This window comes from Pavona decussata, unplaced genomic scaffold (assembly GCF_977016875.1).
Source record: "Pavona decussata unplaced genomic scaffold, jaPavDecu1.1 SCAFFOLD_315, whole genome shotgun sequence".
In the NCBI taxonomy this organism is placed as follows: Eukaryota; Metazoa; Cnidaria; class Anthozoa; order Scleractinia; family Agariciidae; genus Pavona; species Pavona decussata.
Genome location: NW_028145706.1, coordinates 463,738 through 519,616, shown reverse-complemented (window position 1 = coordinate 519,616; position 55,879 = coordinate 463,738). Strand labels below are relative to the sequence as shown.

The 55,879-nt window shown below is 38.7% G+C and overlaps 5 protein-coding genes and 1 long non-coding RNA gene across 7 annotated transcripts; 2 read left to right on the top strand and 4 right to left on the bottom strand.

The window, feature by feature from the left end:
- Positions 1–4,513: 4,513 nt before the first annotated feature.
- On the bottom strand, positions 4,514–23,942 carry LOC146454093 (uncharacterized). The gene is made up of 9 exons (XM_085095896.1): positions 23,573–23,942; positions 22,859–23,101; positions 21,865–22,173; positions 21,670–21,747; positions 20,841–20,945; positions 19,338–19,353; positions 18,988–19,096; positions 16,988–18,306; positions 4,514–5,564 (listed from the first exon to the last, which is right to left on the bottom strand). Exons 1-8 carry the CDS (start codon positions 23,940–23,942, stop codon positions 18,073–18,075), a joined length of 1,464 nt encoding a protein of 487 aa, XP_084952022.1. The 3' UTR covers positions 4,514–5,564; positions 16,988–18,072.
- LOC146454094 (uncharacterized) lies at positions 4,570–7,691 on the bottom strand. Its single transcript, XR_014859332.1, has 3 exons — positions 7,570–7,691; positions 6,389–6,867; positions 4,570–6,355 (listed from the first exon to the last, which is right to left on the bottom strand). It is a non-coding gene; the product is annotated as an uncharacterized LOC146454094 (long non-coding RNA).
- LOC146454092 (lachesin-like) lies at positions 9,842–26,868 on the bottom strand. The gene is made up of 4 exons (XM_085095886.1): positions 26,799–26,868; positions 11,137–11,528; positions 10,154–10,396; positions 9,842–9,939 (listed from the first exon to the last, which is right to left on the bottom strand). Exons 2-4 carry the CDS (start codon positions 11,453–11,455, stop codon positions 9,857–9,859), a joined length of 645 nt encoding a protein of 214 aa, XP_084952012.1. The 5' UTR covers positions 11,456–11,528; positions 26,799–26,868; the 3' UTR covers positions 9,842–9,856.
- Positions 26,869–33,645: 6,777 nt separating this feature from the next.
- On the bottom strand, positions 33,646–54,583 carry LOC146454089 (uncharacterized). 2 transcript variants are annotated; one of them, XR_014859331.1, is made up of 11 exons: positions 54,472–54,583; positions 41,599–41,669; positions 39,413–39,799; positions 38,450–38,692; positions 37,978–38,235; positions 37,784–37,861; positions 35,891–35,995; positions 35,133–35,148; positions 34,785–34,893; positions 33,822–34,142; positions 33,646–33,782 (listed from the first exon to the last, which is right to left on the bottom strand). XR_014859331.1 is itself a non-coding variant. In XM_085095863.1 (10 exons), exons 2-10 carry the CDS (start codon positions 41,660–41,662, stop codon positions 33,918–33,920), a joined length of 1,485 nt encoding a protein of 494 aa, XP_084951989.1. In that variant the 5' UTR covers positions 41,663–41,669; positions 54,472–54,583; the 3' UTR covers positions 33,646–33,917. The 2 variants fall into 2 exon arrangements, 1 of the variants encoding a protein (XP_084951989.1); XM_085095863.1 differs by having other exon boundaries at positions 33,646–34,142.
- On the top strand, positions 48,810–51,106 carry LOC146454091 (uncharacterized). Its single transcript, XM_085095854.1, has one exon. It carries the CDS (start codon positions 48,937–48,939, stop codon positions 51,097–51,099), a length of 2,163 nt encoding a protein of 720 aa, XP_084951980.1. The 5' UTR covers positions 48,810–48,936; the 3' UTR covers positions 51,100–51,106.
- On the top strand, positions 51,418–52,845 carry LOC146454090 (uncharacterized). Its single transcript, XM_085095877.1, has one exon. It carries the CDS (start codon positions 51,433–51,435, stop codon positions 52,534–52,536), a length of 1,104 nt encoding a protein of 367 aa, XP_084952003.1. The 5' UTR covers positions 51,418–51,432; the 3' UTR covers positions 52,537–52,845.
- Positions 54,584–55,879: the final 1,296 nt, after the last annotated feature.

The window sequence follows — 55,879 nt, the reverse complement described above, 5'->3', positions numbered from 1 at the left end:
AAGATTAGAAAAGTTTATTTTGTTTTATTTTCGATTTAGCTATCCCTACTTGGTCTGTTAGATACTGTCCATGTGGGAAGCCACGAATCAGCTGAACAAACTGTGCTCAGAAATTACGGCATTGAAAGTGACTCAAAAAAGCGAACTGCACGACTGGGGAGGTCACAAAAATGGAGATAAATATACTTCATCTTGGAAATTTCAAGACATTTCTAGTTGTACATTCTGCATCTTCAAATACAATGGAATTCAGAGTTTTCGAGCCTCCTAGAGAAATTAAATTAGGTTCGAAAATTCGGGAGTTCAAAAAGTAGGAGGTAAAACGCTGACCGATTGAAAGCAAATCCAAGGGAAACCACTTTTGGTTCGAAGAATCGGGAGTTTCGAAAAATCGAGGTTTCGAAGAATCGAGATTCGACTGTAAGTAATTCAAATTGTCTCACACACTAGTCTTGATGCTACCTTTGCTGGAAGTTACAACCACAAGTTGAAATCGTTTTAAAATATTCCATTTTTTAGGGTTCACATCCAAATTCGCCTGCCCAAAACTGTCTTTCAAAAGGGAACGAAAGACTCAATATTGAACTGGAATCAGGTCAGGGCATTGTTTAGTACATAGGCCACCTCTACAACCGAGATTTACTCGTCAGCATTAACCCTTTTATGAGCATATTATTCTGAAAATGGTTATTCCATCATAAGAGAGTATTCCCGAACAGATGACAGGTTGAGTTTAAAAGAGTCCTGAGTTACTGGATTCAATGAAATGAAACGCATTTCAAAAGACATCACTAATAGGGAGATCGAATCCTCGTTCCCCATGATGATCATTTTCACTCTATTGTTGGTTTCCGAAGTATACCATATAATTTGTTTTTATCGCATTGTTTAAGCAATGATAAATGTCAGATTGCGTTATATAACCCGACGCTAAACCCGCACGGTATAACTATTGCGACATGAAACTACATGTAAACTTGACTGATCACAAGCTCCTTTCGTTCCCGAAAAGGTGCATTCTCCTAGCTTTAAAATCGCCACTCAAACTTTAATAGAAATCGTTACGGAGATCTATGAAAAAATCAAGTTGCTGTCTAAACTTCTATAGAAAATTGACCTGGGGTTCAAGTCAGAAATTTTGAAAGGTATCCCTTAGAGAGAGGTACCAGAATCTCGTTTTGTGGAATGGATGAACCATTTTCACCCCTAGAAGGTACAAATTCACAAACAAGTAACTTTTGCTTACTGAATACCCCCAATAGTTAGTACAAGGAAAGGCCTGAAGGAGTACTACACCTATCTAAAAGATACCTTAAGCACCCACGTCACTGTTTTAGCTCCATGGTTTTAATAAACAGAGAAATGTACAAAATTATCTTTACATAGAGAATCTTCCCTCTGAGGTCAATTTTATAATGATTCCTCCCGCTGGCCACCGATAAAGGCAATCTTACTATTCGCTTTTCAAACTCAACAGAACTCCATTAGAAAATACATAAACCAAATGTGGGAATTTGAATTACCAATTCTTACCCAACTATTACCTCTACTGCTAAACGTGAGGAGCAATCTTTGATTCGGTGGCTACGCCGCGCGTGATAAGCGCAATTTAATTTTACATACCTGAGAATCGTCGTTTTAGAAGTAGATGAACTGCGCATTAAACAAGGAAATACTTCAGAATTCTTTGAGGACAATCAGTTTTGGTTTGACTGGACTTCGACTCATAGACAGCCACCTGAGAGTTCAACAAAGCCGATTCTTAAATTTAGCCATACAATATGGGTCCCCACCTTATTTCGAGTTATCGGCGTATAAGGCATTTCGGAATTACACTCAGTTCAACCCCTGATTTGGAGCTAACTATAAAGTGGATGAAATAAATACCCCCTAGAAGGGATTATTTTAAGCCAAAAATGTAACCTCATCCTCAACCTCGCCGCTATGATGCCGAATTGAACTGTTTGTTTTGTTTTGATGTATAAGGATCTGCTTATATGGAAGAGAAAAGAAACCGTTGGTTTGGATATAGACGACTCTTTCTCCCTCGGGAGTCAAACTTGTACTGGACGTCTACGTTAACCATAAATTTCCGTATTGACCGACTCAAAGTTCCTACTTAACCGTAGAGCACTATTGGTGGAGAGTAAAAGCAGCTACTACGGTGAAATAACAACATAAAAGGACAAAATTCAAGTGTTTTTGGAAAACACCAGCACATGACAGTAAATTCTTTTCTTCTCTGTCTTAACCTGAATGCCGTTTGTACCAGTTCTGATATTGGACAGTTGGGTCATATTATACCAAGTTGTATGATTTGGAATAATGATCGCGAAGTAGTGCAAGTGGTGTTTTCGTTGGCGTTGCAGTAGTTGCTTAAAAGTATTCTTATAATCTAGTAATGTTGTCCCATACAATCTCGACTCCTATCTGTATTAGGAGTGCGTTCTTTCTACGTCGAACGCAATTACAGTGCGCTCTCTCTTGTTTTCAATAGTACAGATTTAATGCCCTGGTAGGTGCAGGAACTATAAAAACGTCAACTCTAAAATTTTATATTAGCTTTTTTATAACAGTGTTCATTTCCTGTAACCCTTAGTTTTCACAATGAGCAGCAACGCTAAATACACTAACATTTAAGTAGCATATAAAGATTATCAATACAGTTTTGAAAGTTTCAGGTAGTTTTGCCGTTTTCGTATTCCTATTGTTGTCGCGTGGACCAGAAAAATGATCTAAAAACAACTGTGTCGACGGCCCCCTTAAGAAAATGCATCCATGAGGACAGGCATAAGACTGGTTCTAGTTTGAGGCCAACGTACCTGAGTACATAGCTACGACACTTTCTGGGATACTGTGCCGGCATATGATACCCCAGGTCTTTAAATATCGCGGACGTGCCTGCGAAGTTGGCCCGAGGTCAGATTCACAGGCCCGTCGGCTATTCCTCCGGCGTGACGGCGGTGCCATGGTAACAGATGTAACCAGAATTCATTAAATTGCAAAACGACAGCAAGAATGGAGCACTTGCACAAAGGCGTGAGATATTCATCGGCCGTATGTCGTTGAGATACGGGAGGCTTGACTGGGACTGAAAGTGATATTGTCGGCGATGAGTACCTGTGACAGTGTGGCGGTGGTTACTAGAATTGATACTCCAAAACAAGGCTGGATACCTTGTTGATGTTTACACAACTGAAAACGTTAAAATCAAAGTAGTGTACCGCCTCGAGCCTGGATCATTTGCTTACATTTCCTATTCGCACCCAGGGTAAGCTGACAAAAATGACAATTTAATTTGAACTTGTTTCAGAGACTTAACCATGGCAACAAATGAAAACTAATCGCTTTCAAGTCACTGCTAATGCCTAAATAGTGTAGATCAGTGCTAGCGCCCACAGCCCAGTTCCTCCTGTTGCTCTGTTTAAGAAAGGGCCCTCTGTTCTCGTCTACGTCAGCACTATGAGCATCTTGAATAATGGTAATTGTAATGTCTACTATATACCATACATATTAAATAGTCTAATGAATATGGCGGTTCACAATTCTTCTGTGAGGTAAGATAGGACGGCAGAATGTAAAGGCGCCACTGGCAGCCGCTATCCGCCAGTGCATATTTTGATCTCACCCACCCATCCAAAACACGCATGGATGTAAAAGACAGATGAAAACAGATATAGAGATAACCACCACACCGTGATAACAGTCTGCATGTTTTTTAACGTCCCACAGATTATTAGGAACAAGTGTTGTGAGACGGGACCTAGGGTTTATCGTCCTTATCCGAGAAGACTAGAAAGTCTAACCGTTTGCACATGTCATTATGTAAACAATATAACGTGTCCAGCCTTCTTTTGTAGTATCCATTTTAGGTACAACCGTTCTACAGTGGTCTTATTACAAGGAGGCTTTATTAATGTATCAAACATTTACACGGGTAAGCCCACTGTAAGCCTCTGTAAGCAGTCTCTTGTTTGTGCTCAAGGAACAGTTGCCCGAAAGCCGGCTAACGCTAACTTGGAATTAAAAATCAACCAAGGCATTTATTTCTCTGGTTGAAAAGCGCTTCTGACGCTACTTTTACACAGCTTAAAATAGCAACCAAATTATGAAATGCTTTACAAAAAAACATGCAAACAAAACAGTTTTCCGAAGGATGTTGAGATACCTTTATTTAGAGGGTTACTGGAGTGCCCATATTATATTTAGAAACAATGCTGCTTCATCAGTTAAGTATTTGGGAATTTGAGTTATTTCAACCCCCATTTAGTGTTGGTTATTGGAGGTGAAGGGATCATTTAAAGGTTAAAACTATAATTCCTGTTTTGAAATTAAACTAAATCTGTTTTAACCCTAATTTTTTTTATTGCAAAAACTAGATTCGTCGACTGACACAACTGAACGACCACTGCATTAAGATGCTATTTTTTTCCTAAGGACCTGGTAAGGATATCAAAAGGAAGAGAGAAGTTCGATGGAATGAATATGTAGAAACCAGTCAAATACCAGGAAATGGTGCTACCATTATATTATTATTCTTACAACTGACTTTTTGTTCTTGTTAAGTTCTCTGCAAAAGTAATTACAATCTGTCAGTACAGCACTTGAAGTCGCAGTGATAAGCTCAATGCTTACAGCACTATTTTTGAGCCCCGCGCTCCGCCCTGAATTAAATATTTGTTCATGGCATCCTATAGCAGCAATGTCCTCCTTCAAAGACTTTATCCTGGTGATATACAGCATGGCATGTCTGCTGATGAACTTAACGGCACTTTAAATTGAGAGAGACTTTTCTGACTGAAATATTGCAGATCAGACTGTATTATTTGTTACATCATGGGCGCGCCGAAAGTCATGGCACTCACTGTTTTCCCCATTATGTTGCTTATGGCAAGGTAACTACAATTCATGTACAGTGCATGATACAAGGGCCATTAATATTGTTCTCGTATCCCATATCTCAGCAAATATTTTTACCAAGTAATTAACAGTTATTCAACGAAATCCAGTCATGCATTAGCTCATGCGTATGGCTACCAGTTTATATAGGGTGCGGTTTCGTGGAATAAAAGGCCATCTCCATTTTCAATTTCAACAACAACAACAACAACAACAACAACTTAATTAATTTCAAAGGTGTTTTAAACCTCATAACGATAAGAGACTTTTCTTATGGGATCTGAGCTGTTATTTCTATCCAACTGACCACTGTTATGAGACAAGAACAGTTCTCTGATTGGATATCCGACGTCCGATATTTTCGACGAGACTAAACAAAGAAAGAAAGTCAGATTTCTAGGTCTTAACTATTTTATCTAATCTGACGGTATAATAAGATCTAGAAAGCTTGTTATCTTGGATTTTTTTACAGGCAATTACTGCATGCTTTGACTATCACTGGCTATTTTATCTTTTCCACAATAACGTGTGTGCTTCAGAAATTAATCTGGGCCTCGTTGTTCAAAAGCCGATTAACACTAATCCACGATTAAGAGTTAATGGAGTTTTCATCTCGCTCTTTACAAACGATTTTCAAATCAAAGTTCCCGTTAATCCAGGATTAGCTTAATCGGGCTTTAAACAAACTGGATCCTGAGGGTTATAAAATAGATAAATAAATGAAATGCCTTTCCGGCTTGCTAGAATGTCGGTTGTCAAAAATTCACTACTAAATTTACCCCGTGATGCGAGTGTCCATCCTTTTCAGTACTCTTTTACGAAAAAAAAAACTTTCAGTTATAAATCTTCCAGTTTGTGAACAAACAGGTTGCTTTTACTAAAATGTTTTCATTGTTTACTGTGTTCATTGGTCATTTTCATTCCAACCATTTTCCTTAAAAACTGTATTGAAATTCAAAATACCAGTTTTAATGTCCGTTGTCAGAAGACAATTTAGTGGTGAACAAGTGAGTGTGTTTCTATTTCGGGACCATTGGTCCGAATAGTTGCCTCTAGGATATCTGATGTTCTTAAAACTAGCGCCGGAATAAGCCCTCAAAGCCTCGCTTCGTGGGCTAATATTTGCGTAGGGCAACTATCAGTCAATGGATCCTTGACAGAAACACTGCTGAAAGACTACACAGTTGCTCTGGAAGATTCATTTATCGACCTAAAAGGTTCATTTCTTAACACAATCTTTCAGCCTCGAGCATTATCTTCCGCTTTAATAACCAGAAGGGTTTTATTTGCTTAATGGCTATCGATTAGGGCGCCGATCAGAGCAAGCGGATGTTTACTGTAGCAGCCGTTTTTGATCGACTCAGTATAAGTGCTATTTGTGGGCGACGAATGATAATCAGGAGCTAGACTAATGAGCTTTTACAGCGATTTCTACGGTTTCCAACTAACCAAATTGCTGTGGTTCAAAGAGAATCATTTTTTGTGAGACCTACGCCAGGTTACCCATGAGCTAACCCTTGTTTACCCAATCTATCCTTCCATGGATGAATCATTCTGATTATTTTGGCTTCTCAGAAGTCAACTATGTATTTCTTTAGGCTTTCGTCTTACAAAAGTCAAAAGAAAATTAATCCAAACTTGTGGCAACCTCGTTCCCAGGGTCTCTCCTCTTCACTTCCCAGGGAGCGAGAGAGGGGAGACTCTGGGAACTAGCTTGAACTTGTCGCCGTCAAACTACATTGTAGGATCTATGTTTCCAGCAATGCTTCCAACTGTGTTTGTAGCTGGAATCTCCGAGGAAGCGCTAACTCCCCTAATAACATGCGTAATGACAGCATACTCGGTCTTGGCGTAAGGAGGGGGCTTTTTAATTGGAGGAGGTGCATGAGAAGGGGAGGGTAGTAGTGACAAGTGAGACCTCTGGAAATTTGCCAAGTCAGCATAATTCACCTCACCAGGCTTGGGTTTCTGTTAAAACAATAGAAGACAGAGTTAGGGATGTAGAACCAAACATGCCACAAGCACGCGTACGGTAAATGAAAGTTTGTGCCTGAGTGACTATTCAATGGGAGTGAAAAGCTGGTGAATTTTTGCTCACGCGTTGAATGCTCTAACAAATAAGAGAGACTCGTGGCGAGCTGAGTCACGTATACCGTAATGACATGTGATCCTTGTCCTAACCCGACTTTTTTGGGGGGGAGTTCGTGACAAGCTGGTAACCTTTTACAAACATCAGTTTTATCATTTGTAAGTGATATCCTAGCCGGATGGCTCAACAGATTTTTCACAACTATATACACGAAATGTTTTCACACACTAGACAAAGTTTTTGACTTGTAAGGTAATAGAAAAGAAAATATACATCTCGTTGACTCTTGAAAGGTATTGATATCAAGATCCTTAGGTTTTGTTAATTCACACAGTACGAGCCACAAAGACTCCTTAATCTCGCGCGTATGTGAAATCGGCGTAGTGAAAACTACTGGAGCCGTGTGTTTTTTCAGTCGCACCATAAAATTTGCCGTAAATTGTATTTTCGGTAGATAGAATCCTAAAATGCGACCATTTAAACGAAGGTTATTATTTAATGGTACTTTCGTCTCGTGGTGCTTATTAAACTATAGGAAAAAATCGATTATTTGACATTTACAGTGTCTTTCAATGGCATACCTTCTTAGGTTTCTTCGACCTGTCAACTCGTGGGCAGGTGTTTTGAAAGCCTTCCATGTCAACATATAGATGACAATCTCCACCTCCTTTCCGATCTTGGTCATTTCGACTGAAACGAAAATATTTGCTTGCTAAGCAAGAAGTTGCTCTCTAAAAGTTCAAGCTCCTCCTTTAATTAACTCCTTTGTGGGCGTGAAATGCAAATTTAGACGCCGTTCAGTTCTGGCAAGTTGCAAGCATCTCGCAGACCGAATAAAATTCCCTGAACTTTCATCCCTGGTCGTGTAGCAGAATTTTTGAACTCCCCTTGCACACGTACAACAACATAAATATTAAACAGTGCTACTTACTGCTCTCGTTTTTCCTCTTAGGAGTTACGAATTAATGTGGGAAGAGGCAAATCCGTTCAGCAGTTAAAGGGAAAAGGTAAAAAGAAAAAGTTAACAAATGACAAAGACAATATTGTAGAATACGAATTTTGAACTTTTATCGTTGATGTCGTCTTTTGGCTAATGGTTTGGTTTGTTCGTTTTCTTTTCCTTTCTTTCTTTTTTCACATTTTCACAATATAATTGTACTAAAATAACCAAGGAAGACTTGCGATTGTCGAATGAATCAGAGTCAAACCTACCGACCAATGTTAAGTTGGGTTAAAGGGAGAGTCGTAGTGTCCTTTCGTTTTGCCAGAACTGGCGACCGGCCAGTCTGTAAATTGAATGCGCCATTTTGAAGGGATGGTGCTGTAAAATAGTCCCTCCTAAGATGGTCCGCCGGCTTTATTTTGAAGATTGTCGAATTACTATGATAAAATTGTTTAATGTGGCTTACAAATTGACCTGTCTGCTCGGCCAGTTCTGTCAAACGGAAAGCGCTCGTAAAGAGGCTCTTTGTTTACTATATGCAATATGTGACACATGGGCTGCTTACTATGAGATCAGTAATATAAAGAGCTTAGCTAGAGGCTGGCAATGATGAGTCTGTTAAGCCTGGCAGTAATGAAGTAAATAAAACGTACTTAGTTTGGCATAAAAATGATGGCACGGGCAAGAAATGTTAAATCCTATACAGGACTCAGAAGTGAAAAGTTATAAGCTGTCACTACTCACCCTTGTTGTCCTTTCGCCAGCACAACACCGCAAATGCAGAAGCAACAGCGATAACCAGAAATCCTCCCAGTGCAACGCCAATCAAAATATGCACTTTGGTATTGTCTAAAATGTATTTTAAAAAATATGCATAATTTGTTTTATGTAGCAAGTAACACATAGAATGGTGAAATTTTCGTTTTACTTGGTGATCCCAATGTACAGGCCTTTCCGTTCTTTGTTAGAATAGTGAAGTGCGATATGTGCAACTAATGGGTCTGTAAATGGAGGGCTTATGCATCACACGCCCTTTGTTTAAGAGCTGCTAAATAGTAATGTCCTCTGGTTGACTTATTGTGTATTGCTTCTATTTTTCTTTAGACTAAAACCACTTTTTGCAACGTTATGAGCTTTTAATCAGAAGGATGAAAAAGTAGGTTTGTTACTTGGCTGTTGAAAATATAAAATGGACGCTTCACTTCCATGAACTGTAATTTATTCTTTTGAGTCTGATAGTTTAACTTTGTTTCAAACTATGGCCTCCGATCCTTATCTTAATAACAACTGAGTTTGGATTTATAATATATCTCAATTCAGTACCGTCCTTTTTTTACCATTTATGTCAAAATGGAGGAAATCGTATGGTGCCATAAAAACCAAAATGGTGGAGCGCGGGAAATTTAGACGCGAAAATGCGATCATCATACTCAATTATTTTGTAGAATACTAAATTGTTAGTTCCACTCTTGAAACTAAGCTTTGACGTTTACACTCTTTCAAATATTTAATATAAATTTGTCACAAGAGTGAATTAGATTCCATTTTAATGTCAACGTCATGTTCAGTGAACTGTAAAACCAACCTGACGAAGTTCTTCTTTTCTTATTTCCCGGTGGCACAGATGTGATAGATGGTGCAGCAGTTGGTTTTGTGGAGGTTGCTGTGTGAAGGCAAATTAAGGCATAATTTACGTTCTTATCCACTGGTAAATGACACTCTAAAGGAGTGACATTAATAAGGAGATAGATGGTGGTTACTTACTTGTACGTTTCACTTGAACGGTGATATTGAAACTGGAAGAACCCAGTCTGTTTGTTGCAGTACACGTATAAATTCCCCCATGATTACCATTCACCTCATCTAAACGGAGAGTTTTTTGAGTGCTAATGACTGTACCGTCTGCATTCGTCCATTCATACCATTCATTCATGACATTCAACAGTGAGAGTATCTCCAGCGATTACGTTCCATGTAGACGTCTGTGATTTTATAATTTCTGGAGGACCTGAAAAGTTCAAAGATTCATAACTTAAAAACAACATCCCTACGAACAGAGGCTAAGTCAACACTAGGAAGACTTTGGGAAAACTATTGTAATAGGGAAACGAATGATAGTTTCTCCTAAATCATGCAAATTTGAAATCAAAGCAAACTGACTAATTTAAAATCGCTCTATATATAATATATAAAAAAAGAACACAGAAAAAACATGAACTTACTTGGAAGAGTAATGAAAACATCTCTTCTAGCAGGACTACCAAAACCATTGTCAGCAGTACATCTGTAGCATCCTTCATCCTGTTTACTAGAGATGGTCAAAGGCATAGTGACAACACTGTTATCAGAAAGTCTTGTCCAGGTGATGTTCGGTGCTGGATAACCATCAGCTGTACATTTAAGTGACAATGCATCACCCTTCTTCACTGTCCTGCCGTCAGAGATGGAAGTGATTTTTGGTGGAGCTGCAAAGTCACAATTATAACAGAAATGAGAACAAGTTTTATCAAATAATAAAAATCTCTAACTTAACGATGCAATCGAAATGACGAAGTTGAGGGCTCTGTTACACTGAAGAGGTTACTTTGAGGAAATTAAAACTGGCCAAGATTTACCGTTTTCATCAATCGTTTCCATTCACTTATAAATGCTAATATGTCAAAATACCTCATGTGCTATTGGCCTTTAAGTTGCATATGCTCACGCCAGATTTCAAATTTAGCAGATTAGGCCAATTTCGATAAATTAAAATCATAGCTTGGCTACATTGTTCAAAGATGAATAATTAATTCTTTGTTGTATTCCCATAAGCCTTGAGCCAAGCTAGAATTTTAATATATCGAAATTGGTTTTTGGAAAGGGAAATTGGGTTGCATATTAAAGCGAAATAATCCTAATTAGCGTAACGTGTAAAAGGTTAAACCCTATTAGGTAGCAAAAATGAGGCGCGATCACATTTTACAACAGAAGGCATTATACTAAGTGCTTTTTTAATCTACCACAAAGCTTCATTTTCCGCTGCGAGATATATACAACAACACACAAAAATAACCAAATTACACTATTACATCTTTCCTTTATATATTAGTGCACGTACTGACATGCTATGTTCGCCTGTTGTATTACTTCTTTTGTGTGTAAAATACTACAATGAAAGTACATTAGTACTAGTTAATTAAAAGCAGCCAACTAAACCTGTTTATACCTGTAACCTCGAGCCGTATGTTGTAGGCCCATTTCTTTCCTTCACTGAATATCTCGCACTGAAAAGTAGTATTTTCTCTTTCTGTCACAGTTTTTATTGTCAAAGTGGCAAATTCATTGGTGCTGTTGATGCTGAACCGGTCTCTGTAGTTATTATGGTCGTACATTTGGACGTTTCCACTCACAGCTACATCGCCGATAACGTTTGGCTGTTTGATGCCATAATAAATGATAAACATGGTATACCGGATCCTTTGTCCATCCAACAAATTGTAATTCCATCTCAAATGAACATTTTTACTTCCAATAAGTACTCTCATGACAGCGGTTTGAATGTTATCTGTATTAGGAACCTTTTGAGGGGAGGAGGGCCAGTCCACATAAATATGGCATCTGTAAGAAAATGTTTATTTGTTAGCTGTCAAGTAATCTCACTTAACAGTCCTCTGATTTTTATTAGCAAATTGTCTGTGTCACGAGGAGAATCTGGCAAATATATCAGAGAGAATCTGGTGGCTTTAGCCTGGGATTTTAGGCGCTTTTTTTTTTAAATGGAACAGGGTAGGTGTAAATTGTTTTCTAAATAGCATCAATGCAACAGCCATATTTTTCAGCAGTCATTAAAAGCGTGACTACTTTTTTTTTTTTATCTGAACTGAGAAACACAGGAATAAGGAATAAAAATGGCAGTTTAGAGTGGAATAAGTTTAGAAAACGACATGGCCAGTTACTTAGAAAGATGTGACCATATAAATAATGAAATGTTACTAAGGTTGCTGTAAGTGGAAAAGAATGGCTGATCTCTTGTGCACCTTAGTTGCTCCCATCCATTCTAGAACCGATTCAGTATTGTTATAAAGTTAGCGATTCTATCTAAAAGCTAGCTAGGTGGATTTCAATCGCATTGTCCCTGTACCAATTGCCTTATTTATGCCTTTCCCCTTCCATTCTTACACGTAGAATGGCTGTCATGTGCGCTGGCTTGCCTGAGCTCGGTTTACTGGACAAAAACATTTAGACTACCAGGATTGGACAAAATGGCTATGAGCACAGTCTCAGGCTTTTATTCAAAATAATGGTCAATCTTAGCCTCGACGTTCTTATTGAAAACGTTCTTTTTAAAAAAAAAATGAGTGTACTGCTGAACTGCTCCGACAATATTAATTGATTTCACGGAATAATTATAGACTGTATTTTTCTCGTAAATAGTTTTATCGTTTTCGCAACCGCCCTTCCGCCCGTTTCATATGGAAAGCTATTAATCAGCTGAACAAATTCTGCTCAGAAATTACGTATACCGCATTGAAAGTGACTCAAAAAAGCAAACTGGACGACTGGTGAGGTCACAAAAATGAAGATGAATATACTTCATTTTGTTAATTTCAACACATTACTACATTCTACAGCTTCAAATACAATGGAATCTAGATTTTTTGAAAACCTCCTGGAGAAATTAAATTTGATTCGAAAGATCGGGAGTTCAAAAAGTAGGAGGTAAAACGCTGACTGAAGCAAATCCAAGGAAAACAACTTTTGGTTCGAAGAATCAGGACTTTCGAAGAATCGAGATTCGACTGTACGTAATTCATCTTGTCTCACACGCTAGTCTTGCGACATAAAACTAAACTTGAAGGATCATACTCTCCGTTTGTTCCTGAAAAGGTGCATTCTCCTAGCTTTAAAATCGCCACTCAAACTTTAGTAGAAATGGGTACGGAGATCTATGAAAAATCAATTTGCTTGTGTGAGAGTTTTAAACTTCCTTAGAAATTGACTTGGGGTACAAGTCAGAGATTTTGAAAGGCAACCCTTAGAGCGAGGTACCAGAATCTGGTTTTGTGGAATGGATGAAATTCATTTTCACCCCTAGAAGGTACAAATTCACAAACAAGTAACTTTTCCTTAATACCCCCAATAAGTAGTTACAAGGAATGGTCCGATGGGTTACCATACCTATCTAAAAGATACCTTAAGCACCTAAGTCAGTGTTTTAGCTCCATAGTTTTCATGAACAGAGAAATGTAAAAATTTTCCTTAGATAGAAACGTCTTCCCTCTCAGGTCAACTCTATAATGATTTCCCTGTTGGCCAAGGGTAAAGTCCATCTTACCATTGTCTTTTCAAACTCAACAGAACTCTATTACAAAATACATAAACCAAATGTGTGAATTTAAATTACCAATTCCTACATAATTATTACTACTACTGCTAAACGTGAGGGGCAATCCTTGATTTGGTGGCTTCGGCCCGAGTAATTTAACGCAATTTAATTTTACATACCTGAAAATCGTCTTTTTAGAAGTAGATGTACTGCGCATTAAACAAGGAAATCCCTTAGAGTTCTTTGAGAACAGTATTTTGGTTTGACTGGACTTCCACTAATAGACAGCCACCTGAGAGTTCAACAAAGCCGATTCCTAAATTTAGCCACACCGTATGAGTCCCCAACCTGTTTCAAGTTATCGGCGTATAAGGCATTTGGGAATTGTACTCAACTCATCCCCTGATTTGGAGCTAACTGCGGGGGATGAAATAAAAGCCCCCCCCCCCCCCCCCCCCACGAAGGGTTATTTTAAGCTAAAAATTGTTATTCCACTTAGAGAGTTGAACTAAATCTTAATCTTTGTTTAATCAACCTATCTCTATGATGCAGAATTAAATTGTTTATTTTGTTTTGATGTATAAGGATCGGCTTTTATGGAAGAAAAAAGAAACCGTTGGTTTGGATATAGACGACTGTTTCTCCCACGCGAGTCAAACTTGACTGGGCGTCTACGTTAACCATAAATTTCCGTATTGACCGACCCAAAGTTCATACTTAACCGTAGATCACTATCGATGGAGAGTAAAGCAGCTACTAAGGTGAAATAACAACGTAAAAGGACCAAATTCAAGGTGTTTTGGAAAACACGAGCACATGACAGTAATCTTTTTTCTTCCCTGTCTTAACTTAAAATGCCGTTCCCACAAGTTCTGAATGGATACTCCAAAACAAGGCTGGATACCTTGTTGATGTTTACACAACGGAAAACGTTAAAATCAAAGTAGTGTACCGTCTCGAGCCTGGGTCATTTGCTTACATCTCCTATTCGTACCCAGGGTAAGCTGACAAACTGTGACAATTTAATTTGAACTTGTTTCAGAGACTTAACCATGGCAACAAATGAAAACTAACCGCTTTTAAATCAGTGCTAATGCCTAAATATTGTAGATCAGTGCTAGCGCCCGCAGCCCTGTTCCTCCTGTTGCTCTGCTTAAGAAAGGGCCCTCTGTTCTCGTCTACGTCAGCACTATGAGGATCTTGAATTATGGTAATTGTAATGTCTACTATATACCATACATATCAAAATAGTCTAATGGCGGTTCACACTTCTTCTTTGAGGTAAAATAGGACGGCAGAATGTAAAGGCGCCACTGGCAGCCGCTATCAGTGAATATTTTGATCTCACCAACCCATCCAAAACAAGCATGGATGTAAAAGACAGATGAAAACAGATATAGAGATATACCACTACGCCATAGCAACAGTGTGCATGTTCTTTAACATCCCACAGATTATTACGAACAAGTGTTGTGAGACGGGACCTATGGTTTATCGTCCTTATGCGAGAAGACTAGATAGTCTAACCATTTGCAGATGTCATTATGTAAACAATATAACGTGTCTAACCTTCTTCTGTAGTATTCATTTTAGCTACAACCGTTCTACAGTGGTCTTGTTACAAGGAGGCTTTATTAATGTATCAAACATGTACACGGGTAAGCCCACTGTAAGCCTCTGTAAGCAGTCTCTTGTTTGTGATCAAGGACCATTTGCTCGAAAGCCGGTTAACGCTAACCTGGAATTAAAAATCAACCAAGGCATTTATTTCTCTGGTTGAAAGGCGTTTCTGACACTATAGTTAAAAGTTTTATACAGCTCAAAATAGCAAGCAAAGTTTAAAATGCTTTACAAAAAACATTCAAACAAAACAGCTCCACGAAGGACGTTGAGATACCCTTATTTAGAGAGTTACTGGAGTAGTGTCCTTATTATATTTAGAAACAATGGTGCTTCATTAGTCAAGTATTTGAGAATTGGAGTCATTTCAAGCCCCATTTGGCGTTAGTTATAAGAGGTAAAGGGATCATTTAAAGGTTGATTTTATAATTATAATTCCTGTTTTGAAATTAAACTAAATCTGTTTTTACTCTAATTTTTTTAGTGCAAAAACTAGATTCGTCGACTTACAAAACTGAAAGACCACTTCACTAAGATGCTATTTTTTTCTAAGGACCTTCTTAGGATATCGAAAAGAAGAGAAAAGTTCGATGGAATGAATATGTAGAAACCAGTCAAATACCAGGAAATAGTGCTACCATTGTATTATTATTCTTACAAGTAACAAGTAAAATTTTATTTTTCTTCTGCAAAAGTAATTACAATCTGTCAGTAAAGCACTTGAAGTCGCAGTGATAAGCTCAATGCTTACAGAACTATTTTTGAGCCTTGCGCTCCGCCCTGAATTAAATATTTGTTCTTGGCATCCCATAGCAGCAATGTCCTCCTTCAAGGACTTGATACTGGTGATATACAGCATGACATGTCTGCTGATGAACTTAACGCGGCACTTTAAATTGAGAAAGACTTTTCTGACTGAATTATTGCAGATCATACCGTATTATTTGTTACATCATGGGCGCGCCGAAAGTCATGGCACTCACTGTTTTTTTCCATTGCTTATGGCAAGGTAACTACAATTCATGTACCACATGATCCGAGAGCCATTAATATTTTTCTCATATCCCATATCTCAGCAAATATTTTTACTAAGTAATTAACAATTATTCAACGAAATCCAGTCATGCATTAGCTCATGCATATGGCTACCAGTTCATGTAGGGTGCGGTTTCGTAGAATAAGAGGCCATCTCCATTTTCAATTTCCAAGGTGCTTCGAACCTAATTACGATAAGAGACTTTTCTTATGGGATCTGAGCTGTTATTTCTAACTAACTGACGACGGTTATGAGACAAGAACAGTTGTCTGATTGGATATCCGACGTCCAATTTTTTCGACGAGAAAATTAAAAATTAAAAAAAGGTTTTGATGGTTCTTTTCTCAACTTTTAACTTGTAAATAACAATTTCAGCTGCTTGGTATATGTTAATAAAGATTATATTATTATTAAAAAAAATTAAAACAAAGAAAGAAAGTCAGATTTCTAGGTCTTAACTATTTTCATCTAAGCTGACTGTATAATAAGATCTAGAAAACTGGTTATCTTGGATTTATTTACAGGCAATTATTGCATGCTTTGACTATCACTGGCTGTTTTATCTTTTCCACAATAATGCGTGTGTCTCAGAAATCAATCTGGGCCTCGTTGTTCAAAAGCCGATGAACACAAATCCACGATCAAGAGTTAATCGAGGTTTCATCTATAATAATAATAATAATAATAATAATAATAATAATAATAATAATAATAATAATAATAATAATAATAATAATAATAATAATAATAATAATAATAATAATAATAATAACCTTTATTTACCCTCGGCAGTGTTTATAGCACAAGTGCTAGTGGGGCCGAGCATTAAACCTCGTAAAGAAACAACATATATTGAAAATAACATGGTTAAAAATCCCAACTGGCAGGAGGCAGACCAACTGGCTATTTACAAGCGCGTCCGAGGAGTTAAACTCGGGGCTACCGAGAAACAACTCCAGCTAGCGGTCAGAGCGGGACTTGAACCCGGGACCACCGGATTTCAATTCCGGCACTCTAACCACTCGACCACGCTGCCCCCCATCTCGCTCTTTTAAAACGATTTTGAAATCAAAGTTCCCGTTAATCTACGATTACCTTAATCGGGCTTTAAACAACTGGGTCCTGAGGGTTATAAAATAGATAAATCAATGAAATGCCTTCCGGCTTGCTGCAATGTCGGTTGTCAAAATTTCACAACTAAATTTACCCCGTGATGCGAGTGTCCATCCTTTTAAGTACTCGTCTACCCCCAAAAAACTTTCAGTTATAAATCTTCCAGTTCGTAAACAAACAGTTTGCTTTCACTATAATTTTTTCACCCTTTGCTGTATTCATTCGTCATTTTTATTCCAACCTTTTTTCCCTAAAAACTGTATCGAAAATTCAAAATACCAGTTTCAATGACCGGTGTAAGAGGACAATTTAGTGGTGAACAAGTGAGAGAGTGTTTCCATTTCGGGACCATTGGTCCGAATAGTTACCCCTTGGAAATCTGATGTACTTAAAACTAGCGAATAAGCCCTCAAAGCCTCGCTTCTTGGGCTAATATTTGTTTTTAAAAACATCAAATTTGCGTAGGGCAACTATCAGTCAATAGTTCCTTGACAGAAACACTACTAAAAGAATTCACAGTTGCTCTGGAAGATTCATTTATCGACCTAAAAGGTTTCATTTCCTAACACAATCTTTCAGCCTCGAGCATTATCTTCCGCTTTAATAACCAGAAGGGTTTTATTTACTTAATGGCTATCGATTAGGGCGCCGATCAGAGCAAGCGGATGCTTACTGTAGCAGCCGTTATTGATTGACATCAGTATAAGTGTTTTTTGTGGGCGACGAATGATAATCAGGAGCTGGACTAATGCGCTTTTACAACGATTTCTACGGTTTGCAACTAACCAAATAGCTGTGGTTCAAACAGAATCATTTTTTTGTGAGACCAGGTTACCCATGAGCTAACCCTTGTTTACCCAATCTATTCTTTCATGGATGAATCATTCTGATTATTTTGGCTTCTCAGAAGTCAACTATATATTTCTTTAGTCTTTCGTCTTACAAAAGTTAGAAGAAAATTTATTCAAACTTGTCGCAAACCTCGTTCCCAGGGTCTCTCCTCTTCACGTCCCAGGGAGCGAGAGAGGGGACACCCTGCGAACGAGGTTGAACTTGTCGCCGTCAAACTACATTGTAGGATCTATGTTTCCAGCAATGCTTCCAGCTGTGTTTGTAGCTGGAATCTTTGAGTCAGCGGCAACTCCCCTGATAACATGCGTAATGACAGCATACTCTGTCTTGGCGTAAGGAGGGGGCTTTTTAATTGGAGGAGGTGCGTGAGAAGGGGAGGGTATTAATGACAAGTGAGACCTCTGGAAATTTGCCAAGTCAGCATAATTCACCTCACCAGGCTTGGGTTTCTGTTAAAATAATAGAAGACAGAGTTACAAAATGTAGAACCAAACATGCCACAAGCACGCGTACGGTAAATGAAAGTTTGTGCTCGAGTGACTATTCAGTGGGAGTGAAAAGCTGGTGAATTTTTGCTCACGCGTTGAAGGTTCCAACTAATAAGAGAGACTCGTGGCGGGCTGAGTCACTTATACTGTAATCAGATGTGATGCTTGTCCTAACCCGACTTTTTTTGGGGGGTAGTTCGTGAAAAGCTGGTAACCTTTTACAAACATCAGTTTTATCATTTGTAAGTGATATTCTGGACGGATGGCTCAACAGATTTTTCACAACGATATACACGAAATGTTTTCACACACTAGACAAAGTTTTTGACTTGTAAGGTAATAGAAAAGAAAATATACATCTCGTTGACTCTTGAAAGGTTTTGATATCACGATCCTTAGGTTCTGTTAATTCACACAGTACGAGCCACAAAGACTCCCTCATCTTGCGCTTATGTGAAATCGGCGTAAAAAAATAGCATTAACATTAAATTTGCTGTAAATTGTATTTTCTGCAGATAGAATCCTAAAATGCGACCATTCAAACGAAGTTTATTATTCAATGGTACTTTCGTCTTGTGATGCTTATTCAACTATAAAGTAACATCGATTATTTGACTTTTACAGTGTCTTTCAATGGCATACCTTCTTAGGTTTCTTCGACCTGTCAACTCGTGGGCAAGTGTTTTGAAAGCCTTTCATGTCAACATATAGATGACAATCTCCACCTCCTTTCCGATCTTGGTCATTTCGACTGAAATGAAAATATTTGCTTGTTAAGCAAGAAGTTGCACTCAAAACGTTTAAGCTCCTCCTTTAATTCACACCTTTGTGGGCATGAAATGCAAAATTAGACGCCGTTCAGTTCTGGCAAGTTGCAAACATCTCGCAGACCGAATAAAATTGCGTGAACTTTCATCCCTGGCGGTGTAGCAGAATTTTTGAACTCCCCGTGCACACGTACAACAACATAAATATTAAACAATGCTACTTACTGTTCTCGTTTTTCCTCTTCGGAGTTACGAATTAATGTGGGAAGAGGCAAATCCATTCAGCAGTTAAGGGGAAAAGGTAAAAAGAAAAAGTTAACAAATGACAAACACAATATTGTAGAATACGAATTTTGAAGTTTTATCGTTGATGTCGTCTTTTCGCTAATGGTTTGGTTTGTTCGTTTTCTTTTCCTTTCTTTCTTTCTCACATTTTCACAATATAATTGTACTAAAATAATCAAGGAAGACTTGCGATTATCGAATGAAGCCGAGTCAAACCTACTGACTAATGTTAAAGGGCCTTTGTCACGATAACGCGCATGTGCGATCTTGATTGACAATTTTTTTTAACCAATAAGAAATCGTAATAATCACCCCTGCGCGGCAGCGCCAACCGCAGGTAGTCTAAAGTTTTCAGGTGCGTTCTAAAACCTCTTTGTTTGACCTTTAACCTTTTGTATTTGTAAGATATTTATGTTTTATAATGGCAAGTAATATTGTAGACAGTGTAGACGATGAAGAGGTATAGGTGAGGGAAAACATTTTGTCTTTGTTTCGCTGCGAAGGCGGCCAAATGTGAAATTTCCGAGCTTAGTTCGTCGATGGAATATTTTGTTCATCCTCCGTTTATTGAAAATTTGCATAACCAAGAGTTTCGTGGAATACAAGCTCATACACTTTAATTTCTTCCAACTGGCGCGTACATCGGCAGCAACATAAAATTTCCGATGCTCGTCCTCCCATCTTCTCATCGTTTTTTTCTTCTTTTCTTTTGAAACAAGGCGGTTACAAGGCGACAAGAGCTTTCGTCCAGAGCCGGTTCGAATACCTCCTCTCGAGGACATCGATTTTCTCGGCGATATTCACATAAAAATACAAAATATGCGATTTCAATCCCTCACCAATGACCAAACAGTTCCTCGATATCGTTATTTTCACTTCTAGAAGCCTCACAAGGTGGATGGAAAAAAGATTTTCCTCGCAGATGCCTACTTTGAAAACTGTTCCGTCGGATCAGAAATCAAATCGCCGCACATGCGCAGAAGAGTGTCAAATGCCCTTTAAGTTGGGTTAAAGGGAGAGTCGTAGTGTCCTTTCCTTTTCCTAGAACTGGCGACCGGCCGGTCTGTAAATTGAATGCGCCATTTTGAAGGGATGGTGATGGTCCGCCGGCTTTATTTTGAAGATCGTCGAATTACTATGATAAAATTGTTAAATGTGGCTTACAAATTGACCTGTCTGCTCGGCCAGTTCTGTCAAACGGAAAACGCTCGTAAAGAGGCTCTTTGTTTACTATATGACAATATGTGACGCATGGGCTGCTTACTATGAGGTCAGTAATATAAAGAGCCTAGCTAGAGGCTGGCAATGATGAGTCTGTTAAGCCTGGCAGTAATCAAGTAAATGAAACGTACTTAGTTTGGCATAAAAATGATGGCACAGGCAAGAAATCTTAAATCCTATACAGGATTAAGAAGTGAAAAGTTATAAGCTGTCACTACTCACCCTTGTTGTCCTTCCGCCAGCACCACACCGCAAATGCAGAAGCAACAGCGATAACCAGAAATCCTCCCAGTGCAACGCCAATCAAAATATGCACTTTGGTATTGTCTAAAATTATTTTAAAAAATATGCATAATTTGTTTTATGTAGCAAGTAACACATAGAATGGTGAAATTTTCGTTTTACTCGGTGATCCCAATGTTCAGGCCTTTCCGTTCTTTGTTGGAATAGTGAAGTGCGATATGTGCAACTTACGAGTCTGTAAATGGAGGGCTTATGCATCACACGACCTTTGTTTAAGAGCTGCTAAATAGTAATGTCCTGTGGTTGCCTTTGTATTTATTGCTTCTATTTTTCTTTAGACAAAAACTTCTGTTTGCAATATTATGAGCTCTTCATCAGAAGGATGAAAAAGTAGGTTTGTTACTTGACTGTTGAAAATATAAAATGGACGCTTCATTTCCATGAACTGTAATTTATGCTTTTGAGTCTGATAGTTTATCTTCGTTCAAACTATGGCGTCCAATCCTTATCTTGATAACAACCGAGTTTAGTATTACAGTAGCTATCAATTCAGTACCGTTGCTATCTCACAATAGCGGAAACCGTATGATGTCATAAAACCAAAATGGTGGCGCGCGGGAAATTTAGACGCAAAAATGCGATCATCACATTCAAATTATTTCTTTAATACTAAATTGCTATTTCCACTTTTGCCTCAGTTGAAATTTACGCTCTATTCCAAAAGTTTAATATCACTTTGTTTATAAGAGTTAATTAGATTCCATTTGAATGAGTACCTAACCCATGCCTAGAGAAAAGTAAAACCAACCTGACGAAGTTGTTCTCCCCTTATTTCCCGGTGGCACTGATGTGGTAGATGGTGCAGCAGTTGGTTTTGTAGAGGTTGCTGTGTGAAGGCAATTGTCATGACTTCAAATTATAGTATCATTTACGTATTTTATCCACTGGTGAATGACACTCTAAAGGAGTGAGACGTTTAAGGAGATAGATAGTGGATACTTACATGTACTTTTCACTTGAACTGTGATAGTGAAACTATCAAAACCCAGTCTGTTTGTTGCATTACACGTATAAATCCCTCCATGACTACCATTCACCTCATCAAAACGGAGAGTTTTTTGAGTGCTAATGACTGTACCGTATCCATTCGTCCATTCATATCGTGGACCAGGCCTTCCATTTGCATGACATTCAATAGTCAGAGTATCTCCAGTGATCACGTTCCACGTAGACGTTTGGTTTTTTATAATTTTTGGCGGACCTAAAAAGTTCAAAGATTCAGAACTTAAGGACAAGATCCCGTGCTCAGAGGCTCAGTCGACTCTCAGGAGACTCCGAAAAAACTAGCATAATGGGAAAACGAGTGACAGTGCCTCAATTTGCTACTGGGCATACTTTCTGCTCATTTCGGTGTGGTCAGAAAAGTCGAGTTTCTTAAGAACAGAGCTCACCAAACAAGCTAAGTTTGCGCAGTTACTGACTGTGCGGAAAAAGCAGCTCTTAGCAAGGGTTATTGAAATTCACTAAGAAAATTGGGGGTGACAACGCCTTTTTCAGATATTATTTAGCCTCAATCTGGAAAGAAATACCTTTAGCTTTTTCCATTGTTATGTATTTTACAGCTTCTTTTAGAATGTTTGTTGCTTATTTATCTCAGTGAAAAATGGGTAAAAATTGCAAACTGTTCAGGGCTTTCTTGCCGCATGCAGGGTTTTTGAAGGAACCATAAATTTGAGCCATTTATAACGTTCTGAGTGCGGGATTTATGCACAGGCAACACTTATTGTAGGTTAGCTAACTTCCCCAAAGGTTAAGTTGGACTTCGAGCCTAATTGGCCTATCACAAAGTCATCCCCCGCAACTAAGAAGACAGACAATTTAAGGTTAAATTTATTTCTTGGGGAATAACACGTTTCGTATCCTGAAGCTGAAATTTCAAGCCAATTTGTTGATGATTAGGAGTCCAAAAATACCAAATTTTGGAAAAACGGACTTACTCATAATAGTAATGGAGACCTCCCTCCTAGCCGGCCGTCCGGCTCCGTTTTCAGCAATACATCGGTAGATTCCTCCGTCCTGTTTGCCAGCGATAGTCAAAGGTGAGGTGACAACGTTGTCATCAGACATCCTTGTCCAAGTGATGCGCGGTAATGGATAACCCGTTGCTGTACATTTAAGTGGAACCATATCACCCAGATTTACAGTATTGTCAGCAGAGATGTCAGTGATCTTCGGTGAAACTACAAAATTAAAGCAACAAGTGAAATAAAATCTAGCTACCTCATTGAATTATTATGAACCTCTCGATCTTCTGCAAAGAATGCTTATTATCATATAAAAGAAAAAAAACAACAACAACAATAACGATTTACCCTTGTAGGATGTCCCTTTTGAAGGAAATGTTTTAATTCTATGCAGACTATCGTGGGTGCGCATTCCCACATCATATGATGCCATCACTTCCCTTTGTAGACCTCAAAGGACACTTAGTGATTACTTTGTACCAATCCTCGGTGTCTCTTTGTTATACCTTTTATAGTTGGGTGTCTTATGGAAGGGAGCGGAATCAGCTCCTCCCTGTCGGCAAGATAGGGTTTGACTATTTAAAAATCAGTGTTACCTTTGCATTTGACTTCAAGAAACAACGTAGAGAACAAGAACAGACTTCTACATTATGTACAATAATCAAATTGCAATTACTGTAGTTGTACCTGTTACTTCTATCCGTATGTTGTATGCCCATGAAGTTAGATCTGCTAAAAGAAGTCTACACTGGAAGGTAGCGTTCTCTCTTTCAGTAACAAGAAAGATCGTCAAGGAAGAAACTTCACCGGTGCTTTCGATACTGAAACGATTTCTCAAGTATTTTTCTATATTAGATTTCCCTTTGGATGCAACTCCAATATGCTTCGTATCAATCGTGAAGGAGGCAGACAATATGCCTTGGTTACCCAGCAGATTGTAATTCCATTTAATAAGAGCATTGGTACTTCCATTCAGTACTTGAATAACAGCAGTTTTAATGTTAGCTTCATATCCTTCTACAGTCTGGTTCCATCCCGGAGCCGGGGCAGTCCACATCAGTGACGCACCTGAAATTTTGGTTAAAAGTTAAATAACAATGGTATGGTCTTTATTTGGTTTAACGTAATGAGTAGTAACTTAAAAGTGAAGTTAAAGTCTCCTGGTGTCGATTACCTGGTCGACTTACAGACTCCGGTAATAACTTTAGACTTCTGCCTCTACAGTTTTTTTTAGTAAAGAGGGGGAGGCACACTTTTGCCTGTCTGTAGACCTGCACGTTTCAAGAGCTCTACTTTCATCGTACCCTGATAACATGCACCTGCATGGCTCCTTCGAAGCGCTATTTTATTTCGACCAATATTTCAAGTAGTACCACTAGTCTTCTTGTTCATGCTAAGAGTTATACTAAGAGGGAAAAAGAAAGGGGAAAAAAAGGCTCTACTTAGTTAGGTTCAATTGACGACATAAGTTGTTTCAAAAGTTTCGTAATGACGCGCTTCGTGTAAAATGGACTCTAGGTGTCTTAGTGCAGGTTCAACTCGATCTTTTGGTTTCTCTAAATACGTTTTTTTTTCATTGTCTTCGTTTAACTCTCTTATAAACATGACTGCATAATATTACTTTTTGTTAGGCGCTGGCTAAGCATCGCTCGCTGTAGCTACAGATTAGTCGGGTAGAACATCCGAACTAGTTATCGGGAAGTCATAGGTTCGACTCCTGTTGGGAGTGTCCCTGACTGAAAAAAAATACTCCTATCAAGAAGAGAGCTTTACTACCAAATTTATCTGAAAACTTCGCTCTCACTTGATCATTGACAAAATCAGTACCAGTGTTATTACCATACACCGGCCAACAAAAAGTATGATAGACTGGCAGCTACAAAGAAGTCATAACATTGACATTGAAGGATCGTGGAGTACAGAAAACAGTACAGTGATACAGAACATAATATTGCTATCTCTTGCAGACGGTTATTATATAAGGTGGTAAGATTAGCGCGCCTTAATAAGTGAAGCATTTCAATGAATTTGTCAGTACCCTCTTGCGTCGTATTTTTCTACTGCCTAGATGAGTGGAGAAACGGAGTAGGATTGTCATTCCCTTGTTGGGAGATAAAAACGATAGTAGCAGACCCCATATGAGATCAACGTACAAGTATGAACGGTCGATTTGCTCTATCAGCACGCTCTAACAAAAACGATTTGACTGAGCAATCTGAATGGTCAAAAGTTACCAGAATGTGTTTTCAAATCAACTAAATTTTGGAATGAAAGTGACATGCAGTAAATAATTGGCAAGAAAAAAATGAGGTACTTAATTTCAAATCATATTTAAGATTAGGTGCTTTGCTGTTCTTGGAAATATTGGAGCCACATTCTTTAATATCATCAATGCATCTCTTTTTTGGTCGTTTTGGTGGTTACTATTTAAGAAATCATGGTTTGGATCCTAGAGTGGCTTTACGATGCCAAATAGTATCAGCAGTTAGGTACCATTATTCTAATTCTGCTTTATATTACTGAAATGCTCTCGCAATGCGAATGGATTCACGGAATAAGAAGAATGCATTTTTCTCGTAAATAGTTTTATCGTTTTCGCAACCGCCCTTCCGCTCGGAAATTGCCAGTTGAAGCAATACCCGTCAAAACAACCCTCTCTGAGTAAACATATTCTTCTTTCAGATTAGCCCCAATACCCAAACGATAGTGCAAGGTGTTACAAAAACTAAGTTAGGTTCAGAACGTAGTCTCCCCAACACATTCGCCGTACTTCGCTCATACCCTTTGAGAATAAACTACCTTTTAAAAACCGCTCAATGCACCTAACTGGTATACAGCTTAGTTCTTGCGGCAGCAGCACGTATTTTACCCGCTCATCCTAGAACGAAAAATTCATAATCTTTTATTGCCGTCTGTGTGAAAGGCGTCATTGAACCAGATATTTTATTGGGAACAAACACTCCTCCATCCGTTGGTGTATGCACATTGTATTCTAACAGATGCATATGTATGTAGATTGCACCTTTAACTTTTTTGAAGTCATATAGTTACTTTAACCTCTACATAATTTTGGTTTGTGTTAACTAACTACACGACCCCACAAACATAATAAAGATACACAGTAATCGTGTATATATAAAGGATGACTATATTTCGTTATTAATTGATTGACTTCGCGTACAGAAGTTCGTGGCGACGCTTCAAAAGACCTTAAAAAAGCACCTTACGTGGCAACGGCAACGTGGAGGTCCATAGACTTAAGGTCTTATGAGCAAAAAAATGGAACTGCACGTACGTTATACGTTTCAGTATGTCTCTTTGTCGTACCTGGTAAAAGAACAACGTGACATGACCAAATTCAAAGTTTTGTGGAGAATGGGACCACACTATGTTAAATTCACGATACCATACTATGCCATAATGTTTATTTAACTGAAACACGATGAGTTTTAACGCAATAACTGGTGGGGTCTTTCTTAACCTAAAGGCCATTTCTACCAATTCAGTTCCTGGATAGTTCGGACATCATTGCACAAGATGAACGATTCGAATAATAACGAGGTGAAGTTATATTTGCAAGTGACGTGTTAGCTAATTAGCGTTACCGTTGAATTTACTTACGGTCTCTGATATCTCGTCAAAAACAGACAAGCTTGTTTCAAGTTCAAGTTTCAAGTTTCAAGTTTATTAAGTTTTTCAAACAGTTACTTACAATGAATACCGCCTGCAAATAGCGAGCTAATCTAGGCAGGCGGTGTTAAGGACATACATACATACATACATACATACATACATACATACATACATACATACATACATACATACATACATACATACATACATACATACATACATACATACATACATACATACACGAATAATCAACGTGACGTGAATTTTATTCTGTACTTACCTCCTCTGTGGCCAAAATGAATCACTCCAAGCAGTAGTGTAGCAAAATAGGGTATTAACTTCATGGTTGATCTAAAAGGACAAACCAACAAAGAGAATATATGTATCATCAACAAAACAGTATTTAAACATTTAATGCACTGACGAAAATTGACAGATGGAATGGGAATGAGTAGTAGGGGTAGTGGGATACCAATATACCCTATTTCGTTACCCTGTGATACCAATATACCTTTATATATTGGTAACACCAAATACGTAGAAATTCAGAAAAAAAAATACTTTATACCCATATTTATCCGAAAAAATACAGAATGCCCAAAAAACACTTAAGATGCCATATACCCAAAACCCCCTGGCTGGACCTGGCAGCTGTGGTGGGACAGCCAAAAGCGAAAAAACGTAACGAGAGAAAAATAAAACGAAGGTAACTTTTTTTTACACCCTGTAAAAGGATAATTGAACTAAAATACATACACTGTATATTTAAAAGGTCTGTTTCAGACCCAAAGTGCCAATTTCGCCCTGTTGGCCTAAAGGGGGTTGAACCTCCCCAAGGTCGGCTATTTTCGTCACAATGTGAGGCAAAATGGAGCTATCAAAGATCATTTCAGCTCACTCTGGGACGCATTTTAGCTCACCGGTGCATTTTCCCCTTGAGATCAGGCTATTTAGGCCCTTATTTAGCCTTATTTAGGAGAGGAAAATTGGCTTTCAAAGTAGCACTGTATATCACTCATCGAAGCTGCCCCTATTCTGAGGCTCAAAAAGATATTTTGAATTTTAAGTGCATGGACCAGAAATTTCCCACTGACCGAGAGGCGATGGAAAAATGAAATTAGAAATCAGTCAAACTAACCTTAACGCAATGTCATTTCATTTACCATTCATCATTTATAATAATATTAGCAGAAAGTTGAAGTTCAGTACGGTTCCCACCCGAAAGTAGCGAGGCTAATCGAATCGAATAGGAGCAAAAAGATAAATATATCAAGACTTTCAAAAGCAGGAAAAGGAAAAAAAATATACAAAACCATATAATATAGCACAAGAAAATTATACCAAACAATTAACTTATACAATAAAATACCTTCTGTTATGTTCCGGCTTGTTTATTAAATGCATTTTTGTCTCTTTTTTTCAATCAAAGGATTATTCTTTGTAAGAAAACTGGACAGTATTTCGAGTGTTAAAAAGCTACAACAAGGCATTTAAGCCACCGTCAGAACGCAGTTGAAAAGCAATTGTAACAGTACAACTAGGGCTACTGGAAATAACTGCGATACGAATGACAAAATGGTCAAGTATCCGTTCCTAACATTAACCTTCAAGAAAGTCTTGGCCAAGGAGTAGCAAACCTGTCCGTACAGCACCCCTGGTAATTATATTCCTCCGAAAAACGGGAAAACTCCTAAAATAAGCTTACATGACAGGAATAACAGGAACACTGCCAAGGTTACTGTAAATTAAGTCACAACCAAAATTTACTCTAACAGCAACACAATAATAACAAAATAAAGATTAAAAAAGTTTATTTTGTTTCATTTTCGATTAAGCTATCCCCACTCCATCTGTTAGGCACGTTTCATATGGAAAGCTATTAATCAGCTGAACAAATTCTGCTCAGAAATTACGTATTCCGCATTGAAAGTGACTCAAAAAAGCAAACTGGACGACTGGTGAGGTCACAAAAATGAAGATGAATATACTTCATTTTGTAAATTTCAACACATTACTACATTCTACAGCTTCAAATACAATGGAATCTAGATTTTTTGAAAACCTCCTGGAAAAATTAAATTTGATTCGAAAGATCGGGAGTTCAAAAAGTAGGAGGTAAAACGCTGACTGAAGCAAATCCAAGGAAAACAACTTTTGGTTCGAAGAATCAGGACTTTCGAAGAATCGAGATTCGACTGTACGTAATTCATCTTGTCTCACACGCTAGTCTTGCGACATAAAACTAAACTTGAAGGATCACACTCTCCGTTTGTTCCTGAAAAGGTGCATTCTCCTAGCTTTAAAATCGCCACTCAAACTTTAGTAGAAATGGGTGCGGAGATCTATGAAAAATCAATTTGCTTGTGTGAGAGTTTTAAACTTCCATAGAAATTGACCTGGGGTACAAGTCAGAGATTTTGAAAGGCAACCCTTAGAGCGAGGTACCAGAATCTGGTTTTGTGGAATGGATGAAATTCATTTTCACCCCTAGAAGGTACAAATTCACAAACAAGTAACTTTTCCTTAATACCCCCAATACGTAGTTACAAGGAATGGTCCGATGGGTTACCATACCTATCTAAAAGATACCTTAAGCACCTAAGTCACTGTTTTAGCTCCATAGTTTTCATGAACAGAGAAATGTAAAAATTTTCTTTAGATAGAAACGTCTTCCCTCTCAGGTCAACTCTATAATGATTTCCCTGTTGGCCAAGGGTAAAGTCCATCTTACCATTCTCTTTTCAAACTCAACAGAACTCTATTACAAAATACATAAACCAAATGTGTGAATTTAAATTACCAATTCCTACATAATTATTACTACTACTGCTAAACGTGAGGGGCAATCCTTGATTTGGTGGCTTCGCCCCGAGAAATTTAACGCAATTTAATTTTACATACCTGAAAATCGTCTTTTTAGAAGTAGATGTACTGCGCATTAAACAAGGAAATCCCTTAGAGTTCTTTGAGAACAATATTTTGGTTTGACTGGACTTCCACTAATAGACAGCCACCTGAGAGTTCAACAAAGCCGATTCCTAAATTTAGCCACACCGTATGAATCCCCACCTTGTTTCAAGTTATCGGCGTATAAGGCATTTGGGAATTGTACTCAATTCATCCCCTGATTTGGAGCTAACTGCGGGGGATGAAATAAAAGCCCCCCCCCCCCCCCCCCTTTTTTGGAAGAAAAAAGAAACCGTTGGTTTGGATATAGACGACTGTTTCTCCCACGCGAGTCAAACTTGACTGGGCGTCTACGTTAACCATAAATTTCCGTATTGACCGACCCAAAGTTCATACTTAACCGTAGATCACTATCGATGGAGAGTAAAGCAGCTACTAAGGTGAAATAACAACGTAAAAGGACCAAATTCAAGGTTTTTTGGAAAACACGAGCACATGACAGTAATCTTTTTTCTTCCCTGTCCTAACTTAAAATGCCGTTCCCACAAGTTCTGAATGGATACTCCAAAACAAGGCTGGATACCTTGTTGATGTTTACACAACGGAAAACGTTAAAATCAAAGTAGTGTACCGTCTCGAGCCTGGGTCATTTGCTTACATCTCCTATTCGTACCCAGGGTAAGCTGACAAACTGTGACAATTTAATTTGAACTTGTTTTAGAGACTTAACCATGGCAACAAATGAAAACTAACCGCTTTTAAATCAGTGCTAATGCCTAAATAGTGTAGATCAGTGCTAAAGCCCGCAGCCCTGTTCCTCCTGTTGCTCTGCTTAAGAAAGGGCCCTCTGTTCTCGTCTACGTCAGCACTATGAGGATCTTGAATTATGGTAATTGTAATGTCTACTATATACCATACATATCAAAATAGTCTAATGGCGGTTCACACTTCTTCTTTGAGGTAAAATAGGACGGCAGAATGTAAAGGCGCCACTGGCAGCCGCTATCAGTGCATATTTTGATCTCACCCACCCACCTAAAACACGCATGGATGTAAAAGACAGATGAAAAAAGATATAGAGATAAACCACTACACCATAGCAACAGTGTGCATGTTCTTTAACGTCCCACAGATTATTAGGAACAAGTGTTGTGAGACGGGACCTATGGTTTATCGTCCTTATGCGAGAAGACTAGATAGTCTAACCATTTGCAGATGTCATTATGTAAACAATATAACGTGTCTAACCTTCTTTTGTAGTATTCATTTTAGCTACTACCGTTCTACAGTGGTCTTGTTACAAGGAGGCTTTACTAATGTATCAAACATGTACACGGGTAAGCCCACTGTAAGCCTCTGTAAGCAGTCTCTTGTTTGTGATCAAGGACTATTTGCTCGAAAGCCGGTTAACGCTAACCTGGAATTAAAAATCAACCAAGGCATTTATTTCTCTGATTGAAAGGCGTTTCTGACACTATAGTTAAAAGTTTTATACAGCTCAAAATAGCTAGCAAAGTTTAAAATGCTTTACAAAAAACATGCAAACAAAACAGCTCCACGAAGGATGTTGAGATACCCTTATTTAGAGAGTTACTGGAGTAGTGTCCTTATTATATTTAGAAACAATGGTGCTTCATTAGTGAAGTATTTGAGAATTGGAGTCATTTCAAGCCCCATTTGGTGTTAGTTATAAGAGGTAAAGGGATCATTTAAAGGTTGATTTTATAATTATAATTCCTGTTTTGAAATTAAACTAAATCTGTTTTTACTCTAATTTTTTTAGTGCAAAAACTAGATTCGTCGACTTACAAAACTGAAAGACCACTTCACTAAGGTGCTATTTTTTTCTAAGGACCTTCTTAGGGTATCGAAAAGAAGAGAAACGTTCGAAGGAATGAATATGTAGAAACCAGTCAAATACCGAGAAATAGTGCTACCATTGTATTATTATTCTTACAAGTAACTTTTTATTCTCGGCAATTTTTTTTTTAAATTTTATTTTTCTTCTGCAAAAGTAATTACAATCTGTCAGTAAAGCACTTGAAGTCGCAGTGATAAGCTCAATGCTTACAGAACTATTTTTGAGCCTTGCGCTCCGCCCTGAATTAAATATTTGTTCTTGGCATCCCATAGCAGCAATGTCCTCCTTCAAGGACTTAATACTGGTGATATACAGCATGACATGTCTGCTGATGAACTTAACGGCACTTTAAATTGAGAAAGACTTTTCTGACTGAATTATTGCAGATCATACCGTATTATTTGTTACATCATGGGCGCGCCGAAAGTCATGGCACTCACTGTTTTTTTCCATTGCTTATGGCAAGGTAACTACAATTCATGTACCACATGATCCGAGAGCCATTAATATTTTTTTCATATCCCATATCTCAGCAAATATTTTTACTAAGTAATTAACAATTATTCAACGAAATCCAACCATGCATTAGCTCATGCATATGGCTACCAGTTCATGTAGGGTGCGGTTTCGTAGAATAAGAGGCCATCTCCATTTTCAATTTCCAAGGTGCTTCGAACCTAATTACGATAAGAGACTTTTCTTATGGGATCTGAGCTGTTATTTCTAACTAACTGACGACGGTTATGAGACAAGAACAGTTGTCTGATTGGATATCCGACGTCCAATTTTTTCGACGAGAAAATTAAAAATTAAAAAAAGGTTTTGATGGTTCTTTTCTCAACTTTTAACTTGTAAATAACAATTTCAGCTGCTTGGTATATGTTAATAAAGATTATATTATTATTAAAAAAAATTAAAACAAAGAAAGAAAGTCAGATTTCTAGGTCTTAACTATTTTCATCTAATCTGACTGTATAATAAGATCTAGAAAACTGGTTATATTGTATTTATTTACAGGCAATTATTGCATGCTTTGACTATCACTGGCTGTTTTATCTTTTCCACAATAAAGCGTGTGCTTCAGAAATTAATCTGGGCCTCGTTGTTCAAAAGCCGATGAACACAAATCCACGATCAAGAGTTAATCGAGGTTTCATCTATAATAATAATAATAATAATAATAATAATAATAATAATAATAATAATAATAATAATAATAATAATAATAACCTTTATTTACCCTCGGCAGTGTTTATAGCACAAGTGCTAGTGGGGCCGAGCATTAAACCTCGTAAAGAAACAACATATATTGAAAATAACATGGTTAAAAATCCCAACTGGCAGGAGGCAGACCAACTGGCTATTTACAAGCGCGTCCGAGGAGTTAAACTCGGGGCTACCGAGAAACAACTCCAGCTAGCGGTCAGAGCGGGACTTGAACCCGGGACCACCGGATTTCAATTCCGGCACTCTAACCACTCGACCACGCTGCCCCCCATCTCGCTCTTTTAAAACGATTTTGAAATCAAAGTTCCCGTTAATCTACGATTACCTTAATCGGGCTTTAAACAACTGGGTCCTGAGGGTTATAAAATAGATAAATCAATGAAATGCCTTCCGGCTTGCTGCAATGTCGGTTGTCAAAATTTCACTACTAAATTTACCCCGTGATGCGAGTGTCCATCCTTTTAAGTACTCGTCTACCCCCCAAAAAACTTTCAGTTATAAATCTTCCAGTTCGTAAACAAACCGTTTGCTTTCACTATAATTTTTTCACCCTTTGCTGTATTCATTGGTCATTTTTATTCCAACCTTTTTCCCTAAAAACTGTATTGAAAATTCAAAATACCAGTTTCAATGACCGGTGTAAGACAATTTAGTGGTGAACAAGTGAGAGAGTGTTTCCATTTCGGGACCATTGGTCCGAATAGTTGCCCCTTGGAAATCTGATGTACTTAAAACTATCGAATAAGTCCTCAAAGCCTCGCTTCTTGGGCTAATATTTGTTTTTAAGAACATCAAATTTGCGTAGGGCAACTATCAGTCAATAGTTCCTTGACAGAAACACTACTGAAAGACTTCACAGTTGCTCTGGAAGATTCATTTATCGACCTAAAAGGTCCATTTCTTAACACAATCTTTCAGCCTCGAGCATTATCTTCCGCTTTAATAACCAGAAGGGTTTTATTTACTTAATGGCTATCGATTAGGGCGCCGATCAGAGCAAGCGGATGCTTACTGTAGCAGCCGTTATTGATTGACTCAGTATAAGTGTTATTTGTGGGCGACGAATGATAATCAGGAGCTGGATAAATGCGCTTTTACAACGATTTGTACGGTTTGCAACTAACCAAATAGCTGTGGTTCAAACAGAATCATTTTATTGTGAGACCAGGTTACCCATGAGCTTACCCTTGTTTACCCAATCTATTCTTTCATGGATGAATCATTTTGATTATTTTGGCTTCTCAGAAGTCAACTATATATTTCTTTAGTCTTTCGTCTTACAAAAGTTAGAAGAAAATTTATCCAAACTTGTCGCAACCTCGTTCCCAGGGTCTCTCCTCTTCACGTCTTAGGGAGCGAGAGAGGGGAGACCCTGCAAACGAGGTTGAACTTGTCGCCGTCAAATTACATTGTAGGATCTATGTTTCCAGCAACTGTGGTTGTAGCTGGAATCTTTGAGTCAGCGGCAACTCCCCTGATAACATGCGTAATGACAGCATACTCTGTCTTGGCGTAAGGAGGGGGCTTTTTAATTGGAGGAGGTGCGTGAGAAGGGGAGGGTATTAATGACAAGTGAGACCTCTGGAAATTTGCCAAGTCAGCATAATTCACCTCACCAGGCTTGGGTTTCTGTTAAAATAATAGAAGACAGAGTTACAAATGTAGAACCAAACATGCCAAAAGCACGCGTACGGTAAATGAAAGTTTGTGCCCGAGTGACTATTCAATGGGAGTGAAAAGCTGGTGAATTTTAAGCTCACGCGTTGAAGGTTCAAACTAATAAGAGAGACTCGTGGCGAGCTGAGTCACTTATACTGTAATGAGATGTGATGCATGTCCTAACCCGACTTTTTTTTTGGGGGGGGGGGGGGGGTAGTTCGTGAAAAGCTGGTAACCTTTTACAAACATCAGTTTTATCATTTGTAAGTGATATTCTGGACGGATGGCTCAACAGATTTTTACAACTATATACACGAAATGTTTTCACACAGTAGACAAAGTTTTTGACTTGTAAGGTAATAGAAAAGAAAATATACATCTCGTTGACTCTTGAAAGGTTTTGATATCACGATCCTTAGGTTCTGTTAATTCACACAGTACGAGCCACAAAGACTCCCTCATCTTGCGCGTATGTGAAATCGGCGTAGAAAAAAAAAAATGCGACCATTCAAACGAAGTTTATTATTCAATGGTACTTTCGTCTTGTGGTGCTTATTCAACTATAGAATAACATCGATTATTTGACTTTTACAGTGTCTTTCAATGGCATACCTTCTTAGGTTTCTTCGACCTGTCAACTCGTGGGCAAGTGTTTTGAAAGCCTTCCATGTCAACATATAGATGACAATCTCCACCTCCTTTCCGATCTTGGTCATTTCGACTGAAATGAAAATATTTGCTTGTTAAGCAAGAAGTTGCACTCAAAACGTTTAAGCTCCTCCCTTAATTCGCACCTTTGTGGGCATGAAATGCAAAATTAGACGCCGTTCAGTTCGGGCAAGTTGCAAGCATCTCGCAGACCGAATAAAATTACGTGAACTTTCATCCCTGGCGGTGTAGCAGAATGTTTGAACTCCCCGTGCACACGTACAAAAACAAATATTAAACAGTGCTACTTACTGTTCTCGTTTTTCCTCTTCAGAGTTACGAATTAATGTGGGCAGAGGCAAATCCGTTCAGCAGTTAAAGGGAAAAGGTAAAAAGAAAAAGTTAACAAATGACAAAGACAATATTATAGAATACGAATTTTGAAGTTTTATCGTTGATGTCGTCTTTTCGCTAATGGTTTGGTTTGTTCGTTTTCTTTTCCTTTCTTTCTTTTCTCACATTTTCACAATATAATTGTACTAAAATAATCAAGGAAGACTTGCGATTATCGAATGAAGCAGAGTCAAACCTACTGACCAATGTTAAGTTGGGTTAAAGGGAGAGTCGTAGTGTCCTTTCCTATTGTCAGAACTGGCGACCGGCCAGTCTGTAAATTGAATGCGCCATTTTGAAAGGATGTTGCTATAAAATAGTCACTCCGAAGATGGTCCGCCGGCGTTATTTTGAAGATTGTCGAATTACTATGATAAAATTGTTTAATGTGGCTTACAAATTGACCTGTCTGCTCGGCAAGTTCTGTCAAACGGAAAACGCTCGTAAAGAGGCTCTTTGTTTACCATACGACAATATGTGACGCATGGGCTGCTTACTATGAGATCAGTAATATAAAGAGCCTATAGCTACAGGCTGGCATTGATGAGTCATTATACCCGGCAGTAAACAAGTAAATAAAACGTACTTAGTTTGGCATAAAAATGATGGCACGGGCAAGAAATGTTACATCCTATACAGGACTCAGAAGTGAAAAGTTACAAGCTGTCACTACTCACCCTTGTTGTCCTTTCGCCAGCACCACACCGCAAAGGCAGAAGCAACAGCGATAACCAGAAATCCTCCCAATGCAACGCCAATCAAAATATACACTTTGCTATTGTCTAAAATTTATTTAAAAAAATATGCATAATTTGTTTTATGTAGCAAGTAACACATACAATGGGGAAATTTTCGTTTTACTTCGTGATCTTAAAGTTCAGGCCTTTCCGTTCTTTGTTGGAATAGTGAAGTGCGATATGTGCAACTTACTGGTCTGTAAATGGAGGGCTTATGTACCACACGCCCTTTGTTTAAGAGCTGCTAAATAGTAATGTCCTGTGGTTGACTTATTATGTATTGCTTCTATTTTTCTTTAGACAAAAACCTCTGTTTGCAACGTTATGAGCTTTTAATCATCTCCAACTACTGACTGGCTCATTGATGCACTTTATTTTTCAGTTTTTGTGTGTGCACTCCCCCTTGTTTATTGTTATTTTTGCGTGTGCGTGTGTGTGTGAATGGTAAATCGTGTCCTTAGTTCCATCTTAATGTAGGGTATTTGCAAATTTTTCCGCTCGGCCCAGCCACTTAGCTCGATTAGCTTGCTATTTCTAAGTGGCTGTGCCCTCTTCTTTAGTAATTATTCTTTCTTGTTTTAATGTAAATCTGTATAATTTTTGGGCACAAATAAAGATTGTTGTTGTTGTTGTTGTTAATCAGAAGGATGAAAACGTAGGTTCGTTACTTGGCTGTTGAAAATATAAAACGGACGCTTCACTTCCATGAACTGTAATTTATGCTTTTGAGACTGATAGTTTAACTTCGCTTCAAACTATGGCCTCCGATCCTTATCTTTATAACAACTGAGTTTGGATTTATAATATATCTCCTCTCAATTCAGTACCGTCCTTTTTACCATTTATCTCAAAATGGCGGAAATCGTATGGTGCCATAAAAACCAAAATGGAGGAGCGCGGGAAATTTAGACGCGAAAATGCAATCATCATACTCAGTTATTTTGTAGAATACTAAATTGCTATTTCCACTTTTGAAAATAAGGCCTAGGGCAAACGTCGAATCTAAGTCGAGTCGAATTTATTAAAAACAGGTTCGACAAAGAGTCGACTTAATTCCAGCGTGGTAGCAAACGTCAAACCTGCGTCGACCCTAATTCACAAGTTGCACTTCATGAAACACGTGTCCCCGTGCTATTCACTCGATGCGCGGCTAGTTATTGCTAGCCTTGCTAGCGAAATGCTGAAATACAGTGCTCGTACGGCCTTTCTTTAGCAATTAATTGCGAAAAATAGAAAGAGAAGACTCAAACACTGAGCATTTATTTCAAATAGGCAATTTGCTTTTCAATCATTTGTATTTAGTGTTCATAAAACACGAAAAACACATTTCCATCACGCTCTACGATGTCAGCAATGACTTTCGATAGCTCGCCATTCCTGGTCGCGAAATTGTCTTTGTACAGCGCATGCTCGTCAGGGGGGGGGGGGGGGGACGAAATAGTGTTTGGCTGATGGGGGAGTCGGTATTTTTGTAACATTTGCGCAGTCTATCACATTTGAATCAATTATTTTGTAATTTGCATGATTTATGAATTGAGTTCAGCGCGTGTTTAGAACGGCGTTTGCTATTATCCGACTTGGCAAGTCGAACTTATGCTGGAGTCGAGCCAATTAATTTGAGTCGAACTTAATTGCGGCAAACGTCGCACCATTCATGCGCCTATTTCAAAATTTATTGGTTCGACGAATTAAGTTCGACTAAGATTCGACGTTTGCCCCAGGCCTAAGCTTTGACGTTTACGCTCTTTCAAATATTTAATATAAATTTGTTACAAGAGTGAATTAGATTCCATTTCAATGTCAACGTCATGTTCAGTGAACTGTAAAACCAACCTGACGAAGTTCTTCTTTCCTTATTTCCCGGTGGCACAGATGTGGTAGATGGTGCAGCAGTTGGTTTTGTGGAGGTTGCTGTGTGAAGGCAATGATCATGACTTCAAATTAAGGCATAATTTACGTTCTTATCCACTGGTGAATGACACTCTAAAGGAGTGACATTAATAAGGAGATAGATGGTGGTTACTTACTTGTACGTTTCACTTGAACGGTGATATTGAAACTGGAAGAACCATGTCTGTTTGTTGCAGTACACTTATAAATCCCTCCATGATTACCATTCACCTCTTCTAAACGGAGAGTTTTTTGAGTGCTAATGACTGTACCGTCTGCATTCGTCCATTCATACCATGGAGTAGGCCTTCCATTTGCATGACATTCAACAGTGAGAGTATTTCCAGCGATTACGTTCCATGTAGACGTCTGGGATTTTATAATTTCTGGAGGACCTGAAAAGTTCAAAGATTCATGACTTAAAAACAACATCCCTATGAACAGAGGCTTAGTCAACACTAGGAAGACTTTGGGAAAACTATTGTAATGGGGAAACGAATGATAGTTCCTCCTAAATCATGCAAATTTGAAATCAAAGCAAACTGACTAATTTAAAATCGCTTTATATATAATATATAAACAAAGAACAAAGAAAAAACATGAACTTACTTGGAAGAGTAATGAAAACATCTCTTCTGGCAGGACTACCAAAACCATTGTCAGCAGTACATCTGTATAATCCTTCATCCTGTTTACCAGAGATGGTCAAAGGCATAGTGACGACACTGTTATCAGAAAGTCTTGTCCAGGTGATGTTCGGTGCTGGATAACCATCAGCTGTACATTTAAGTGACAATAGGTCACCCTTTATCACTGTCCTGCCGTCAGAGATGAAAGTGATTTTTGGTGGAGCTGCAAAGTCACAATTATAACAGAAATGAGCACAAGTTTTATCAGATAATAAAAAGTTTTAACTTAATGATGCAATCCCCAAAATGACGAAGTTGAGGGTTCTGTTACACTGAAGAGGTTACTTTGAGGAAATTAAAACTGGTCAAGATTTATTGTTTTTATCAATAGTTTCCATTCACTTTTAAATGTTAATATGTCAAAATACCTCATGTGCTATTGGCCTTTAGGTTGCATATGCTCACGCCCAATTCCAAATTTTGCAGAATAGACCAATTTCGATAAATTTAAATCACAGCTTGGCTACATTGTTCATAGTTGAATAATTAATTCTTTGTTGTGTTCCCATAAGCCTTGAGCCAAGCTAGAATTTTAATATATCGAAATTGGTTTTTGGAAAGGGAAATTGGGTTGCATATTAAAACGAAATAATCCTAATTAGCGTAACATGTAAAAGGTTAAACCCTATTAGGTAGCAAAAATGAGGCGCGGTCACATTTTACAACAGAAGGCATTATACAAAGTGCTTTTTTAAACTACCAGAAAGCTTCATTTTCCACTGCGAGATACAACAACACATAAAAATGACCAAATTACACTATTACATCTTTCCTTTATGTATTAGTGCACGCAATAACATGCTATGTTCCCCTGTTGTGTGTAAAATATTATAATGAAAGTACATTAGTTAATTAAAAAGCAGCCAACTAAACCTGTTTATACCTGTAACCTCGAGCCGTATGTTGTAGGCCCATTCCATTCCTGCAAATATCTTGCACAGAAAAGTAGTATTTTCTCTTTCTGTCACAGTTTTTATTGTCAAAGTGGCAAATTCATTGGTGCTGTCGATGCTGAACCGCTCTCGGTAGTTATTTTGGTCGTTTATTTTGACGTTTCCGCTCACTATATCGCCGATAAATTTTCGCTGTTTGATGCCAGAATAAAACGCGGTATACCGGATGCTTTGTCCATCCAATAATTTATAATTCCATCTCAAATGAACATTTTTACTTCCATCAAGTACTCTCACGACAGCAGTTTGAATGTTATCTGTATTAATATCCGTTTGGTTCCAAGCGGGAGGAGGGCCAGTCCACATAAATATGGCATCTGTAAAAAAATGGTTATTTGTTAGCTATCAAGTAATCTCACTTAACAGTCATGAGGAGAATCTGGTAAATATAGGGGATCTGAGATAATCTGGTGGCTTTGGCCAGTGATTTTAGGTGCTTTTTTTAATGGAACAGGGTACGTGTAAATTGTTTTCTTAACAGCATCAATACAACAACCATATTTTTCCAGCAGTCATTGAAAGCGTGTGACTTACTTTTTTGATCTGAACTGAGAAATACAGGAATAAGGAATAAAACTGGCCGTTTAGAGTGAGAATTAGTTTATGAAAACGCGACATGGCCAGTTACTTATAAATAGGTGGCTATATAAATTATGTACTGTTACTAAGGTTGCTGTAAGGGGAAAAGAATGCCTGATCTCTTGTGCACCTTAGTCGCTTCCACCTTTTATTTAGAACCGATTATTGTTATAAAGTCAGCGATTCTATCTAAAAGCTAGTTAGGTGGTTTTCAATCGCATTGTCTCTGTACCAGTTGCCTTATTTATGCCTTTTCCTTCTATTCTTACACTCATAATGGCTGTCATGTGTACTGGCTTGCCTGAGCTTGGTTTACTGGGCAAAAAAATCTAGACTACCAGGATTGGACAAAAAATGGCTATGAGCATAGTCTCAGGCTTTTATTCAAAATAATGGTCAATCTTAGCCTCGACGTGTATTGCTGAACTGCTCCAACAATATTAATTGATTTTACAGAATAAGTATAGAACACATTTGTCTCGTAAATAGTTTATCGCTTTCGCAACCGCCCTTCCGCTCGGAAATTGAAAGTTGAAGCAATACCCGTCAAAATCACCCTCTCTGTTAGCCATATTCTTCTTTCAGATTAGCCCCAATACCCAAATTTAAACAATAGTGCAAGGTGTTAGAAAAGCTTAGCTAGGTTCAGAACGTAGTCTTCTCTACACATTCGCCATACATCGTTCATACCCTTTGAGAATAAACTAACTGTTAATAACCGCACAATGCACCTAACTGATATATAGCTCAGTTCTTGCTGCAGCGGCACGTATTAAGTAATAATTCCGTGTAAATACTTTTTAAAACTATTCCGCATTGTGCCTCAGGGATCCTTGTCAAGTGGAGAAATAGCAAGTAAAAATAATTGGATTTTGAAGTCATATAGTTACTTTAATTTCTACATAATTTTGGTTAGTGTTAGCTTACTAACTACACGACCCCACAAACATAATGAAGATACACACTAATGGTGAATATAAAAAGGATGACTATATTTCTTGATTAATTGATTGATTTCGTGTACAGAAAATAGTGGCGACGCTTCAAAAGTCCTTAAAAAAGCGCCTAACGTGGCAACGCCAACGTAGAGGTCCATAAACTTAAGGTGTAATGAGCAAAACAATGGAACTGCACGTGAGTTATACGTTTTAGTATGTCTTTTTGTCGTACCTGGTAAAAGAACAACGTGAAATGACCAAATTCAAAGTTTTGTGGAGAAAAGGACCATACTATGTTAAATTCACGATACCATACTATGCCAAAATGTTTATTTAACTGAACACGATCGGTTTTAATTAAAAGCAATAACTGGTGGGGTCTTTCCTTAACTTGAATGCCATTTCTACCAATTCAGTTCCCGGATAGTTCGGACATCATTGCACTAGATGAACGATTCGAATAATAGCGAAGTGAATTTGTATTTGCAAGTGACGTGTTAATTAGCGTTACCGTCGAATTTACTTACGGTCTCTGATATCTCGTCAAAAACAGAGACAAGCTTGTGATTAACGTGACGTGAATTTTATTCTGTACTTACCTCCTCTGTGGCCAAAATGAATCACTCCAAGCAGTAGTGTAGCAAAATAGGGTATTAACTTCATGGTTGATCTAAAAGGACAAACCACCAAAGAGAAAATATGTATGATCAACAAAACAGTGTTAAACGAGGAACTCGGCTAAAAATAACATTTCAACGATAGGATCTCATGATTCAAATGATTGACGCGTAATGTTTCGCTTTCTATCGAAGAGGTTTCGTGTTCCATGTTTCGTGAATAATCACGAGAATAGCTCGAGAATAGAGGGTTTTCACGGCGACCATGATTAGAAGAACAAAAGAGTAGAATGATGTCCTTTTGCAAAATATAAAACTAACATTTATGCAAATATTTGTATAGCTTCTGTACCACCTGCACGCATGGCCGTCGTGAAAACCCTCTACAGAATTTAAGCCATCTGTAACCGCTGCCATCTGCTCTCACATAACAACAGGAAAGAGACAACTAGAATGATAACAACCGGACCGTATTGGACTTTAGGCGACTTTCTCCTGACACAAAACGCTTCTCTTACCTTTGTGAGCGAGAAATTACTTACTAATCTGAATCATTCTGTTGTAAGAGTTTCAGCGTAGCGAGACGTGACATGAAACTCATTAACTATTGAAAGTTGACCTAATTTACATACGAATATTCAGCGTTCCAGGAAAAAGGTTCATGCTTCCCGTTTTGAATTTCAGGGAAAACCCCTCCTTTTTAATGATTATACAAGCAGGTAGCACTGTATCAGCAATTTATGTAAAATAAAATAGACGGTACATTCGTTATACTTAACACCGTATATTTTGAAAATCAACACAGGTGTATGTCAAGTCAGCCTTTCTGTAATCGCCGTTTTCAAATTCTATTTGGAACTGAGTTCCTCCGCAATACAGGAAAACGTCATTTCCCGTTAATATGATCCAAGCTGAAACTAATGGTTGCCTAAGGAAGCCAAACGGTATCAAAATTCCCGGAAAACGTGATTACCCGATAGTGTTGTTTACAACCTTATTTCTCAGGAAATGTCAATCATCTCTGTAACATCACATGCGCGTGACACATATTTAGAAGCCCTATCGCGCGTGCGTGCGCGTGCATGCCTTTGTAGTTCCATCACATAATATTTAGTAAAGCAAAGAATAATTGTAATATTAGGGTTGGGCCTGAATAATAAGGTTTACTTATCTGAGAAATAACCGCAAATTATTGTATTTCCTTTCTGTATAATACCAGTCCTTGTTGTGAGAAATATAATTCAGTATTGTACGCGTAGGCGGAACCGAGAGAGTCAAGATTGAACAAGAGATTGTGAAGGATGATAAAAATGACGCACCTATTTCCATAGATAAAGTCCCCTTGATTGTGGAACCATTACCGGTAGAACTTTCCCGTACAATTATTCCTCAAAATATAAAAAAAAAAAAAAATTGAAAAACAATATTTTCACTTTCCAGGCCTGGGGGGGGGGGGGGGGGAGGGTAGGGGGTGTTGGGGGTAGTGGTATACCAATATAACCTTGGATACACATTCAAGGCCTGTATAATTTACCAGACATTTTCTCCAATAAGACCGGCCCACCTTCTACGACCACCAAAGAATTTTTCACCGAAACCGTGCGTAGCAACACAAAGATAATTGACAGTGACGACAATTGGAACCTCCTTCTATACAAAGAAGCCTATCACATAAAACGTTCATCGCCATCCTTGAACAATGGCTTGAAGGCCAGCAGAGAACTCTGCTTATTCTCATGACAGTTTTTCTCTTTTTGTTTTGTACTTATTTCATTCTCACGTGCCTATTGATGCTAATTTACCACCCTTTTAGTATTTAAACTTTAGCTACCGCATTGTCACCTAGTCTGACGATGATATAGAATTATATCGAAATATTACTGAAACAAACCACCGTTTCCTTGCATTTATTGCCTAAATATTAGTCTAAATGCACTTATTCGGTTTAACTTTCGTTCTATTTCTCCTGAAATTATCAGCCGGTAATGATAACCTTATTCCGTTCCCCTGTGATAACAATATACTTTAAAAATAAAATTATCGTTAATACCAAATACTTAAGAATTCAGGAAAAAACAAAATACTTTATTCCCATATTTTAGCCAAAAAAATACCGAATACCTTGTTAACTGAACACTCGAGATACCATAAACCCGAAACCCCTTGGCTGGGCCTGACTTTCTAGGTTGCCGTGGTGGGACAGGCAAAAGCGTAAAAAACGGAACGAGAGAAAAATGAAACGAAGGTAACTTTTTTTACACCCTGTAAAAGGATAATTGAACTAAAATACTTACACTAGCCCAAGTGCCAATTTCGCCCTGTTGGCCTAAAGGGGGTTGAACCACCCCCTGGATGGACTATTTTGGTCACAATGTAAGGGAAAATTGAGCTATCAAATATCGTTTCAGCCCACTTTTAGCTTTCCGGTGCATTTTTACCCTGGAGATTAGGCCATATTGGCCTTTATTTAGCCTTGTTTAGGAGAGGAAAATTGGCTTTCAAAATAGCACTGGTTGTCACTCACAGAAGCTACCCCTATTCTGGGGCTAAAAGACGGAGATATTTTGAATTTTGAGTGTATGGACCGGAAATTTCTTACTGACCGAGAGGCGATGGAAAAATTAAAAAAGAGATCACTCAAAAGAAAGCTTTCTAACCTTCACGGAATAATAATAATAAGCATGATGATAATAATAATAATAATAATAATAATAATAATAATAATAATAATAATAATAGTAATAATAATAATAATAATAATAATAATAATAATAATAATTACAATAATAATAATAATAATAATAATAATAATAATAATAATAATAATAATAATAAAGACAATATTTAATGAGGGTAACACCAGACTGTCATAGGAATGTCATTTCATTTATCATTTATCATTTATTATAATATTAACAGAAAGTTGAAGTACAGTACAGTTTCCTGTGAGCAAAATGATAAATACACCAAGACTTTCAAAAGTAGGAAAAGGAAAAAAATACAATACAATATAATACATAAAAAGAAAATTCTACCATACAATTTACCTACACAATACAATGTCTTCTGTTCTGTTCTGGCTTGTTTATTAAATGCAATTTTGTCGCTTTTTTCACCCAAAGTATTATTCTTTGTAAGCCTGGATAGTAGTTCGAGTGTTTAAAAGCAACAATAAGGCATTTAAGCCACCGCTAGAACGCAGTTGAAAAGCAATTGTAACATTACAACTGGGGCTAATGGAAATAAATGCGACCAATATAACAATGAAAAAATGGTTGAGAATCCTTCCTAACATTAACCTTCGAGGAGGTCTTGGTCAAGGATTGGCAAACCTGTCCGTACAGCAACCCTGTTAATGATATTCCTCAGAAAAACAGGAAAACACTTAAAATAAGCTTACATGACAGGAATAACTGGAACACTGCCAAGGTTACTGTAAATTAAGTCACAACCAAAATTTACTCTGACAGCAACACAATAATTATAAAAATAAAGATTAGAAAAGTTTATTTCGTTTTGTTTTCGATTTAGCTATCCCTACTCGGTCTGTTAGACACGGTCTATGTGGAAAGCTACAAATCGGCTACTGCATTGAAAGTGCCTCTAAAACGAACAGGACAACTGGGGAGGTCAGAAAACTGAAGATGAATATACTTCATTTTGTAAATTTAATTCCTTGATGTTTCTATTTATACTTTGTACTAGTTCCCGTGCTATAAGAGTCTTTCCCAACTTATCTAGGGTAACCTTTTACAGTTCCAAATAAGTAATTTATCTTGTCTCACAAGTTGAAATCGTTTTAAAATATTCGCTAGCACCGCATCCAAATTCGCCTACCCCATATGTCTCTCAAAACCGCGAAAAGATCGAACGAGTCAATACTGAACTGGATTTATTTATTGTCTGTATAGCGAACCAGCAGTGAACTGCTACTAAAAATAGTTGCGGGAAAAAATACAGGGAAATGTATGGAAAGTTCAAAACACGACTGGACGCTTTCTGTCACAGCTACATCCCTCCAATTTTTTTCTTAAAATCTTTTCCCTACTGCCAAAAGTTTCCAATTCATGAATTTTTCAGAAGCGATGTTTTATGAAAGTTATTTGACATTGGATTTCCATACAAACACTGTTATTTCAAGCGTGTTTGCCTACCCGTCAAAATGGCGTCGAAAACCGTGATAAGGCCTATTTAATCGCACGATCCTTTAAGAGTCCTGATGTACTGGATTCAATGGAATGAAATGCAGCTCAAGAGATCACGATTAGGGAGATCGAATCCTCATGCCCCATGATGACTTTTTCAATCTACTATTGGTTTCCGAAGTATACCATATAATTTGTTTTTTATCGCATTGTTGAGGCATGAATAAATGTCAGGTTGTGTTGCAACTCTGATCCGCGCTAAACCCACACGGTATAACTATTGCGACATTAAACTAAACTTGACTGATCACAATCTCCGTTTGTTCCCGAAAAGGTGCATTCTCCTAGCTTTAAAATCGCCACTCAAACTTTAGTAGAAATAGGTGCGGAGATCTATGAAAAAATCAATTTGATTTTATAAACTTCCATAGAAAATTGACCTGGGGTTCAAGTCAGAAATTTTGAAAGGCATCCCTTAGAGGTACCAGAATCTCGTTTTGTGGAATGAATAAAATTCATTTTCACCCCTAGAAGGTATAAATTCACAAACAAGAAAACTTAAGCTCAATCAAGAAATTAGTGATGACATCCTTTCTGAAGTCATGGCCCTTTTCCCACATCACATGAACTCATCAACTCATTGTGTAAAATATTATAATGAAAGTACATTAGTTAATATGGCATAAACATAATTATGGCATCCGTAAGAAAATGTTTATTTGCTAGCTATCAAGGAATCTCACTTAAAAGTCCTCTGATTGTCATTACTAAGCAGATTGTCTGTGTCATGAGGAGAATCCGGCAAATATAGGGGGTGTGGTGGCTTGGCCTGGAATTTCAGGTGCTTTTTTGTTTTTCAATGGAACAGAGTACGTGTTTTCTAAACAGCATCTGTTCAATGCAACAACCATATTTTACCAGCAGTCACTGAAACCATGACTACTTTTTAGATCTGAACTGAGAAACACAGGAACAAAGAATAAAACAGGCAGTTTAGAGTGTGAATTAGTTTAGGAAAACGACATGGCTAGTTACCTAGAAATAGGTGGCTATATAAATAATGAACTGTTATTAAGGTTGCTGTAAGGGGAAAAGAATGGCTGCTCCCTTGTCAATGTTAGTCGCTCCCACATTTTCGTACATAACATTAGAACCGATTATTGTTATAAAGTTAGTAATTCTAGCTGCAAGCTAGCTAGGTGGATTTCAATCGCATTGTCTCTGTACCAATTGCCTTATTTATGCCTTTCCCTTCCATTCTTACACGTATAATGGCTGTCATGTGTGCTGGCTTGCCTGAGCTCGGTTTACTGGGCAAAAAAAAAACTAGACTACCAGGATTGGACAAAAATGGCTATTAGCACAGGTTGAGGATTTTATTCAAAATAATTATGCAGTTTCAATAATCAGTGATAGGTACATGATCTATTCCAATAAAGGTGAGGGCACAGAAAACGAAACACTAGGGTATGATGCATTAAAGAAAAGTGGTTGGCCTTGGGGAGGAGACGGATGAACAAAAGCACGTCTTAATCAGCAGCTGAACCGAGACGAATGACTACTCTATGATCATATTGATCACATGACTGATGCAAGCACCCAAAGGGGGAGATTACCTTATCTAAATTACTTCATCCCCAAGACCCAGGACCACTCGGACCAATTAATTGCTAATAAGGGAGGGAAAAGCATAAAAGTCTTTTTGCCGGGAAAGATTTTATTTTTCTTCTCACTGTATTGAATGAAGTGCACGAAAATCGGAAGTTCTTCATCACTTGGAGAAGTACAGAAAATCGTTTTCATTTTAATACGTAAAACAGTGTTATTATTATTATTATTATTATTATTATTATTATTATTATTATTATTATTATTATTTATTCCCCAATCTTGTGAAAACAGCAAGGGCTAAAAAGTAAAATGCATGTATTTATTGAATGATGGTACTGTTTTGCTAGCGAATTAATTGCCGTCTTTACAAAGCCCGCGGACAAAGCTACAGTTTTGGTGGACCGCGAAAACTGTACCCCTATTGGAGTACTCAGAGAGAAAATACCACTTTCAGACTGTATTATATCTTCTCACGGCGCTCTTTTTGACACAGCTGATGCCGTATACGGCGGCGAATACTTTATACAAGCGCGCTTAATGACTTCAGCTTCTCATCCGAATTCTTAGGTTTCCTCAATACGATGAAAATGATTTTGCTTGTATGAATATGACTCGGTAAAGTAAGTGTGGTTTTCCGCTGGCTGAGGAACGAATGAAGCGGAAAACGTATTTCTCACACACGGCGGGGAGTATGGGTTCGAGTGTGTGGGGGGTCTTCAGGTCACATGGCGTTTCAGGGTTCAGTTGTTTTTGTTGCCTTCCGCCATTGCCTGACCTGATTTTCGCTAAGCAGTTTTAGTATTCCTTTGTTCTGGTGTTGGCCGTTTTTTCTCTTGTTCGATGGCGAAGGAAAGTTCACGCACAAAATCTCGTGCTGTGAAAAGACTACAGCCGTACAACCGTAGTCCGAGCGGTCGGCCGAGAGATGGAAGAGATGCTGGAGCTGAACGCGGTGATTCGTCTCGTGATTCTGTACACCGCCATTCTCGTTCGCGATCACACTCTCACTCGCCGTCCGGTCCTCCAGAGTGGGCTAAAGAGCTTCTAAAACAACAGCAGGAAAACGCAGCCGAGCTTAAACGGCTTCAGGGCGAGTTGTCGAGTGCGAAATCACAAAAGAATCAACAGCCTCGTGCAGCGGATCCCGAGTTCCGTTTTGCCGGGAACAAGAAGCAGTATTTTCTCAACAGAGATGTGATGGATAAAATTGACGAGGCCCTGGAGGCTGACGACAACGAAGAACGTACGCGTAAACTTACGGAAGGTAAGGAGTTACTTGTGGAGCGGAACAAACATATTCTTCTTGCTGAGAAATATGGATGGGACACAGTCGCTTGTTACACCGCCGATCCGCTCGCCAGTGATTCAGATGACGAAAAGAAAATTCGAAAGGCTATAAAGGAGAGTAAGCAATTGAGGGAGGAGAAGAAACGAAATTCTTCTTCTAAAGTTGCGAAACCGAAAGGAGTGATTCCGCGTTCTTCGGATAGGAGGGTTATCCTCGACCGAAATAGTACGAGTGCGCTTTCGCCATTTGTGGCGGGAAAGCAGAATCAGTCCCGGGATGGGCGGTCTGTTTGTTTTCGTTGCTTCAAGCCGGGACACTTCGCTAGAGACTGCCGTGCCGCCAATGTTTTCAACGGAGCAGGATCAGCTGGACAAACCTCAAGCAATTACCAACAGCCAGCCCAGTAGTGTTCCGTTCTACGGGAATGATGATTTTTTATACGCGGGTGAAACGAGTATGGATTCCTCGCATATTACCAGTGAAAGTGTCGTATTTGAAAACGTTGTTCATAGTTGCGTTGTTGTTAAAGGCCGTTTACGTCAAAACATTGATTTTTGGCGTGGTATCGGAGCAAGTAGCTGGTTGCTGAAAGTCATTGGCGAAGGTTATTGTTTGCCGTTTGTTGATTTACCTTCGAAGAAGTTTTTTCGTAATCATGATAGTACGTTATGTAATATGGAGTTTGTGTCTTCTGAGATCTCTAAGTTGCTAATGTCAGGTGCTCTGATTGAGGTTAATGTTGGAGACTTGCTGGTGTGTAACCCACTGGGCGTCGCTACAAACAGTTCGGGAAAACGTAGGCTTATTGTGGACTTGCGTTATGTTAATCAACATCTCCGTTCTTGCAAGTTCAAATATGAGGACATACGCACTGCAGCTGATTTGTTCCATCAAGATGATTGGTTCTTCAAGTTTGACTACACCAGCGGTTATCACCATGTGGACATTTTTCCGGAGCACACTAAATTCCTCGGCTGCTCTTGGATGGTTAATGGCTCCCTTAAGTACTTCAAGTTTACTGTTCTTCCTTTTGGCCTTTCAGTGGGTCCCTTTGTCTTTACAAAAATCCAGAAGGCCCTTACAAAGCATTGGAGGAGTCAGGGCATTCGTATATTTACTTATTTGGATGATGGTGCCGGTGCGGATTCTGATTTTTATGAAGCGCAGAGGGTTTCGGATTTGGTACGACATGATGTGCAGCGTAGTGGGTTTGTGGCAAATGATGAGAAAAGCCAATGGGTGCCAGTGCAGTCAGGGGAGTTACTGGGTTATGTTTTGAATTTACGGATGGGGACTTTCCAAGTTCCGCAGAGGAGGGTGGATGCTTTTCTGCAAGTTCTACAGGATATTCTAGCTCATAGTTTTGTTGTGTCTGCCCGCAAGGTAGCACGGTTTACGGGGTTGCTGGCCTCTATGAGTTTGGCTTTGGGTCCAGTGGTACGCCTGTGGACGCGGAGTTTATATCGTGATATCCTGCACATAGTTACCTGGGACACCCCCTTTCGGTTATCTGCAGACGCACAGGGAGAAGTTCTTTTCTGGCAAAAGAATTTTCATAATGCTGGTGGTCCTATTTGGTCTCCTAGCCCAAAGCCTGAGGTTTTGACCTACTCGGATGCCAGTGATTCGGGCTGGGGGGGTTTTGCTGTACAACTCGGGGGACAGGCCGCAGTGGGGAACTGGTCAGCTGAAGAGAGTAAAATGAGCTCCACCTTCAGGGAACTTAGGGCTACTAGCCTTGTCTTGCAATCGTTTGCTCCTCAGCTGAGAGGGAAGGAGGTTCTGCACAGGACTGATAACAAAAACACTGAGATCATTCTTTCCGCGGGCAGCCGCAAAGCTGTCCTTCATAATGAGGCAGTGAACATCTTCAAGTTATGTCGGTCATTTGACATTCGTTTGGTTGTGGAATGGATCAGCAGAGATTTTAACAAGGAGGCTGATGAGTTATCACGGATTGAAGATTGTAATGATTATATGCTTGATCCTTTGTGGTTTGCTCGCTTGGATAGCTGTTGGGGCCCTCACACTATTGATCGTTTTGCCAGTGTGAAGACTAAGCAGCTGGACAGATTTTGTAGCCGATTCCTCAATCCTGATTGCGAAGCTGTTGATGCTTTTACTGTTTCATGGGCGGGAGATTTCAATTGGCTCTTTCCTCCACCGTACCTGGTGCCTCGTGTATTGCGCCATATGCATGAAGGACATGAAGATGGAACACTCCTGGTCCCAGAGTGGCATTCTGCGCCTTGGTGGCCCCTTCTCATCACCAAGCATGGTTCTTGGCGTAAGTTTGTGACAGCATCCCTGAGGATCCAACCTTATGAAGGTCTCTTCATTCCAGGGGCGGCAGCAAGCTGTGTTTTTACTGCAGGCGTGCCATCTTTTTGTTTGCTGGCGTTGAAGCTATGTTTTTGTGGTGCTCATGTCATGTCTTAGCATCCTGAGAGTGTTACAACCTGTCTAGATTGATGAGAGGCCGCTCCTAGGAACTTCTCCAGCTTCAGGCTGTACTTGTTCATTGTACCTGCTTTACTCGTGTTACCATCCTGTTATGGGCATTTTTTCCTGGCATGTGTCATGTATTTTTTGTTGTACCTGCTGTTAGCAGTGTCGCAGCCTGTTATGGGCATTGTAGTTTTTTCTGGACTACTGTTATGGTTTCTCAGCCTGTTATGGGCTTGAGCTGTTGAGCTGTTATGGCTTTTCGTCTGTCATGGCCTGCGTTACAGTTGTAATGTTGTTGTCAGTTTGTGGCAATTACATTCTAAGATGATTGTGTCAGTGCAGATTCTGTTTTTTGTGGTTATTGATGGTTTCTGTTACATGGGTGTTGTCCTGCTTATGGAATTTTCTGTCATTGCTTGTGTTGCAGCGGTGCAGCCCATTTCGAGAGAGGTTACTCTTCCAGCAGAATTTGAGGCAGATCGTTTTGAAGACCCAGAGCTGAGGCGTTTGGCAAGTTTTTTACCAGCAGTGTTGGTGCAGGACAGAGCCACCTCGACAGCAGTAACCTATCTTCGTGCATACAAGTCCTGGAAGACATGGGCTGAGAAGCACAGTGCCTCTTATTTGCCAGCAGACTCTGTGGTGTTTACTCTATATATTGTGTCTCTTATCCAGCAGTCCCGTTCAGTATCCTCAGTGAATACAGCAGTGTATGGTGTGAGTTGGGTCCATAAGAAAAGTGGCCACCGGGAACCAAGTGAGTATCCTATGGTGAAACAAGCAGTTGATGCTGCCCGGCGTATTCTTGCTCGTCCACCGAAGCGTAAGGAGCCTTTGTCTGCTGACTTGGTGCGAAGAGTTATCAGTCGCCTAGAGAAAGGTAGTCTTGCTGACATCCAATTGGCTGCATTGTTCTCCCTGGGGTTCTTTGGTTTTCTACGATGGGATGACCTACACCGTTTGAAAGTGGACAGTTTGCATTTTGAGGTGGCACATGTGGCCATCTTTCTGGAGAAGCGAAAGAACGATCAGTTTCGTGAGGGATCATGGGTTTTTATAGCCCGTAGCAGTACGCCCCCATGTCCAGTTGCGATCTTGGAGAAATTTTTATTTGTTGGAAACCATTCTAAAGCCTCACCATTGTTTCGGCGTGTGCAGAATACTAAGAGGGGAGTCTGTCTGAGGAAAGAGCTGATGTCTTACAGTCGGGCTAACGAGCTCATTAAGAAGGAGCTTCTCAAAGAAGGGTTTGACCCAGCTAAATTTGGAATTCACAGCCTGCGTTCGGGAGGGGCCTCAGCGGCTGCTGCTCTTGGTGTGCCGGACAGACTGTTTCAGAGACATGGAGGCTGGCGCAGTGAGAAAGCACGGAACAATTATGTAAAGGAGTCGCTGAGTTCACTTCTCCTTGTATCTAAGTCAATTTAGGGTTGACACTGACATTGTTTTTTGCAATGCCCCCTTTTTTCATCTCATTGTAGCTTGCGAGTTTTAAAGACATTGAACTTCTAGGAATGGTGTTTTTAATTCTGCGCTCTTTGCGTTGTGCTGTTGCATAGGCGGCTTGGCATGGCTCCCAGTTGTGTGTGAGAAGTGTGGTTTTCCGCTGGCTGAGGAACGAATGAAGCGGAAAACGTATTTCTCACACACGGCGGGGAGTATGGGTTCGAGTGTGTGGGGGGTCTTCAGGTCACATGGCGTTTCAGGGTTCAGTTGTTTTTGTTGCCTTCCGCCATTGCCTGACCTGCCCCGCCCACCCGCCCTGCATGGTTTTTGAGTTTTTTGTAGGTATCTAGGCTTAATTTCAGCCGTTGCTGCTCTCTTTTTTGTGCTGTAATGCCATTGATTTGTGCTGTTGATGTAATAAAGGTCAGGTTGCTGCATAGGCGGCTTGGCATGGCTCCCAGTTGTGTGTGAGAAGTTTAATTGCAGGTAAAAACAAAATACTTCGACAGTTTCCATCTCCATAGCACTCTCCAGGGCAAAGTTATCGAGAAAGTAATTTTCTGAAAATGCCAAGGATGTCCGCCATGTTTATGCTTTCCTTTTAGTGTACCAACATGGCAGCCATAATTTGAAGTCAATGAAAAATAAAATAAAAAATAAAAAAAAAAGGAGATAATATAGGGTCAATATTCCTCTTCAGAATTATCAAAAAAACAAGTTCACGTTTTTACCAGACGAAACGTGTAAGTTGCAGTAACATTTTAGAATTCCTGTGTTTCTTGATGCTACTAGCTCTTTGATAAAATTCAAAAATGCTTTCTTCCTAAAGTGAAGAAACATATCGACATTAAATTTTCTTTTGGCCATGTGTCTCACTGCTGTGAAGAATATGTTAAAAGAGAAGCTTTGTGACTGCCTTAGTTATTGTTTTTTTTTCCTTCAAGACATGAAAACTACTAATACAATGACTGTACTTGTCGTGAACGCTGATACGGCCGGAAATAAAGGAAAAACAAAAACAGTAGTTTCCTGGAATTGGGCACCCGCCCATCCGACCGGAAATAGAGGTTGGGATGTAATGTAAATTTATCCATCCTTATGGCTTTTAGTTTAGGCGCTGTTATTCCTCTAATTCTGTCACTTTAGGATATAAAAAAATATTAAAAAAAAAAAAAACCTGCGATGAATATTATATAAAGAAACACACTATTTTAAGTTATTTCACTCCGCTGTGCTACCCCGGCTTTAACTGCAAAGATTCATTTTAGATGTACTATACGAATTGCCTTTTCCTACGACATCCTCAACGCTTATCAGATTAGCATTTCATACATGCGAATAGTGCATCTACGGACCGACACACAGCGCCGTTATTATTATTACTATGATTATTATTTATATATTTTTATTTCGATTTTTTTAAAAACCGGCGGCCATTGCCGCTTCTATAAAACATCTTGAATTTATACAACCACCACTGAGATGTTCCGGCGAGTAAAATGGTGATTCACAGTTTGCAATAAAGATTTGTTAATGCGTCCAGTTTTTGTCTTATTCCAAGAAATTTCGATTTCCCACGTTTTATTTTTGTTATGTTGAGTCTTTGTTGTAAAATTGAGCTCTTACGGGTTATTGCACGTACGATCTCTAGAAAAGGTTTAATATAACCTTAAATTCAAGTCTCTGTCCACATTCCCTTACGCTAATTGTAAAAACTTCGTGTATTTATCTCTATCAATCACTTGGGGCAGTTTCTACAGCGAGAGATATTTTTACAACGTATATTCTTCTTGCTTGGCAACAGTAATGGCGGCTACATGGCACCTTACTCGACATTTACAACAAGGTTTACTAAATTAACTTTGCAAACTGAGAGACAATTAACCTCGGACACAGAAACAATGACTCTGAACTCACCTCCTGTGCGGTAAAGAAGATCATGCAGCCGCAGCAGTAAGACTAATGAATTAAACTTCACAAATAGCGACCGCTGAAAAGAAAACGTTTTACAAGCAATCTGAATACACTGTACTCAGGGGAATGGTAACAAGGAAGTCGTGGCTAAAAATACCTGCTGACGAAACGAAAGAGTTCTTAAATATATTCTTATGACTGCTCCTAATATTTCACTTTTCTTAATAAAAGATACCCTTTGGTATGCTTAGCACATGGAAATAGGATTTAACGCTGGTCGACTGCTCGATTTCACGAATCGTAATTCACGGAGTGTTATAAACAATAGGGAAACATTTGGAGAAAGACATTTAGCGGCCTACACATCGGCGGCCGATCGGCCCGAGCGCGACGTCGTACCGTATTTATTAATTTTTCGCTGGCATAAAAGTGATTCTCGTACGTTTGTACGAACGAGAACTTTAATTTCTAATATTTTATGATCTAGAATATTATGTCGTAAACCTTGCGTTCATCTGAGTGCGGCGAAACGTGACATGAAAACTGATTACAAGTTGACTAAATTATGCAAATGACTGTTCTAGGAATATAATCACGCGCTTTTCGCATATAATTTCGTGGAAACACCGGTTGTTGTTTTAAACTCTGGAAAACGAAACCACATTTTCAAGGAAATTACTTGTACTCTTAATTTAGCCCTATTTCAGCCAAATTTTGCGGTTTGGTATTCACGTAAATATAATTAAAAGATACCGTACATCCTTCAGGAGGGAATCATAATCGAAAGAGGAAAATGTTGCCCTTTCGGTTACCAATTGGAGGTGCGCAAGTTTTGATGGTCGTTTTTTTTTTTTTTTCGCCAATGTGTTCTATTTATTTACCACATTAGCTATTTAGAAAGTCAGGGTTCCATTTTTGGCTGCTTTCGTTTTCTCCTTGCAAGTTTCAAAGCGTTTTAACTCGAAATATGTGGGAATCAAACAATGGTATAAAATGAAACTAAAGCCAGCGACACAGTTGGCGATTTTCTACTCCGATCGCCGCTATCGGCGAAAATCGCCAAGTGTGCCCGGTGCAGCGGTGAGGGTAAATGGAGGAATGAGTTTGCGGAATGGAATGTGGAAAGACGTGCGGAATGGCATAATTATGCAAAATAAGAATTGCGGAATGACATAATTATGCGAGATACGATTTATGCATAATGACTCACAGAAATACGTTAAACTGAAAAAGCGCGCCTTTTTTTGGGCGCCAATTTGCAAATACAGCCTTTTTGTAACCATTCAACCGAAGAATGCATCACAAAAACCCAAACGATGGTATCTTCGAATTCAAACTTTTTTCCTTCGATTCTCATCGCATAGCCGTTGATGCAACATAGCAGCTCGTGGACTTTTATCGTTCGCGAGTG

Coding starts and splice junctions, on each gene's coding strand:
- LOC146454092 (XM_085095886.1), bottom strand. CDS start 11,455: ATGAGAGTACTTATTGGAAGTAAAAATGTTCATTTGAGATGGAATTAC. Junction 10,397..11,136: donor CATACGGCTCGAGGTTACAG/GTATAAACAGGT, acceptor GTGACTTTGCAG/CTCCACCAAAAATCACTTCC. Junction 9,940..10,153: donor TGTTTTCATTACTCTTCCAA/GTAAGTTCATGT, acceptor TGAACTTTTCAG/GTCCTCCAGAAATTATAAAA.
- LOC146454093 (XM_085095896.1), bottom strand. CDS start 23,942: ATGTGGACTGCCCCGGCTCCGGGATGGAACCAGACTGTAGAAGGATAT. Junction 22,174..22,858: donor GGTCTCCATTACTATTATGA/GTAAGTCCGTTT, acceptor GAGTCGACTGAG/CCTCTGAGCACGGGATCTTG. Junction 20,946..21,669: donor GGGGAGAACAACTTCGTCAG/GTTGGTTTTACT, acceptor AAATAATTTTAG/ACAATACCAAAGTGCATATT.
- LOC146454089 (XM_085095863.1), bottom strand. CDS start 41,662: ATGAAGTTAATACCCTATTTTGCTACACTACTGCTTGGAGTGATTCAT. Junction 38,236..38,449: donor TGTTTTCATTACTCTTCCAA/GTAAGTTCATGT, acceptor TGAACTTTTCAG/GTCCTCCAGAAATTATAAAA. Junction 35,996..37,783: donor GGAAAGAAGAACTTCGTCAG/GTTGGTTTTACA, acceptor AATAAATTTTAG/ACAATAGCAAAGTGTATATT.
- LOC146454091 (XM_085095854.1), top strand. CDS start 48,937: ATGGGCGGTCTGTTTGTTTTCGTTGCTTCAAGCCGGGACACTTCGCTA.
- LOC146454090 (XM_085095877.1), top strand. CDS start 51,433: ATGATTGTGTCAGTGCAGATTCTGTTTTTTGTGGTTATTGATGGTTTC.